Source organism: Rhinoderma darwinii, chromosome 12, assembly GCF_050947455.1.
Source record: "Rhinoderma darwinii isolate aRhiDar2 chromosome 12, aRhiDar2.hap1, whole genome shotgun sequence".
Classification (NCBI taxonomy): Eukaryota; Metazoa; Chordata; class Amphibia; order Anura; family Rhinodermatidae; genus Rhinoderma; species Rhinoderma darwinii.
Window position 1 is genome coordinate 22,084,305 of NC_134698.1, and position 72,089 is coordinate 22,156,393.

At 45.6% G+C, this 72,089-nt stretch overlaps 1 protein-coding gene across 6 annotated transcripts; it reads right to left on the bottom strand.

Moving 5' to 3' along the window:
• Positions 1-13,168: 13,168 nt before the first annotated feature.
• Positions 13,169-32,313, bottom strand: LOC142664634 (mitotic checkpoint serine/threonine-protein kinase BUB1 beta-like). Of its 6 annotated transcripts, XM_075843804.1 has the most exons (5): positions 32,229-32,313; positions 29,270-29,415; positions 27,872-27,931; positions 26,769-26,913; positions 13,169-13,254 (listed from the first exon to the last, which is right to left on the bottom strand). In XM_075843804.1, exons 1-5 carry the CDS (start codon positions 32,256-32,258, stop codon positions 13,243-13,245), a joined length of 393 nt encoding a protein of 130 aa, XP_075699919.1. In that variant the 5' UTR covers positions 32,259-32,313; the 3' UTR covers positions 13,169-13,242. The 6 variants fall into 6 exon arrangements, with proteins under 6 accessions (XP_075699919.1, XP_075699918.1, XP_075699922.1 ...); XM_075843803.1 differs by lacking the exon at positions 13,169-13,254 and having other exon boundaries at positions 26,664-26,913; XM_075843807.1 differs by lacking the exons at positions 13,169-13,254; positions 32,229-32,313 and adding an exon at positions 32,061-32,208 and having other exon boundaries at positions 26,664-26,913; positions 29,270-29,412.
• Between the last annotated feature and the right edge of the window lie 39,776 nt (positions 32,314-72,089).

A 72,089-nucleotide genomic window follows, 5' to 3' on the forward strand; every position in this document is an offset into this window, starting at 1 on the left:
ATGGTGATTCAAATTTTAGGAGATCTCCACCCAGGACAACAGGCTCAAAAGCTCCATGTAGTTCTTCAGACACCGGCATAGACCGCCCCCCAGAGTGCCTGCCACTGATCGCCCACCAGAGTGCTTGTTACAGATCCTTACCCAAGCGGCTCCCTTCAGATAAGTGTATACTGCAATCAGACAGTAGATACAGCGGTCAGATAACATCACATAGCCCCAACATACATATTACACACACTGCCCAGGTGAATAGTGCCATACAGCAGAGGCGTAGCTAGGTTCTCAAGCACCCGGGGCAAAGATTCAGTTTGGCGCCCCCCCCCCCCCTCAACCTCTTTCCCGATATCTCCTTCCCCCTCGCCGTGTTTGTTTTCTCTACCAATCAACGAGTCATTTCTTTTTATGTAACGCGAGCATAAAATTATTTGTACATTTCACAAGCAATATGGTTCTATACACAACACCAGAACCAAGCTCAGTACATATATACAACACCAGCACAAATACAGCTCAATTCAGTGCAACCCCTGCCGTACAGGTGTGTACGGCGTAAAACTACAGCTCCCAGCATGGCCCGAACAATGGTGAGGATATGCTGGGAGATGCTGTTTCACAAAAAATAAATCCTATCATAATCATACCACCATCATCTCGCTGCAGATCATACAGTGACTACAGTGCTGATTAGAGGCAGAGTGAACATTTACATTAGGTGACTCACCGGTGACGTCTCAGATTCTAGTTCTTTTTCTCCATCCGGTCCAGACCTCTATGATGACTTCTCCCGGTCACAGCCCATTTCTGCAGTTTGCCGCTCACCTGTCTTCAGCTTCTCACTTTTCCAACATTTCTGCACCTATAAATAAATATAAAGTTATCATTATACCACACACTACACCCCTAAATATAATAGCGCCAAACACTGCACCTCTAATTATAATAGCACCATACACCGTGTCCCACACACACACACTGTGCCCCCTGTAGATAGTGCCTGCCATAGAGCCCCCTGTAGATAGTGCCTGCCATAGAGCCCCCTGTAGATAGTGCCCTGTAGATATAGCCCACCCCTGTATATAGAGCTCTACAGATAGCCCAACCATGTATGTAGCCCCCCTGTAGATATAGCCCACCCCTGTATATAGTGCTCCGCATATAGTCCCCCCCTGTATATAGTGTTTCACAGATAGCCCACCCCTGTATATAGCCCCCCCCTTGTACATATAGTCCACCCCTGTATATAGTGCTCCACTAGATAGTCCACCCCTGTATATAGTGCTCCACAGATAGCCCACCCCTGTATATACTATATACAAGGGTGGGCTATCTGTGGAGCACTATATACAGTGGTTGACTATATGTACAAGGGGGCTATATACAGGGGTGGGCTTTCTGTGGAGCACTATTGGGGGAGCTATTTGTGGGATACTATATACAGGGGTGGGCTATATCTACAGGGGGACTATATACAGGGGTGGGCTATATCTACAGGGGGACCATATCTACAGGGAGACCATATCTACAGGGGGACCATATCTACAGGGCTGGGCTATACACAGGGCTGGGATATACACAGGGGGGCTATATCTACAGGGGTGGGCTATACACAGGGGAGCTATATCTACAGAGGGGGGCTATATACAGGGGTGGGCTATACACAGGGGGGCTATATCTACAGGGGTGGGCTATACACAGGGGGGCTATATACAGGGGTGGGCTATATACAGGGGTGGGCTATATACAGGGGGAATATATCTACAGGGCTGGGCTATATCTACAGGGCTGGGCTATATCTACAGGGGGGCTATATACTGGGGTGGGCTATCTATGGAGCACCATATACAGGGGTGGGCTATATCTACAGGGGGCTATATACTATATAGCCCACCCCTGTATATGGTGCTCTATAGACAGCCCACTCCAGTATATAGCCCCCCTGTAGATATAGTCCCCCTGTATATAGCCCAGCCCTGTAGATATAGTCCCCCTGTATATAGCCCACCCCCTGTAGATATAGTCCCCCTGTATATAGCCCAGCCCTGTAGATATAGTCCCCCTGTATATAGCCCAGCCCTGTAGATATAGTCCCCCTGTATATAGCCCAGCCCTGTAGATATTGTCCCCCTGTATATAGCCCAGCCCTGTAGATATAGTACCCCTGTAGATAGACACCCCCCGTAGATAAAGTCCCCTGTGTAGACAAAGTCCCCCCCCCCCCACAGATACAGCCACACTTCTATTACAATTAAAAAAAAAACAAAACATTTCAAACTCACCTTATTCCCGCTCCCACGCCGTCCGGCAGCCATGGAGATCTGCTCTCTCCTGCACAGGTCTCCAGGGGGTTGAACGCAGCGTTTATGAAAGGCGCTGATTGGCTGGGCAGGATGACTTTCCCTGTCAGTCAGTCAGCGCCTTTCATCGACGGAAGCGTCACTGGTACAAAAGGACACCAGTTTTCCACCCGTATTTATGGGCACGTTTTCGCTTCAAAATTGCACTGCACTAATCGGCAGCCCCTTCTCTCTAGCAGTGCAGGGTAGAGAGAAGGGGCAGCCCTTTCCATAGTAAAAGTAAAAGAAATTCATACTTACCCGGCCATTGTCTTGGTGACACGTCCCTCTTTCGACATGCAGCCCGACCTCCCTGGATGACGCGGCAGACCATGTGACCGCTGCAGCCTGTAATTGGCTTGTGATTGGCTGCAGCGGTCACATGAGCTGAATCGTCATCCCGGGAGGCCGGACTGCAGGAAGAAGCAGGGAGTTCTGGGTAAGTATGACCGTCTATTTTTTTACATGTTGATCTATATTGGGATCGGAAGTCACTGTCCAGGGTGCTGAAACAGTTACTGCCGAATGATTAACTCTTTCAGCACTCTGGACAGTGACTATCCCCTGACGTCACCTGACGTCACACGTAATTACGGAAGCCCCATAGACTTCTATGGGCCTGCCCGTGCCGTTATTACGGCCTGAAATAGGACATGTTCTATATTTTTCAATGGCCCGGGCACCTTCCCGTACGCATACCCGTGGCCAATAGAAGTCTATGGGCCCGTAATTATGGGCCGTAATTACGGGCCATAATTGCAGGCTTTTTTATGTTCGTGTGCATGGGGCCTATGGGAAAATATTGAAATTCAATATCAGGAAGAATGGCAGCCAGTAGAACCAAGTGACTATGGGGATTCCAGGAGAGGTAGAAGCTCCATACATATAAATAACATATCTATATATAGCCGGTGGGTATTACCCCTAGGTAGTCACTCAGGTTATTTTTCAGATCACAACTGGATATCTGCTTTTACCATATTGATCTAGAATGAGATGCGGTGAAACCAAACCTTTTTCTATTGATTACATGAATCCTTACATATGATAAAGGGCTTTTCAGACCTTCATATTACAGCTCCATGTGGGGTCAGACGCCGATCAGCCAGAACATTAAAACCACCTGCCGAATATTGTGTAATTCCTCTCATACTGTCAAAGCATGTCATGCATGGACACCAAAAAGACATCTGAAGGCGTCCTGTAGTATCTGGCAGAAAGACGTAAGATACACTATATGGACAAAAGTATTGGGACACACCTCTTATTAATTAAATTCAAGTCGGTCCCATTGCTACAAGTGTATAAAATCCAGCACTCGCCATGGAGTCGTCTTTACAGACATTTGTGATAGAACGGGTCGTTGTAAAGAGATCACTGAATCCCAGCGCGGTCCCGCAATAGGACGTCACCGATGTAACAAGTCAGTTCATGAAATTTCATCCGTCCAAGTTATTCCACCATCACCTGTGAGTGATATTATTGTAAAGTGGAAGCTTATAGGAACCACAGCAAATCAGCCACGAAGTGGGGACCACGTAATGTTACAGAGCCGAGGGCTGAGGCACATAGTGCATGAAAGTCACCAACGCTCTGCTGACTCAATAACTGCAGAGCTCCAAACCTCCTCTGGCATTAATATCCACACAAAAACTGCCCCGGGAGCTTCATGGCACGGGGGCCGAGCAGCTGCATGCCAGTCTTACATCACCAAGCACAACACCAAGCGTCAGATGGAGTGGTGTAAAGCCGCCGCCACTGGACTCTGGAGAAGAGGAAACCTGTTCTGTGGAGTGATGGATCACGATTCTCTATCTGGAGTCTGATGGACGAGTCTGGGTTTGGTTAATGCCAGGAGAACGTTACCCGCCTGACCGCATTGTGCCAGCTGTAATGTTTGGTGGAGGAGGATAATGATATGGGGTTGTTTTTCAGGTGTCGGCCTCTTCGTTCCTGTGAAACGAAATCTTAATCCTTCAGCACACAAGACATTTATGACAATTGTAGCTTCCAACTTTGTGGGAAAAGATTATTAAAGAGAAGGCTTAAGGCCCCAGGCATTTTGCATCTACAGGCTCCTATGTCCCATAGAAATTTACTTCTTTTTTTTCTGCAGAGTTTACTAAAGGAACCTTCTATAGACTGTAACCCTGGGTGGTCCGCTAATTTATTGCAGACCCAAATCAGGCCACTTTAAAAGCCCCTTTAAATTGTACCTCTAGTTATACTGACTCATGTACTGACTGTAGGTGACCGTGGGTAGTTTAAGCAGCTGGATATCCAGGGGATACATTTACAAAGGGGGCTCTTTTGTTGAATTACCCTTAACAGGTTCCCGACCGCTGGCCGTAAATATACGGCCAGCGGCCAGGGTCTCTAAAGTCCGGCGTATAGTATATATACGGCCGCACTTCAGAGACTGTGCACGCGCGATCGCGTGCACACAGCTCTATGCCCTGGCTGTTGCTAACAGCCATGGGCACTGGGCAGAATGTCAGGGGTCAATCTTTTGGCCCCTGAACATGTGATCGCTGTGACAACCAATCACAGCGATCACATGCATTTCTGCATAGAAAACAGTGTGCACGCGATCGCGTGCACACAGCCCTGTGCCCTCGCTGTTACCAACAGCTCTGGGCACTGGGCAGAGTATCAGGGACCAATCTGATGGTCCCTGATCATGTGGTCGCTGTGAAAACCTATCACAGCGACCACATTTGTTTTATTTTGACTTTTCTGGCAGTAAATCTCCTGCCTCTTTTCTTCTCCTCAAACATTGTTTCAGTTTGAGGAGAAGAAGAGACTCGGGAGAATTGCTGCCAGAAGAATACAGTGAAAAAAAATACAGTTACACTAAAACATTCTCTGTATAGATAGATTTCTATCTATCTATACAATCTATCTATCCATCTATCTTTTTTTCTATCTATCTACCTTTCTTTTATTCTATTAGAATAGGCAGGTAGGGAGTATATAATTATATATATATCCACATATATATAATATATATAGCAATAGCGGTTTATTTTTTTGTTAGCGGTAGTGTAGATATATATAGCAGTTAGTTTGTGTGTTTTATAAAAAAAAAAAAAAAAAAAAAAAATTTGTTTAGTTAGTGTTAGTGTTAGTTACGTTATGGCGAGGAAGTTGTTTAGCGCCGAGGAGGCATACGCCATGCTGTGGTCTGAGTCGGAGACCGCATCAGAGATGGCGTCCGAGATGGAACCTGTTTTAGGTAGTGACGATGACAGCGTCACTTCAGGTTCATCTTCAGGGGACGTTGTCCCTGATGCAGTCGAAACTGCAGAACATGAAAGTGCAGGGCCAAGTAGCGCTGTAGCACGGGACAGCCTGGTCCCTCCAGTCCAGGCTCTTGTATGGGCACCTGCCCCATCTTTTGGGCCTAGAATCCACGGATTTACGGCCACTCCTGGCATAACCGTGGACAATACAAATTTTGTCCAAATGGATTACTTCCATTTATTTATAACGGACGACATCCTAAATCAGATTGTCCACGAAACAAATTTATATGCCACGCAATATATAAGGCAGAAACCTTCATCCACCCATGCCAGAGATTGGACGCCCACCAATTTGCAGGAATTAAAAAATTTTTTGGGGCTCACCCTAAATATGGGTATTGTCAAAAAGCCCTCCATTAGGTCTTACTGGTCAACAAGACCCGCCCAAGCCACCCCAGTATATTCTGCAGTAATGCCCAGGTCTCGTTATGAGACAATAATGAGGTTCCTCCACTTCAATGACAACGCACAGGCCCCCCCAAGTACCGATGCAAACCGGGATCGGTTGTTCAAAATAAGACCGCTAATAAATTCCCTGAATAATTTATTTCTGCAACTCTACACCCCTGAGCAGAATGTAAGTGTGGACGAATCCCTCCTCAACTTCCATGGCAGACTTAGCTTTCGCCAATATCTACCTTCAAAAAGGGCAAGATATGGCGTTAAGCTCTACAAATTGTGTGAAAGCGGGTCAGGATATACCACCGCCTTCAGGATTTATGAAGGGCGGGACCGCACAATAAATGTTCCTGGATGCCCCCCTGATCTTTCCACCAGCAGTAAGATCGTGTGGGAGATAATGCAGCCTCTACTTCACAAGGGGTACCACCTGTACTGTGATAATTTTTATTCCAGTGTGCCCCTGTTTAGGCATTTGCATGCTGCAAGGACTGGGGCATGTGGTACCATGCGCAAAAACAGAATTGGTTTTCCACAGCAATTAGTGGGGAAGCGCATGGTAAAGGGGGACTCCTGTGCTTATGCATCTGAGGAATTGCTGGCGGTCAAGTTCAGGGATCGCAAAGATGTGTATGTGCTAAGCACGATTCATACCGCAGGAACAGTGGCAGTGAGGGAAAGGGGGGCAACATCGGACAAGCACAAACCAGTGAGCGTGTCCGAATATAACAAGTACATGGGGGGGGGGGGGGGTGGATTTAAGCGACCAGGTTTTACAGCCCTATTTAGTAAAACGCAAAACTAAAACCTGGTACAAAAAGGTGGCCATTTATTTGTTACAGGTGGCCATCCACAACTCATTTGTGCTCTATAAAAAAAACAGAGGCAGAGACACATACCTGGATTTCCAGGAGAAAATTATTGAAAGCCTCATTTTTGATGTTCAGGACACCCGAGAATGCCCCCAGTCTGAGGATGTCACGCGACTGACTGAAAGACACTTCATCAGTCGGATTCCCCCAACACCAACCAGAAGCAACCCCCAGAAAAAGTGCCGCGTCTGCAGAAAAGACGGGCACCGCAAAGATTCCCGATATTTCTGTCCCTCATGTCCCTCACAACCAGGCCTGTGCATTGAGCCATGTTTTAAAAAATACCACACTGTTCTGAATTATTAGATTTTAGTTAATTTGTTGAAAATATATTTGCCCTACATTACGTTTTTATTTTTCCCCTGATTTTACTCCAAGGGTGAGGGAGGGAATGGGTGGGGGGTGGATGTCATGTTTGCATATTCTCTAAAGTTCATCTGCTGGAGAGCTCCATTTGCATAAACCTGAAATTTCTTATTTTAGAAAACCCCAAAAAATAAATTCCCATTATACCGCTAGATGAATATTTTGGGATCTCGGCTTCAAGAGCAGATATTTTGGACGTGTTATAGAAACTCTGTTGAGTTTTGTAAAACCAGCTTTGAAAAAAAGCGATTTGTGAAATAATCTTCTTCTATCGTCCGCCCTCCTACATCTCTATGTGATAAATAAGGCCACATATTTGGTATCCCCATGCACGGGAGAAGTGGCAGAATGTGAAAGGAGATGAATTTTGTCCGTGGTCTATACCGTGTGTGAAAAATGCTGGTATAAACTGACGCATTTGCTAAAAAAGCGCTGATTTTATTTTGATCCATCTTATTCAAGAAACTTTCAGAAGAAAACGGGACTTGCTAAAAATATGATAAACCCCTTGAAGGAAACCTTGTGGGGTCTACTTGTGTGAATGAAGTCATTTATGGGGTGATTCTAATGTTTCAGCAGCATTACACCCCCCAGAAAACAGTATGCGGCTATAAAATCAAATGCAGAATTCCTGGACCGAAAAGGCCAAAAAGCCTCCTTTTATGCCAAGCCCTGGCACATGCCCGTGAATAAAGCACACATATTTGGTATCCCCATGCACGGGAGAAGTGGAAGAATGTGAAATGCGATGAATTTTGTCCGTGGTCCATTTTGTGTGTGAAAAAGCTAGCATAAACTGGCGCAATTGTTAAAAAAAAAAGGTAATTTTATTTTGTTCCATCTTATTCAAGAAACTTTCAGAAGATAACTGGACTTGCTAAAAATATGATAAACCCCTTGAAGGAAACCTTGTGGGGTCTACTTGTGTGAATGAAGTCATTTATGGGGTGTTTCTAATGTTTCAGCAGCATTAGGCCCCCCAGAAAACAGTATGCGGCTCTAAAATCAAATGCAAAATTCCTGGACCGAAAATGCCAAAAAGCCTCCTTTTATGCCAAGCCCTGGCACATGCCCGCACAGCGAATAAGGCACACATATTTGGTATCCCCATGCACGGGAGAAGTGGAAGAACGTGAAAGGAGATGAATTTTGGCCGTGGTCTATACCGTGTGTGAAAAATACTAGCCTAAACTGACGCATTTGCTAAAAAAGTGCTGATTTTATTTTGTTCCATCTTATTCAAGAAACTTTCAGAAGAAAACTGGACTTGCTAAAAATATGATAAACCCCTTGAAGGAAACCTTGTGGGGTCTACTTGTGCGAATGAAGTCATTTATGGGGTGATTCTAATGTTTCAGCAGCATTACACCCCCCAGAAAACAGTATGCGGCTCTAAAATCAAATGCAAAATTCCTGGACCGAAAAGGCCAAAAAGCCTCCTTTTATGCCAAGCCCTGGCACATGCCCGCACAGTGAATAAGGCACACATATTTGGTATCCCCATGCACGGGAGAAGTGGAAGAACGTGAAAGGAGATGAATTTTGTCCGTGGTCTATACCGTGTGTGAAAAATACTAGCCTAAACTGACGCATTTGCTAAAAAAGTGCTGATTTTATTTTGTTCCATCTTATTCAAGAAACTTTCAGAAGAAAACTGGACTGTCTAAAAATATGATAAACCCCTTGAAGGAAACCTTGTGGGGTCTACTTGTGTGAATGAAGTCATTTATGGGGTGTTTCTAATGTTTCAGCAGCATTAGGCCCCCCAGAAAACAGTATGCGGCTATAAAATCAAATGCAAAATTCCTGGACCGAAAAGGCCAAAAAGCCTCCTTTTATGCCAAGCCCTGGCACATGCCCGCACAGTGAATAAGGCTCACATATTTGGTATCCCCATGCACGGGAGAAGTGGAAGAATGTGAAAGGAGATTAATTTTGGCCGTGGTTCATACCGTGTGTGAAAAATGCTGGCATAAACTGGCGCAATTGCTAAATTCTTGAATTTTTTTCCAATTTTGCCCACTTTAGAGAAAAAAAAAAAAATGATATATACTGACAAATGCCACTAAAACAAAGCCCTATCTGTCCTTTAAAAAGAGTGTAAAATTCAAAGATGAACTTTATTCACCTGCTGAGTTATAGTCATGTAAAGAAGCGCATAGCAAAATTGTGAAATTTGCTCTGGTCATTTAGCTGTAAAACAGCCTAGTCCTTAACCGGTTAAAGGGGTTGTCCACTACCAGACAGATTATCCAATGGATAGGTCATCAGTATATGATCTGTGGGGGTCTGACACCCAGACCCCGCACCGATCAGCTGCTACGGCTGCCTGCGGGCACCGGACGTCCATGCCGGAAGCAGATGGCTCCGGTCACGAAATAGCGGCAGATTCAAGTGAATAGGAGCAGAGCTGCAGCTCGGCCGCTATGCAATGTATGGAGCCAACTGCTTCCAGCCCCATACATTGCATACTGTGCAATGACATCTGATGCCTGCATGCAGCCGGAGCAGCTGATCGGTCTGGGGCCCGGGTGTCAGACCCCCACAGATCATATACTGATGACCGGTAGTGGACAACCCCTTTAATGTGATTAAATTCTAGCTGCCTAAAGTCACCACTAGAGGGAGCATATTTTGCACTTATTTATTTGGAGGTGTATACATTTGTATATGGTAAGACCCTAGTGGTGGCTGAAGAATTGCATTATTGACCTCTAGAACTATATGTATGGAGCTCTGTATCAAAAAAAAACAAAGCTGCATCCTCTATAAACATATTTTATTTAATAATTCTTTATAGAAGTTTGATGCCCTAAAAATTAAATGTTTAAAAGCTAAAACTAGAACTAATAAATATTAGGATTATAATAAATATGCGGATATTTTGAGTTTAAAGGCTATGTACACCTTTACCACTATTTTTTGTACTGTCCCAAAGCATCTAAAATTTAAAATTAAGCAACTTTGCAAATAGTCCTGATTAAGAATGTCGTTTTATGTCAGGCCTGTGTCTCCATGGTAACAGACTACAAGTAAACCCTATGTAGTCTGATCTCGCAGCTATGCTATCTAACATCTGTCCCCAACCTATTGCTAACCTACCACAGGTAACTTTTTTTTATTCATTACGGGGGAAAAAAGGGCAAGCTGTCTCTATAGGACCACCTATAGGTACCTTCCCAGAACTGCTTTAAAGGAATCTCACTCAATTGTGCTGTCTACAATAGGGTGACTCTAGTTTGGCTATTAACCCAAATCTTGTTTCAAGTCTCTAGAAACTTTCGGGCATTAGGTTACAGAATAGTCACCTATAGGTGGCACTAGACAGACAGTTTTCCTCCTTCTGGAGTACCGTCATTTTGTATACATTTTCCCAGGTAACATTGCCTTTAAGACTCCCTGCCAGCAAGAAGAATCAGCACTTTCCAAGAGAAAAAAAAGGAGAAGACTCAAAGTTATGTTTATAAATTGTAATTTATTTCCTACCATTATTACCCTATAATTACTAATATAATATTACTAGGATTATATTACTGCTATCATTATTACCCTAACACTATGAGATCCCTATTCCTAAAGCTGTTGATCCAGAAGAAGGCGAAAACCCTGGACACATTCAGCCAATTCGTGTCACAGGGGGAAAATTCCTTCTTGATCCCGGGAAAAGGCGATCAGTTCGAGGACCCTGGATCAAACTCGCTGCTAAATATTATAGTTTACTTTATTTTATAGTTAATTTACCTAAATATGTTGTTATTATTATATTAATTTGTTATTATTAGATTATTATTATTATTATTATTATTGTGATATTTCTATTGCACATTTTTAATAAGACTATACTATAATTATTTTTTTAATGAGTTTATTCTATTTTTTATATCATCTTATTACTACTATATAACTACTAATATTACTAACATTTTTATTGTTATTTTCTTATTTATATTTATTATATCCCTAATCCTAAGCTGTTGATCCAGAAGGCGAAAAACCCTGGACAATTTGAGCCAATTCATGCCACAAGGGGAAAATTCCTTCTTGACCCCGGGAAAAAGCGATCAGTCCGAGAACCCTGGATCAAAGCTGCTAATTCCTATTACAGTTTACTAATTATTATAGGTAATTAACCTAAATTATAATGAAATTACATTTAATTCTTATATTGTTAGTATTACTTTGGTGTTGTTAATAATAATATAATGATACTACTATTGCTATCACTAATATCTAAGTCCCTATTCCTAAAGCTGTTGATCCAGAAGAAGGCGAAATCCCTGGGCACATTCAGCCAATTCGTGCCACAGGGGGAAAATTCCTTCTTGACCCCGGCAAAAGGCGATCAGTCCGAGAACCCTGGATCAAAGCTGCTGCTATTATTATATAATTATTTTTGTTATTACTCTCTTATTATTATACTATTTCTAATATTACTGCACTCTTGCTACCAATATTAATATGACTGACCTTTTTAATCTAACAATTATTAATATTATTATTATTATCATATTATTAATATTACTGTCGTTGCTGTTGATGTAATAACAGTTAAGATGTTTCCATACAAGTCTTCATCTTCTCATAGGTCTGAGGAGGATGGTCCAGATGATGTTCCTCTTCCCTCTGATGTTCTTCATCATATCATGGAGGAAGGAATGCTGGCGGATTTTCTTTCTTCTTCCTGTCTGACACTGAATTCTTCTCATCGCCATGCTGACTTCTTCCTTGGTTTCTTCTTGCTCTTTAACCGTTTTCTCTACCTCCTCCTCCTCTTTCTCTTCAACCACACTCTCTTCTTCCTCATCCTCGTTGTCTGATTTCTCATCAACCTCCATGTGTTCCACTTCATTGTCTTCCTCCTCCTTGTCTTCCTCCTCCTTGTCTTCCTCCTCCTTGTCTTCCTCCTCATGGTCTTCTTGCACTTGTTCCTCCTCGCGCTCTTCTGCCTCTCCTTCCTCCTTCTTGACCTCCTCTTCCTTCAGATCCTCACACAGATGGCTTGATGTAGGTTTGGGCTCTTCTTCATCCCACGGCCATGGCAGATATTTCCTCTGAGCTTCGCGGTTCGTTGGCATGAGGTGCTAAGAAGATAAAATATTCAGTCAATTGTCTATTGAAACGTTCCAATAACATTTTTCCATCTATAGAAAGAATATGGACAAATCTGTTATAGAGAGAACATAATAACCAGTATGATCACTGACCTCCATCTTGAAGATTGGGGATGGTAAGAATTTCGTGCAGTAGATGAGGCGCTGTAGATCTCTCTCCTCCGTGGTGCTGGGGTAAGCTGAAGAGAGAAAACAACCAGATAATGGGATCAGTCATAACATAACATAACAAAAATATTCCTTTAATCTGTCATCAATGGGACATGAAAGGTGCTTTATTTTAAAATATTCTGGATTATTGGACGGGCATAGAAAAGTATAGAAATCTTAGTTTCAATCTTCAATTTCCTTACTGGTTCTCTCTTCAGTCTTCCACATTATAGTACAGTTTTGTGCTAAATTACCAAATTTTCGGGATTATCAGATACAAAGGAATTTTACTGTATTTTGAGATCATCTATCAATCACTTTCTTGTGGTAAAGTCTAATTATTAAAAAAAACTCACTTATGAAGGGTCCAAGTCCAAAAGCGGATTCCTGCTGCCGATAGATGTCCTAAAGAGAAGAGAATCCAGTAAGTGACCTCTTATCCCTCCTCAGGAATGGACAGTAGGACAAGTAGTCAGTTTTACAAATGAGCAGCCGGTGATTTGTGGAATTGTTACCTGTCCGGGGCTCTTACTCAATAAGCCGCTACTTGTCTGAGTGGACAGCCGGCCACATGGACCTCTCCTGCTGGATCCAAGTCTCCTGCTACATGTCCATCACAGGGAAGGAAAAAACAGGACAATGAAGCCACTGACCTCCAGAGATCTGCTGCCCGCTGCCATCCTGTACCCGTCCTGAACTGTAGAATTCAAATCACAATCTGAAACACAAAAAGAGATGTAGTCCCCGATCTGATAAAGACCCAAAATCCTGCAACTTTCCATACGTATTAATAGTGAATGTCCAAAAATATATATATTTTTTTAAATCTAAAAAGATCCAAAATTCTGAGTTGAATAATTAACTGTTCGGGACGCCAATTGCATACGGTACCTTCAAGTTTGTGGCCTGTGATTGGTGCCTCAGGTCACATGATCTATAACCCATAAGGAATAACAGTGCACAAGTACAGACCATGCAGAGCCATAATCTGGGCAGTGCAGCGCTTGGCGGTCCTATAGCTCCCATAGATCTGGTATGAGGTGTCAGTGTGCGGCTGCATCTCTTCTTACAATCTGTGATACTGTCTGCTGAGCTGTGTATCTAATCCTATCATGTTTGATACTTCCTTCTGAGCCACTGTATCTACTCCTATCATGTGTGATACTGTCTGCTGAGCTGTGTATCTAATCCAATCATGTGTGATACTGTCTGCTGAGCCACTGTATCTAATCCTATCATGTGTGATACTGTCTGCTCAGCCACTGTATCTAATCCTATCATGTGTGATACTGTCTGCTGAGCCACTGTATCTAATCCTATCATGTGTGATACTGTCTGCTGGGCCCTATCTCTAATCCTATCATGTGAGATACTGTCTGCTGAGTCATTGTATCTAATCCTATCATGTGTGATACTGTCTGCTGAGTCATTGTATCTAATCCTATCATGTGTGATACTGTCTGCTGAGTCATTGTATCTAATCCTATCATGTGTGATACTGTCTGATTTATCTCTCACAAAGGCGTCAGAGTGTGGAGCAGGATGAAGACCATGACAATGTCCCCGACAGGAGACGAAGACGTGGTCAAGTTCCACCGCGCCGTAGGTTGCAGCAAGAAGGAGCGGACAGAAGCCGGTCCCCATTACGACCTGAGCCAATAGAACAGTCTGAAACGACAAGTGGCCATCATATTAATAGTGAGACCGAGCTCAGAATTCCTGGAGAATTCCAGCCTGGGTCTACTCCATCAACTACTCAGGAGAGATCCGAAAGGCTGGAGGAACCAACACAAGACCCCAGCACCAGTGAGCCGCTACCAAACCTGCAGCCGTCCAGAGAAGGAAGCAGATCTCCTCAGCAAACATCTAACAGGCTGGTGGAGCCAACACCAAGCACCAGTCAGCTGCTTCCCAACCAACAGTCGACAACAGAGACCACAGACAGCAGACCTGTGCAGAGAAGACAACGTCGGCGAGGCAGGAGAGGCAGGCAGATTGATAGACTCCCATCTCGAACCTTTACTGAAAATGAAGACATCCAGTCCTGCACTATATGCCTAGAGGACTATGAGATTGGAGAGCAAGTCACCGTTCTGCCATGTTCTCACATATTCCATCTGCCTTGTATTGCACATTGGATCCCGACAAATCCACGCTGTCCCTTGTGCCGCGTCCATGCCTTTCAAAGAAAGAGGAGGAGAGAAGTACCAACAGCTGTGGTACAGAAGAAACACCAGCAGTACAGGTATGATCACTGACATCTATAGTATTTTTGTGAAATCATGGCTGGAGCTTCGGCACCAGTATATTGCTGAGTGATTATCGTCTGGTCTGATTATTTTTTGTTTTGTCTACAGTACCACCTAGTCTTCTTCATCATCTTCACCTTGGACGCCAGAATCTAAATCTGCACAGAGACCTAATAATAAAAGATCCCTGATGCCGTTTCCCAGAATCCATTTATGTGATACTGGAATTTCCCTTCGGGGATTAATAAAGTTATCTTATCTTATTTTATACCTGGGACTCCCTTCTATCTTGGATATTTCATATTCCATCTCGGTTGGATTGGCGTTTCGACTACTACTACGTTTTGGCCTAAGACTTACATTACGCCTTAAAACTGGTGAGAATGGTGGCGTTCCCATGTTTACATAGGAGCAATGTAGGCCCCAAGATTACAATATTTAGGGTGATTGATATAAATTGTAAAAATAAAAAGCACAGAAAAGTTACTCTTTTTTTAGGGTATGTTCACAAAAGAAGTGCAAGTCACTTCTTGGGCCGCTTTTGGAGCCGTTTTTCCTAGACAATATTAAAAACAGCTCCAAAAACGGCCGTAAAAAACGCTGAAAACCTTGAAAACAGCTCTGTATTTTCAGATATTTTTGAGTTTGCGTGTGAACATACCCTAATTTCCATCAATGTACAAATGAATAGAAATTAATTACTAACATATACACCATCCAGACATAACATTAAAACCACCTGCCTTGTGTAGTCCTCCTCGTGCTGCCATAATAGCTCTGACCCGTTGGGACATGGATTTCAGAAGATCTTTAACCCCTTAGTGACCACTAATACGCCTTTTTACGTCGGTTACTAATGGGCTTTAGGCTAGGCTGACGCCTTTTCACGTCAGCCTAGTCTAAGTCCTGCACGGGTCTCCCGTGCAGGCAGGAGCCGGGGCTCTGCTGTCTGATGACAGCTGAGCTCCTGCTCCAACGCCCGCGATCGAAGTTTACTTCGATCGCGGCCGTTTAACCCGTTAAATGCCGCCGTCAATAGCGACCGCGGCATTTAACTTTGTTTACAGAGGGAGTACGCTCCCTCTGTCACCCATCGGCGGCCCGCGAATGAAATCGCGAGTCTCCGATGGGGTGTCATGGCAGCCGGGGGCCTGATAAAAGCCCCCAGGTCTGCCCTGGACATATGCCTGTTAGGACGCGCCGGAGGCACGTCCTAACAGATTGCCTGTCAGATTTACACTGACAGGCAATAATGCTCTTGTATACGAAGTATACCAGAGCATTATAGCAGCGATCGGAATATCGCACAGTAAAGTCCCCTAGTGGGACTAATAAAATAAGTCATCAAAGTGAAATAAAGATTATTAATAAAAAGTACAGTAAAAAAATAAATAAAATCATTTTTTTCCATAAAAAGTGGTTTTATTTAGTAAAAGTGTAAAAAAAAAAAAAAAGTACACATATGTGGTATCGCCGCGACCGTAATGACTCCATTAATAATGTAAATATGTAATTTAAACCGCAAAGTGAACAGCGTAAAAAAAAAAACACAAAAAACCATGGCGAAATTGCATTTTTTTTCCATTGCCCCCCAAAAAAGTCATAATTAAAATGAATCAATAAGTCCCATGCACCCCAAAACAGTACCATTCAAAACTACGTCTTGTCCTGCAGAAAACAAGCCCAAAAAATCACTACATTGATGGAAAAATAAAAAAATTACGGCTCTTGGAAAGCGACGATGCAAAAGCAAATAATTTTAGTTCAAAAGTGTTTTTATTGTGCAAAAGTCGTAAAACATAAAAAAACCTCTACATATGTGGTATCGCCGTAATCGTACCGACCCATAGAATAAAGGTAACAAGTTATTTACGTCGCACAGTGAACGGCGTCAATTTAAAAACGCATAGAACAATGGCGGAATTTCAGTTTTTTTTTATAATCCCCCCCAAAAGGGTTAATAAAAGTTAATATAAAAATTATATCTACCCAAAAATGGTGCTATTAAAAAGCACAACTAATCCCGCAAAAAACAAGTCCTCAAACAGCTATGTAGACGAAAAAATAAAAACGTTATAGCTCTTTGAATGCGACTATAGAAAAACGAATAAAATAGCTTGGTCATTAGGGCCTAAAATGGGCTGGTCACTAAGGGGTTAAAAGTGTCCTGTGGTATCTGGCACCAAGACGTTAGCAGATCCTTTAACCCCTTCCTGCTCCTTGACGTTCTATTCCATCATGTTACTGCAACAGGAGGCCTAACAATGGACTCCGGGTTTGTCATCTACGGAAGCCTAGTTTGTCCTGCCTTAGGTTTGCTGTCAGTGAGTAACTGACAGCACTTTTACACTGGACTACGCATGTAGTGCAGTGTATTAGAATAGCGATCAGGGATTCCTGACTTCAAGTCACCTAGTGAGACAAAAAAAAAAACAGTTGTATAAAAAACCTTTTTTCAATATTAAATCCTTTATTTAAAAAAACAAATTGTTAATTAATAACTATTTTGTGTGGTATAAACATATGCCTTACACCACATTTTCTGTAATTTTTTCTGTTTTTCACTGAATGTATCAACCAAATTTTACCACTAACATAAAGTTCAATGTGTCACCAGAAAACAGTCTCAGAATCACTTGGATAAATAAAGGCATTCCAAAGTTATTACCACATAAAGTGACACATGTCAGAATAGACAAATGGGCTCTGATCCTTAAGGCCCAACCTAGGCTTCGTCATTAAGGGGTTAAGTCCTGTAAGTTGTGAGTAGGGGTCTCTATGGATTGGATTTGTTTTTCCAGCACATCTCACAGATGATCGATTGAATTAAGAATATGGAGGCCAGGTCAACACCTTGAACTCTTTGTCATGTTCCTCACATCAGTCCTGAACGATTTTTGCAGTGTGGCGGGGGCATTATCCTGCTGTAAGACAGCACTGGCATTAGAGAATACCTTTACCATGAAGAGGTGGATTTGTCTGTAGCAATGTTTAGATAGGTGGTCTGTGTCAAAAAACAGTATGGGAATACCAAAATAACCACCTTAAGTTCCCCATAGAAAATGGTGCCATAATCTGTCAAATCAGATTAAATTCTAGTGTTGGGTCCCAGTGACTCCAACTGAGGGGCTTGCATTTAAAAAAAAAAAAACATTATTCGTTTTTAGCATTGGATAAAGCAAAGGAGAAACAGCAGGAACCTCTCAGAGGAACCTCTCAGAGAGCGGCGCTGTGCTCCGTATACTGCAGGAGCAGTAGTACAGCGAGTACATAGAGTACAGCGGGGCCGATCACATGACGAAGAGTCGTGTCGTCACCAAAGAAGACTGTACAACTAGACTTCCGGTTCCTCATCAGCGCTATAAAAATCTATGAAAATCTCAGAAACAGCACCAAGAGGGACGGGAATGTATATTAGCGAGTTTACTCACATGTAGCATCTATGGCCGCGGGCCGTCGGTTCCACTCACCTCCTGACGCCCACAGCCATGGATCTGTGAGCGCTGGTCCCCATCTCACTTCCGCTCCGGTCCGCCAGGGTGACGACGAATGGAAGACGGCATTTAACACCCGTGACGGGCACTACGAATACGTAGTGATGCCCTTCGGACTGTGTAACGCTCCTGCAGTGTTTCAGGAACTCGTTAATGATATCTTCCGAGATCTCCTCTATATCTGTGTTGTTGTTTATCTCGATGATATTTTGATTTTCTCCCCAGATCCGACGACTCATCGGAGGCATGTCCGTCAAGTTCTACTACGATTAAGGGAGAAACATTTATACGCCAAGCTGGAGTAGTGCGTCTTTGAGAGGAGTTCTCTGCACTTCCTGGGCTACATCATATTGGATCAAGGTCTCAAGATGGATCCTGAGAAAGTGAGAGCTGTCCTGGAGTGGCCACGTCCTCAAGGTCTGAGGTCCATACAGCGTTTCCTGGGATTTGCCAATTTCTACCGGCAGTTTATCTCAAACGTCTCATCACTGACATCTCCTATTTCCACCCTTACCAAGAACGGTGTGAACGCCAAGGTGTGGACCCCAGAGGCAGAGTCCACATTTTTTAGTCTCAAAAAAGCCTTTACTTCTGCCTCAATCCTCTATAATCCTGACTTATATATACAGTTTTCTTTGGAGGTGGACGCCTCTTATGTTGGTGCAGGCGCACTTCTGTTCCAGAGGAGCCCCAAAGGAAAGGCAGTAGTATGTGGCTACTACTCGAGACTTTTTTCTTCTGCAGAGCGCATTTACTCTGTTGGGGATCAGGAGCTACTGGCCATCAAATTGGCTCTGGAGAAGTGGAGACATCTGCTGGAGGGCGCAGCTCACCCCATCCTAATCTACACCGACCACATGAACCTCACCTACCTTCAGTCCGCTCAACAACTAAATCCCTTTCAAGCCAGGTGGCCGCTGTTCTTCACCCGTTTACAATTTGTGCTCCACTATGTCCCGCTGACAAGAATGTGAGGGCCGATGCCCTGTCCAGGTCATTTGAAACGGATGACACGGTGGAGTCTCTTCAAACTATCATAGACCCGTCCTGCATTATCACTGCCAATCCTTTGCAGGTTAGAGACATCCCTCCGGGGAGGACTTTTGTTCGATTAGCAGGCAGGAGAAGAATTCTCCGATGGGGACACAGTTCTAAACTGGCTGGGCACCCTGGTGTTCGTAAAACCCGAGACCTGATTGCTCGTCACTTTTGGTGGCCCATGCTGCCCAAGGATGTTGTGGACTTTGTCTCTTCTTGCACGGTGTGTGCTTCTAACAAGGTTACTAACTCCAAGCCTGCCGGCCTCCATCAACCTGTGCCTATACCCAATGCCACCTTGCAGCACATTGTGATGGACTTTGTCACTGACCTTCCTCCCTCAGCAGGATGCAACACTGTCTGGGTGGTGGTGGACCGGTTCTCGAAGATGGCACAATTTATCCCGCTGACCGGCCTACCTTCTGTTCCCCGAATGGCGAATCTCTTCATCCAGCACATCTACCGCTTGCATGGCTTGCCCTTCACATTGTGTCCGATCGGGGGTTTCAGTTTACCTCGAGGTTCTGGAGGGCTCTCTGTAAACTCCTGGATGTTATATTGGACTTTTCCACAGTCTATCACCCCCAGTCCAATGGACAAGTCGAGAGGATCAACCAGATCATGGAGAATTATCTCCGTCACTTCATTTCCTTACAGCATGATAACTGGGTACAACTTCTTCCATGGGCCGAGTTCTCGTACAACAACCACACAAGCGAGTCCACCACTTCCACTCCGTTTTACATTGTATACGGTCAACATCCTAGAGTCCCTCTTCCAGTGTCTACTACTTCTCAGGTACCCGCTGCTGACTCTGCATTTGGGGACTTCCTGTAAATCTGGCAACAGACCCGGGCATGAAGCGAAAAGCGGATACAAGAAGAGAGCCGCCGCAGTATCTTCCAGGTACCAAAGTCTCGCTGTCCTCATGGAACATTCGTTTGAGGGTGCCTTCATACAAGTTTGCTCCCAGGTTTCTCGGTCCTTTTGAGATTCGGCAACAGATTAACCATGTCTCCTATAAACTGCGGCTGCCTCCTACCTTCAGAATCCCCAACTCCTTTCATGTGTCCCTCCTGAAACCAGTGGTCCTGAACTGCTACAGCAAGACTTCCTGTTCCACAACTGCTCCCAGCAGTTCTTCTGATGTGTTCGAGGTGAGGGAGATCCTGGACTGCAAGAGGGTAGGAGGAAGGACTTTCTATTTGGTGGACTGGAGGAGAGGTCCTGGGAGCCGGAGGAGAACCTTGATGCCTCTGCTCTTGTTAAGAAGTTCCTCTCTCGCTCTAGTCCCAAGAAGAGGGGGCGTAAGAGGGGGGGATACTGTAGCGTCCAGGGCCATCGGGTCCACTCACCTGACGCCCGCAGCCATGGATCTGAATCTGGATCCCAGGAGACGCCAGCGCTCACTTCTGCTACGATCTGCTCTGTCCCGTAGGGTGCGCGCGCACGCTCGTGCCCTCTCTTAAAGGGCCAGTGCACGCACATGTAGGAAATCACCATCATCAACACACATGATTTCCTGGACTATAAGAAGGGCCCAACCCATCTGATCCTTGCCTGAGCATTGTTAGTATACCCCAAGTCTGTCTTTCAAATGGTCCCTTACTGTTTCCCGTTCCAGTTGTTACCCGTGCCCTGTTACCCGTTCCTGTATCCCGTACTGTGTTCTTGTTCCTGTGCCTACTAGTTGGAGTCGTGTCTACTGCACCTGTGTCATCCGCCACGTCCTGTGTTACCTACCTCCATCCGTGCCAGAGCTGCGGCCACTGTCTGGACTATCCTGGTACACTTGTGCGGGACTTTTCTATTTCTGGGGTTCCCTGTTATTTTGCCAGCTGCCTTGCTGCTATGGCGGTGCGGCCTGGTGGGTCCACATACCCACAAACCGTGACATCACATAATGCAGTGAGAACACTGCTAATAATTTTTAGTCCCCGCATAAACCCTTTAAGATGCATTGTGTACAAGCAGTGAATCCACCGCACCTGGCCACGTTTTAACCTCCTTATTCTCTCTCCTCCTCTTCTAGGTGTTGGTCCTGAGCCTGGTACTTGGAACCACCATGATTTGCTTAGTGACCCGTATCTACTAATGTCTGGGGACTGGTAGGTCATTCTATTTTATCCAAATACTAGATGTATACTGTGATAATACATCACCTGTAGTGTTACTGTCAAATCTTCCCCCTGTACATGGACATAACTATAGCCCTAGTAGCCATAGAAGCTGCTATGGGGCTCTGATGCTGAGGGGGGCACCTTTGGTTGCCAAAACGTCATTAGATTTTGTAAGGGAAGATCTGCTTTATTGCAGCATAACCCTTCCACGACAACCAACGTGTATATATACGGTGTAGGCCAGGAGGGAAGTATGGAGTGGGGTCACGGACTGAGCTCACTCCATAATTTGCTGGTGTTGGTTGTATGTTACAACTGACAGTTCACTGCGACGAGCGAAATCGTAGATTACTACGATCCCACTCGTTTAACCCCTTAGATGCTGAGGTCAATAGTAACTGCGGTAACTAAGCCATTAGAAAGATGGGGGTGGCCATCTCTGACGGCCCATTGCCCCCCTGCGATTGTGGGGTGCCAATGGTCGTCATTGCAGCTTGGAGGACTAATGTAGGCCCTCAGGTCTGCCATCTTTGCACCCCTGGCAAGGCTTAATAAGAGCAAGTAAAGAACACGATCAGGGGCGTAACTAGGAAAGACTGGGACCCATAGCAAACTTTTGACTGGGGCCCCCCCTCTCCTGGGTGTCACACAACCCCCCCTCTTGTAGATAGTGCCTTTTTTACAGCCCCCCCTGTAGATAACGCCATACAGCCCCCCCTTTGTAGATAGCGCCATACATCCCCCTGTAGAGAACGCCATACAGCCCCCCTGTAGATAATGCCATACAGCCCCCTGTAGATAACGCCATACAGCCCCCCTGCAGAAAACGCCAGACAGCCCCCCCTGTAGGGAACGCCATACAGCCCCCTTTGTAGAGAACGCCATACAGCCCCCCCCTGTAGAGAACGCCATACAGCCCCCCTGTAGGGAACGCCATACAGCTCCCCCCCTGTAGGGAACGCCATACAGCCACCCCCCCCCCTGTAGGGAACGCCATACAGCGTTCCCCCCCCCTGTAGGGAACGCCATACAGCGTCCCCCCTCCCAAAAAAATGCGACCTACAGTGTGTCCTACAAAATACATGTATCCCCTCTCCACAGGATCTCCACAGGATAGGGGATACAAGAGTGATCGCTGACAGCGATAGGGAGAACGGGGGACTGAAAGTCCCCTGAACTTCTCCATGAAAAACCTTTGACTTCCGGCGTCTGCGCAGCTCAATAAAAATGAAAGGAGCGCTGGTCACGCATGCGCACAAGCGCGACCGGCGCTCCATTTATTTCTACGGAGCTGCCGACACAGAACCCGGAAGTCCGAGGTTTGTGATGGAGAACTTCAGCGGACTTTCAGTCCCCCGTTCTCCCTATCAATTCCAGCGATAACACATGTATCCCCTATCCTGTGGATAGGGGATACATGTCTTTTGCTCTATTTTGCGCCTTCAGGACCAGACACCGTTTAGCCCTTTTTAGCACGTGTTCGTTAAATGGCTATAACTTTTTTATTTGTTTTTGCGAACGACGTGATTTTTGCGATGTTTTTTCCATAGACAATGCAGGTTTAATTTTTATCGTTTTTATACACACCTTTTTTGCTATTTTAGAATTTTTATTCATAAAGTTTGAAAATAATAGTAAAAAAATAAGCTTTTTTACATTTCAGCTATTTTTTTTTTGGTAATAACATAGTTTTACCCTAAAATAGACCTTTTATTTGTGATCGTCATTGTCTACCGTAAATTTTAATATATTACATGTCTATATTAGGTTAATTGGGTCAGCGCTAGCGTTACAGCAATGATGGGCGGGGGGGATTTTTTTTTTTTTTTGGGTGGGTATTTTATGTGTATTTATTATTTACATTTTTTTTGCACTTTACTTTATTATTTTTTTATTACTATGGTCTGTCCCCCAATGGTCAAAGAAGACCTTTGGGGAACTTTATATATATTTTTTCTTTCTTTTACACCATGTTTTTCCACTGTAACTGGAGCTGCACAGCAGCCCCAGTTACAGGGGAAATCAGCCCTCTCATAGTGACGATTGTCACTAATAGGGCTGTGCTCGGTCTAGTAAGACCCAGCAGCAGTCTGCCACTAACGGCACCCGGCGATCATGTGACCAGTCACATGATCACCGGGAGGAATAGAGACAGCGGCGCTGCTGCTGTCTCTATTCCTGTACACAGCACGCATTCAGCGCTGTGTACAAGTGATCAGAGAAGACAGAAGCAGCGAAAGCTGCTTCTATCCTCTCCTCAGGGTCCCCGGCAGTCACTGACAGCCGGAGACCCGACATTCAGCTGCCCGATCGCGCGGGCAGCAAGTTAAAACCCGAGCCGTAGAAAGTCTATGGCTCGGGTTTTAAGGACCCTGACCGCTGGCCGTAAAAATACAGCCAGCGGTCGGGAACCAGTTAATGGCAGAGCGGGGAGATACCTCCCTGCTCTGCCGTAGTGTTCAGTGGCGTCCCGCTGTAGCAGCCACAGCGGCTGCTAGCGGAGCCTCCGGCCATGGTGGGGGACCGTGCCGGCGGGCGACACGGGCCCCCTCATGCCGCGGGCCCCGTAGCAGCCACTACTGCTGCTACGGCGGTAGTTACGCCACTGGCCTCTGGCTTCATACTCTTCTGCCCAGGTGATATAGAGTTGTGCGTGTAGAGTACCAATACCTTGGCTGTGTAACTAGCTGTACAAGTCTACAGGCTCTGTACAAAAACGTGTATATATTATATATTTTATGAGAAGGATGTAAAATCTTGTACATTAGGTTTACGTTTACTACACCCATCATCTCAGGTTTACAAGTATAAATGAAATTTTACAGCCTGATGTCCGACAAAAGTTAACATTGAAGGGGTTATCGGACTTCAATAAAAAAAAACCTGCATTAGACTAAAAAATACTCACATGTTCCTCACGAGTAGTTTTCTGTGAAAGTTTCTGCAAATAATGGTAATTCCCACTGGGCCATTGTTTACATTCCCTGTTACTCTGAATTAGGTGGTCCCTCAGTTTCCCATGATTCCCCATCATCTGCTATTCCCTCCCCCGTCTGAGTTTTCACCGACCAATGCCGTTTTGTAAATATCCCTTCCTCTGCTGGCTTTTCATCTGAGCACAAACTTTATTTGCCTGCATCCTAAAGGCTACTCCTCCTGTGACTTCTTGTGGACGATGCGTCACATGACCTGTGACATTCGCATAAGGGAGCGTTCCTGAAAGAGCCACAGAAGACACAAGAGAAAGGACATATCGTTCTAGGGGCGGATAGAAGAGGAAGTGTCACGTTAACAGTGATTTTTCGTTTTCTCGGTGCACTCTGAAAAAAATTTTTTTTTTCCTATCCTCCGTTATTTAGATATTGGTGGCATTATATTTGGCACCCGATTTTTAAATAACCCCCTGAACTGTCAATTGGGTGTGTAATTGGCAAGGGGGCGTGTAACATCGCTGTGACACTGTCCAGTCAGCTACGGACAGTGCCATAGCAAGAGCTGGAGAGAGGAGTGTGCGAGCGCACGCACGCAGCTCCGTGCTAAGCACACTCGCTCACGGCAGACAAGAGATCAGTCTTGTCGTTTGTCTGGCGAGAACTTTAAGAGAGAGTGTGAAAGTGTGCATGCGCGCACACATGTACGCGCGCTCTATCCTCACTCCAGCTCTTGCTGTGGCACGGTCCGTAGCGGCAACGTTACACGCCCCCTTGCCAAATACACGCCCCATTGACCATTCAGGGGGTTATTTAAATATAAATGGTACCAATATCTAAATAACAGAGGAGGAAAGGAAAAAAATGTAAAGTGCCCCAGGGTTTGCGCACCCCTTCCCATTACATGCTGCACCTGTATGGGCAGGTGACAGGTTCTCTTTACGTCAGGAGCTTACCCAGGGCTAGAGTACTTATTTGGGCAATGTCACTTGCACAAAACCGTTCTGTGCAGTGGCTCTCTGCTCTGGCTCCTAGTGGAGGGGCCTGACCGGGAGTCCCATCTCAATGACATCCATATGCCCGAATAAACACGGAATTCTGATCTAGGCTTTCAATTAAAGGCTTTGGACACCTTTGCAATGAAATTTTATAATTGATTTGCTTCCTAGATGCAAAATTAAACAACTCTCAAAAGAGTCCGTTAAAAACCCTACCATTTTGCTGCTGTAGAGTCTGTTTAACTCCTTTACATAGCTGGTTGTCCTGCTGCTTATTCATGTATTTTATTCATTTGTATAGCGCCAACTTATTCTACAGTGTTGTATATAGTAATCACTCACATCGGTCCCGGTCCTCATTGGAGCTTACAATCTACATTCCAAATAAGCCTAATGATTTTGAAGTGTGGGAGGAAACGGGAGTGCCTGGAGGAAACCCACGCAAACACGGGAAGAACATACAAACTCCATGCAAATGTTGTCCTTGGTCGGATTCAAACCTATAAACCCAGCGCAGTAAGGCAAAAGTTATTGCGGACGGGTGCTGACACCTGCTTTCTTTGCTCTACACCCTCACTTTTCTTAGTGTTAGATATAACAGTAGGGAGGAGGAGGAGAAGAAGGTTGTACATGGCAGATCAGAGTGTAGAGAGTGAGGAAAGTATCCAGGAAGGGCAGATCACACAGGCTGTTCGTATAGGGTGAAAATAAAGAGCACACATGGCAGTCTGCAGGGAGTGAAGCACACAGGCTGTAAATCAGTATATAAAAGAACCCACGGCAGAGTCTGCTGGGGAAGGTAGGGGGAAAATCAACCTCCTCAGCATCAGTGCTGGTCAGCACAAGGGAGAAGAGATCCCTCATGAGCTGTAGAAAGAGAAAGCAGTACAGAAATGAACCTGTGCTGATACATGAGATAGTGAATGCTGCAGCATCCTGGAATCAGACCTCAACATCCAGCATGTAATCCTGGGAGGGACATGAAAAAAAAAAAAAACGTGAATATCAGGGGTGTGAAAGTGAATGAAGGATTGAGGATTACAGCTTGCAACTTTTTTTTTTTTTTTTTATTTAACTCCAGGTAACCACTAACCTGTAAAAATATAATATATTTTTTTTTACATAAAAGGTGTCTGTATTCTATTAGGCTATATTCACACATTAGGAATTCGTGAAACAGCATCTGTTTTCGGTTTTGCTTTGCTGGTGTGTGTGTGTGTGGGGGGGGGGGGTCTTTTTTATAGAACAAAGAAAAACTGATATGCTTAAAAAGCGATGGAAATTGATGTGCATCCATGTTAATTCACTGTAATTTAATCCAATTGCACATATGCCGTTAAATGGATTACATGGTGTCAACATAGCCTTACAAAGAAAATGAGAAATTATTTTGCTGAACTTACAAACTTGAGGCAAATATTGAGATAGCGCAGATCTCCATAATACTTCTGCTCTTGGTGGAATATCCTGACCGCTCTCTCTAGCAGTGGAGACAAGTTGCTCTCTTTACCTCCCTGGGGATATGCTTGTTCTGCCCATTTTATATACCTACAACATAGAATAAGTTCAAGTATGAGAACGGTTTTTAACAATCCGATAGCTAGCACAGGGATTGCACAGGATCATAAAAACATGGCGGCTTTCTTCCAAAAAACACTGCTACAGCCGCCCACAGGTTGTGTGTGGTACTGCAGCTCAGCGCCATGTTGAGCAGCCATGATTTCCTTATCCTGTACAACCACTTTAAAATGAAAACCTCTATGAATAAAATAAAAAAAATGATAGAGTTATACTAGTGGGCACAATGACCTCCACTAAACACCCAAAGTGCCAATAAGAGGGACTGAAAAGCAAGAACTTCCTGGTTATGTGATCACATGATCCCTCTTAGCCAGTCAGCAGTTAAGAAAAGGATCATATGATGGAGTTTGAGAAGTCCTGCTCACATGGGTTTAGGGTAATGGTTTCCACTTTCTCGGCATAAAACAGATGCATAAAACCTTTTCCAGGTCACTCATCTATGAAGTCTTCTAAAAAAAAATAAAAAAAATGGCACTTTTCTGGAGCTCCGTCCTACCCATTCACAAATCAAAGGTTTAAAGATTATGACATTCTTGACAGAAAAAGCAGTCCCCACAGAGGGGCCACAATATTCTCAAATAAGGACAGCAATGTAATGATTATGCTTTACAGGATTTCATCCCCCATGGCTGCTCCACCAAGTCATGCTGTAAACCCCCTCCTTTATCCTTCTTCCATAATCCCCATATGCTTAGTAATGACTCTTGTAACTCGACCTCATACAAATAAGTGCAATATGACGGTCAATGAAAACAACTTTCTTTTAGGTGATTTTTTTTCTGTAAAATTGAAATGAAACAAAATAAAAACTTCTCTCCATACAAGCACCCCATCTATCCTGTGCTCACTTACAATGCACCAACAAACTATTAGCCAACCTAAATATCATTACTGTTATAGAAGAGTCCATCAACAATTGACATACCGGTCCCAAACATCCAAAGGATCATCTCCAGTGTAAAAGTGAAGTTCCAATTCAAAGGCCCTTAAAAAAAAAAGAACTAAATGAATAAAGAACCAAAACATTATCCCTCCATGTTTTGGCAATACAAATATTGGTTACACATCTCAGCTTTTTTAGGCGCTTATTTCATGTCACTATAGATCCTTCATCCACTGATCCCCCTATATAATCATATACTACAAAGACGTGGAGGATCTCGTTGTAAGACGGCTTCAGATGGAAACAATTTTTTTTTTGTTGCATTTGTGACCATTTTAGTTTTGTTAGTAAATTTTTAAACGGAGGAGCCCATGGCACCTAAGCACATGGCCGAGGAACATTCTGGTGAATAGGCACTTACAGCTCCCGCACATGTTGCATAAATACTGCAGAAATTGACCCGCGGCGCAGATTCTCAATTTGCAGCATTTCAACTTATCTTGCGTAAAACGCTGCAGACTTTCGGTACGGAGATTCTACAGGAGCTCTAAGGCGGAGGTCTCCAACCGGTGACACTACAGCCGTTGTGGGACTACAAGGCCTTACATGTCACTCAGAGCACGTGGGTAAGTCACATGCGGACTTGAGTATGTTCACACTAGTGTCAGGGATCATTACCATGTATATTGTTTGCAAAAATATTATCCTCACACATATGTATATACATTTCAGTTCTTTGTGTAATATACTGATATATATATAACAAGTTCTTTGTTCATGACGGACACACCTATGGAAGACACCGCCCCCTGGAATGCAAGAAGAGTGTACAGAAGAACTTGCAGCTGAGAAGCCGGTGGGGGCTTGGGCACTCCCACATCCCTAGTGAGGGAGCATGTGTCTTTTCCTGTGTTTCTTTGTTCTGAATAAAGTTAGTTCGCTTCCTGTCCTATCTGAGGAAAGCTGTGTACCAACATCTCTTTGGCTGGTTTACGTCTTTCCAGGCATGCCTTCAGCTTTCAATTTACAGAGGTGGTTATTCGGTGTGGAATAACAGGGAGAAGGAAGCTACCCTGAAATTCGGACTTGACACTAGTATCATGGCTTACATTTTATGTGAACGATGATGGAAATGATGAATCCGTTTTGCAAAGGATCCGGATAGATCCAATTAACTCACGATGGGTCCATCAGATTTTACGGTTTACTATGCTATCCGGGTTGTCACGGAGAACCGGAAAATAAATTATTGAAGTGTGAACATAGCCTAACTCATGTTATTTTACCCTCCCCAGAACATACATATTTATTGCCAGTGGAGAAGTAACTGGAGGAACGGTTTGTAACATGCTGATACAATATACAGGTGTATACACGGTAATGACTCCTCCTTGGACTCTCCTGATGTAGTAGTTATTGTCTGTTTAGTGAATTACTCACTGTTTCCTTTGCAGGATGGCATTATGGTTGGCATGGACTTGCTGGGAGAGAACCTCCTGCAGAGTCGACATATCCCTCCCATGTCGAAGAGGTTGAACATTTTCCTTACTGAGTTCCCACTCATCTCCGTCCTGTGCCATACTCTGCTGTACAAACGGATACAAAATATTGTAAAGATAACAGGTATATCAGCAATGACCAATATCTTCCCTATGATACATCTGCATCGGAGGCATCATTCAGGGCCGCTGTCGCAGATTCCGTAAAATTTGACAGGGAAAACGGTGCAGCATGCTGCACTATATTCTCCTATCAAAAAAAGACACCTTGGCGGAACTCACTGTAAGTCAATGGGGTCTGTCAGGCATGTTGGTATTTGCGGTGTGACGGATCCTGAACGCTTTGAAAACCGAAACACCAACGCAGATGTTTACAAAGACTAAAGCTGAGAAGCTCGCTGTGAAATACTGGGGATGAGCATGTATTACATGATGGCCCATAGATTTTAGTGGCCACTGAGTAACACTAAATTTCTTCAGCTAATTTTAGTATCCCCATGGTCACGTGGCTGCACCTATTCCTTTCATTTGTACACATAACTGAATGACTATAGGAGAAAGAGAAAGAGAGAGAGGGGGGGAGAAAGAGAGAGAGGGGGGGAGGAGAAAGAGAGAGGAGAGAGAGAGAGAGAGGGGGGAGGAGAGAGAGAGAGAGAGAGGGGGGAGGAGAGAGAGAGAGAGAGAGGGGGGAGGAGAGAGAGGGGGGGAGGAGAGAGAGAGAGAGGGGGAGGGAGAGAGAGAGAGAGAGGGGGGAGGAGAGAGAGAGAGGGGGGGAGAGAGAGGGGAGGAGAGAGAGAGAGAGAGAGGGGGGAGGAGAGAGAGAGAGAGAGGGGGGGAGGAGAGAGAGAGAGAGAGAGGGGGGAGGAGAGAGAGGGGGGGAGGAGAGAGAGAGAGAGGGGGAGGGAGAGAGAGAGAGGGGGGGAGAGAGAGGGGAGGAGAGAGAGAGGGGAGGAGAGAGAGAGGGGGGGGGAGAGAGAGAGGGGGGGGAGAGAGAGAGGGGGGGGAGAGAGAGAGGGGGGGAGGAGAGAGAGAGAGAGGGGGGGAGGAGAGAGAGAGGGAGAGATAGAGAGAGAGGGGGGAGGAGAGAGAGGGAGAGAGAGAGAGAGGGAGAGAGAGAGAGGGAGAGAGAGGGAGAGAGAAGATTGCGCCTGTCGAGGGAGACTGTCCGCTACGGGAGAGAGGTAAGGTGTTAGCTCATTGGTCCAGTGTCCATGTGCAGAATACCAAGGAACTGATATCCAATGAACTGAAATTAATTCATCTCTGTAGACGGCTGTGAATGCAATGGCCCCACACGTAGCAATTGTGTGTCAGTTGTGATTTTTTTTTGGGGATGTTTGTGGAGTTTGAAACGGAAGCTGTGGTTTCACTTTCAATTTCCGTTGCGGGGTTCACCCGATGGAAACCACAGACGGAACCCCGGAACAGAAAGCGAACGGTGATGTGAACAGGCCCTTACATTGACACCAGTGATAAAGAACCATCCATTACACATCCATTTTTTTGAATAGAGAAATTACGGCACGTTTTTATGGGCCCATGGACTTCTATTGGCCACGTGTACCTCCCCGTATGCTTACGGGAAGGTGTCGGGCCGTTGAAAAATTATAGAACATGTCCTATTTCAGGCCGTAATTACGGCACGGGCAGCCCATAGGAGTCTATGGGGCTCCCGTAATTACGGGTGACTACGTGTGTGCACCCGTAATTACAGGAGCGTTGCTAGGCGACAACAGTAAATAGTCACTGTCCAGGGTGCTGAAAGCGTTAAACGATCAGCAGTAACTCTCAGCACCCGGGACAGAAACTACCGATCAAATATAGATAAAGCTGTAAAAAAAAAAAAAAAAAAAAAGACATTCATATTTACCCAGAACTCCCTGCTTCTTCCTCAAGTCCGGCCTCCTGGGATGACGTTACAGCCAATCACAGGCCAATCACTGGTTGCAGCGGTCACATGGACTGCCGCGTCATCCAGGGAGGTCGGGCTGGATGTGAAGAGAGGGGTTATGAATTTCTTTTACTTTTATTACGGTAAGGGCTGTCCCTTCTCTCTATTCTGCACTGATAGAGAGAAGGGGCTGCCGATTAGCGCAGCGCAATTTTGCAGAGAAAACGTGCCCGGAAATACGGGTGCAATACGGGTCGCATACGTGTGACCAAGGACCCGTATTTACGGGTGGACAAAAATACGTTCGTGTGCATGGGGCCTAAGAGATTATACAACAAAAGTGTGAATTTAGCCTTACATTTTAGGCCAGTCTGCTGGGGACGTGCAGATGCAACGGTTATAAATGTTGTAGATTAGAAAAAATGTGCTACAGCCAAAGCTGAGCCTGTGCCCATGACCCCGCGCCTCCGCGAATAAAATAAGCCTGTTCTTAAAAATGCACATGTGCCCATCGCAGAGATAAGGATATACACACATATATACCACACACGGTGTATACCCTCCACAACGCCCCTCCCCAAAGTCACTGTCTCCCAAGATCAGCCCATTGGTAGAGAATTGAAAGGCAATTATACATTATATACACTCCGTTGTATAAGTACTGATAACGCCTACTCACATATTGCTTATAAACCCTCCCCCCAGGTTACAGTGCACATAATCTACGACATGGAGGGCAAACTGTGGCAGCGCCGCTACAGGGTCCAGCGGGGGGCGGCGCACACCACGAGCTGCCCTCCATCGCTAGCGATATATTCCACCGGCACATCACGTCACTCACCGCCCGTGCAGTTATCTCCGCAGCTCAAGGAGTCTACGCCGCTACACAAACCAGATTTGAAATAAAGTAACTGTTGTCTGATTGGTCTACTACGAGACCTGTCACGTGACGCGCCTGCCCACCGCAGCTGTCTTCTCGAGTACCTTGAGATGATTTGCTAAAACATACCACGTGATTGTAAAGGAAGCACAAAAGCATCTTGGGAGATGTAGTCTTTCGTTTAGCTGTTCGGCGGCGCGCGCTGTTCCATGGAGTTCCCTGGAGAGGAATGATTATGTCAGTTTTCCTGTAGGATGAAATAATTCCTTCATATTTGACACTTTTATGCATGGGCCCGACCTTTAGTAATGGAAGCAGCCGAATGGTTTAGCTAATTTGGTGGTGCATTTTAGGTACACTGAGCATGTGACTACAGCCAACGCTGGAAAACGACTTCCAAGACCGTGTGGCCTAAATAATACGGCGCGGCCCCATGCACACGTCCGTATTTTTCATCCGTTATTACGGACCCATTCATTTCAATGGCCTATGGACACCTTTGCAGATTTTTAGGGATGGGTGTCCATGCCCCATGGCGGATCATCATAGGGTGTTTTGGATGGCCGCCCGGGGCCCGAGACTCCCAGGGGGCCCATAGCCACCCAAAGTACAATGTCGTTTTTGGCACTATTTGCAGCGAATTGCGGCAAAAAACGCGACGAAACAGCATTGTATTTGTCCTGCAAAAAGACCTTTAGACATAAGGTCACATGACCGCAGCTCTGTCACCCCATTATAAGTGCCCTATATTCTACATAATGTGATCGGCGCTGTAATGTAGATAACAACAGTGATTTTTATTTACACCGCGTTCCAAATTATTATGCAAATGTTATTTTTCGCTGATTTTACGAAATAGTCGATGCAAATGACAGTCAGTATAATCTTCACGCCATCAACCGTTGGAGTATAATGCAAATTTTATTGAACAAATCTCCTAATGATAACAGATTTTTTTTTTTAGAAGTAAAAAACTCAAAATGCTAATTATTATGCACAACAGATATCAATTTTTTTTAACCCCTGCAGGACTGAGCCTTTATGTGGTAATAACTCCGGAATGCTTTTACCTATCCAAGCGATTCTGAGATTGTTTTCTCGTGACATGTTGTACTTTATGTTAGGGAAAAAATTTGGTCGATAAATTCAATATTTATTTCTAAAAAACACCAAGATTGAGAAAATTTGCAAAAATTTGCATTTTTCTAAATTTAAATGTATCTACTTTTAAAACAGATAGTAATACCACACAAAAGAGTTACTAGTTAACATTTCCCATATGTCTACTTTATGTTTGCATCGTTTTTTGAACATTCTATTATTTTTCTAGGACGTTTCAAGGCTTAGAACTTTAGCAGCAATTTCTCATATTTTCAAGAAAATGTCAAAAGGCGATTTTTAAAAAGGACCAGTTCAGTTGAGAAGTGGCTTTGAGGGCCTTATATATTAGATAGTCCCCATAAATAACCCCATTTTGAAAACGGCACCCCTCAAAGTATTCAAAACAGCATTCAGAAAGTTTTTTAACCCTTTAGGCGTTTCACAGGAATTAAAGCAAAGTAGAGGTGAAAGTTACACATTTCATTTTTTTTTTACAAAATTCATTTGCAATACTTTTTTTTTCTATACCACAGAAGGTTTTACCCGAGAAATGTAACTTATTATTTATTGCCCAGATTCTGCAGTTTAGAAATATCCCACATGTGGCCCATGTACGCTAATTTACTGAAACACCGGCCTCAGAAGCAAAGGAGCACCTAGTGGATTTTGGGGCCTCCTTTTTTTTTTTGCATATATTTTAGGCAGCATGTCAGGTTTGAAGAGGTCTTGTGGGGCCAAAACAATAAAGACCCCCAAAAGTGACCTCATTTTGGAAACTACACCCCTCACGGAAATTATCTAGGGGTATAGTTAGCATTTTGAACCCACAGTTTTTTTGCTAAATTTATTTGAATTAGTATGTGAAGATGAAAATCTACTTTTTTCTGAAAAAACTTAGAAATTGTTAATTTTTGCAAGGAATAAAAGAGAAAAAACACCCCAACATATGTAAAGCAATTTCTCCCGATTATAGCAATATCCCATATGTGGTAATAAACTGCTGTTTGGACCCACAGCAGGACTCAGAAGGGAAGGAGCAACATTTGGATTTTGAAATTCTGATTTTGCTGGAATAGTTTTCAGTGCAGTGTCGCGTTTGCAATGCACTGGAGGGAACAAAATAGTGGAAACCCCCGGAAAGTGACCCCATTTTGGAAACTACACTCATCAAGGAATTTTTCTAGGGGAGTAAAGTTAGCATTTTGACCCCACAGTTGTTTTGCTGAATTCATTGGAATTATTCTGTAAAGGTAAAAATCTACTTTTTTTCTGAAAAAAGGTAGCCATTTTTAATTTTTACAAGGAATAAAGGAGAAAAAGCACCCCAACATTTGTAAAGAATTTCTCCCGATTACGGAAATATGCCATATGTGGTAATAAACTGCTGTTTGGACCCACAGCAAGGCTCAGAAGGGAAGGAGCGCTATTTGGCTTTTGGAGTTCAAATTTAGCTGAAATGGTTTTTGGGTGCCATGTCGCATTTGCAAAGCCCCTGAGAGGCCAAAACAGTGGAGACCCCCCAAAAGTGGAAATTACACCACTTAAAGAATCTATCTAGGGATATAGTGGGCATTTAGACCCCACAAGTCTTTTGCAGGATTTATTAGAATTAGGCCGTGAAAATGAATATCAACATTTCTTCCACTAAAATTGTGCATTTTTTCAATTTCACAAAGGATAAAGGAGAAAATGCACCCCAACATTTGTAAAGCAATTTCTCCCGAGTACGGCTATACCCCACGTGTGATCATAAATGGTTTTTCTGGAGCTGCCCCAATCCTTTCGCATACATGACGTCTTCCATGCCTCCCTCCTTAAACGCTGCTCCCCGTCCTGGTCCCCCTCGAGGAAACCTCCTGTTCCCGTTCTCACCCCTGAGGGGGTGGAATTCGAGGTGGCCAAGATTATGGACAGTAGGATGGTCCAGGGCTCCCTCCAGTACCTGGTCCATTGGAGAGGATACGGGCCGGAGGAGAGGACTTGGGTACCTGCCCGTGATGTTCATGCTGGGGTATTGATCAGGAGGTTCCACCTTCTCTTCCCTACTAAACCGGGTCCTCTTAGTAAGGGTCCGGTGGCCCCTCATAAAAGGGGGAGTACTGTTAGGGATCTGCCAGGTACTACGTCTAGGTATACTCCTGTGATTAATCAATCCACACCTAAGGCCAGACCTGTTCGACTGACACCATCTCCCACCAACCAGGGTGGCAGGCTCAGGAGTGGGAGAGCCTATCGCGGCCTGGTCAGTCGGAGTTAGCTCCGCCCCCTGTCCTTTATTACCTGCCGTGCTCTCTTCCTCAGTGCTTGTAATTCTTCTGGATTCCTGGCCTCACTGCTGCTTGCTCCAGCCTGCTTCTGCCGTGCTTCTGCCTTGCTGCAGTTCCGCTTAACCTGCTTTGCTTTGCCCCTGGCTTGCTTCCTTCTCCGTGCTCACTTTGGTATACTCCACTTCATCCTGGTCCTGACTACTCATTCACCGCTCCGTTTCCTCGCGGCGTTCCGTGGCTACTGCCCCTTCCCTTGCGTGTTCCCTGTTTGTTCTCCCGTGCACTTAGACAGCGTAGGGACCGCCGCCCAGTTGTACCCCGTCGCCTAGGGCGGGTCGTTGCAAGTAGACAGGGACAGTGCGGTGGGTAGATTAGGGCTCACTTTCCCTTCACCACTTTCCTGCCACTACAAACAGGTTGCTGTATATTGTGTTCGGCATTCACTGTCGAGGGTGCTGAAAGAGTTACTGCCGATCAGTTAGCTCTTTCAGCACCTTGGACAGTGACGGGCGTCGACTAGCCTCATCTCTATGATGGCGGCTGCGCGAAAATCACGCAGCCGCGCATCATACACGGATGACACACGCAGCTGTCAAATGTTTTTTGCGCGCGCAAAACGCTGTGTTGTTTGCGCACGCAAAAACGCAACATCCGTCTGTATCTGCCCTTAGGCAAATAGTTTTATTTTTTCTAAAAGTGGTAAAACATAAAACAAAACATAACAATGTGGTATCGCCGTAATCGTATCAACCTGTAGAATAAGGTAGACATGTCGTTTTTTTTACCGCCTGATGGACGCCGTTAAAACAAAACCCCCCAAAAAATGGCGTAATTGCTGTTTTTTTGCCTATTTCACATCACAAATAATTTTTGATTCAGCTTCCCAGTATATTATGCTGTAGAATAAATGGCGCCATGAAAAACTACAACTTGTCCCGCAAAACACAAGCCCTCATAAGGCTGCGTCGACGAAAAAATATAAAAAAAGTTATGGCTTTTGGAAGGCAGGAAAGGAAAAGGATAAAATGAAAAAACTCAAATTGGCCGTGTACTTAAGGGGTTAAAGTTTATTCAGTATACAGTAAGCATTTCTGCAACTTTCTAATATACTTTGTGTTTCATTATTCCGTCATTTAGAGACTAAAAATCTGTTACAGGGCCCATCAGGGTAAGGTGAGTTTTCTTTTTATTGGTGCAAAGGGGGCCTAACTTATCTATGGTAAAACACAGGGGCCTAACTTATCTATGGTAAAACACAGGGGCCTAACTTATCTATGGTAAAACACAGGGCGCCAAACTTATCTATGGTAAAACACAGGGGCCTAACTTATCTATGGTAAAACACAGGGGGCCTAACTTATCTATGGTAAAACACAGGGGGCCTAACTTATCTATGGTAAAACACAGGGGCCTAACTTATCTATGGTAAAACATAGGCGGCCTAACTTATCTATGGTAAAACACAGGGGCCTAATTTATCTATGGTAAAACACAGGGGGCCTAACTTATCTATGGTAAAACACAGGGGCCTAACTTATCTATGGTAAAACACAGGGGGCCTAACTTATCTATGGTAAAACACAGGGGGCCTAACTTATCTATGGTAAAACACAGGGGGCCTAACTTATCTATGGTAAAACACAGGGGCCTAACTTATCTACGGTAAAACACAGGGGGCCTAACTTATCTATGGTAAAACACAGGGGACCTAACTTATCTATGGTAAAACACAGGGGGCCTAACTTATCTATGGTAAAACACAGGGGGCCTAACTTATCTATGGTAAAACACAGGGGGCCTAACTTATCTATGGTAAAACACAGGGGGCCTAACTTATCTATGGTAAAACACAGGGGACCTAACTTATCTATGGTAAAACACAGGGACCTAACTTATCTATGGTAAAACATAGGGGCCTAACTTATCTATGGTAAAACACAAGGGGCCTAACTTATCTATGGTAAAACACAGGGGGCCTAACTTATCTATGGTAAAACACAGCGGGCCTAACTTTTTATTTTGGGTGTCTAGTTTCTTCCATTTTACTGCCGCTGCTGCCGAGTAAGTTGCACCGCAAAGGGGTCACTAAGACCATGTTCACACGGTGGATTTTGCTTGGTGGGTCCCGCTGCAAAATCGGACGCAGAATTATTCCTGCCGTCAACCAAAAGATTCCTACTCCCATTCACTTCAGATCGGGCAGGACGCTTCTTTTGCCCGCTAGTTGAAAAAATCAGCTAGCGGTAAAAAGAGGCATCCGCCTCCCACTGAAATAGAGATCTGCAGAACATTGCTCTCTCCTCTCTACCTCCTGACAGATACATAGTGATATATTCTGCAGATTATTGTCCAACTGACTACTCTAGAGATCTGCAGAACATTGCTCCTCTACCTCCTGACAGATACATAGTGATATATTCTGCAGATTATTACACCACTGACTTCTCTAGAGATCTGCAGAACATTGCTCCTCTAACTCCTGACAGATACATAGTGATATATTCTGCAGATTATTACACAACTGACCTCTCTGGAGATCTGCAGCACATTGCTCCTCTACCTCCTGACAGATACATAGTGATATATTCTGCAGATTATTACACCACTGACTTCTCTAGAGATCTGCAGAACATTGCTCCTCTAACGACTGACAGATACATAGTGATATATTCTGCAGATTATTACACCACTGACCTCTCTAGAGATCTGCAAGACATTGCTCCTCTACCCCTGACAGATACATAGTGATATATTCTGCAGATTATTACACCACTGACTTCTCTAGAGATCTGCAGAACATCGCTCCTCTAACTCCTGACAGATACATAGTGATATATTCTGCAGATTATTACACCACTGACCTCTCCGGAGATCTTCAGAACATTGCTCCTCTACCTCCTGACATACATAGTGATATATTCTGCAGATTATTACACCACTGAACTCTCAAGAGATCTGCAGAACATCGCTCCTCTAACTCCTGACAGATACATAGTGATATATTCTGCAGATTATTACACCACTGACCTCTCTAGAGATCTGCAGGACATTGCTCCTCTACCCCTGACAGATACATAGTGATATATTCTGCAGATTATTACACCACTGACCTCTCCGGAGATCTGCAGAACATTGCTCCTCTACCGCCTGACAGATACATAGTGATATATTCTGCAGATTATTACACCACTGACCTCTCTAGAGATCTGCAGAACATCGCTCCTCTAACGACTGACAGATACATAGTGATATATTCTGCAGATTATTACACCACTGACCTCTCTAGAGATCTGCAGGACATTGCTCCTCTACCCCTGACAGATACATAGTGATATATTCTGCAGATTATTACACCACTGAACTCTCAAGAGATCTGCAGAACATCGCTCCTCTAACTCCTGACAGATACATAGTGATATATTCTGCAGATTATTACACCACTGACCTCTCTAGAGATCTGCAGGACATTGCTCCTCTACCCCTGACAGATACATAGTGATATATTCTGCAGATTATTACACCACTGACCTCTCTAGAGATCTGCAGAACATTGCTCCTCTTCCTCCTGACAGATACATAGTGATATATTCTGCAGATTATTATACCACTGACCTCTCTAGAGATCTGCAGAACATTGCTCCTCTACCTCCTGACAGATACATACAGATATATTCTGCAGATTATTACACCACTGACCTCTCTGGAGATCTGCAGAGCATTGCTCCTCTACCTCCTGACAGATACATAGTGATATATTCTGCAGATTATTACACCACTGACCTCTCTAGACATCTGCAGAACATTGCTCCTCTACCTCCTGACAGATACATAATGATATATTCTACAGATTATTACACCACTGACTTCTCTAGAGATCTGCAGAACATCGCTCCTCTAACTCCTGACAGATACATAGTGATATATTCTGCAGATTATTATACCACTGACCTCTCTAGAGATCTGCAGAACATTGCTCCTCTACCTCCTGACAGATACATACTGATATATTCTGCAGATTATTACACCACTGACCTCTCTAGAGATCTGCAGAACATTGCTCCTCTACCTCCTGACAGATACATAATGATATATTCTGCAGATTATTACACCACTGACCTCTCTAGAGATCTGCAGAACATTGCTCCTCTTCCTCCTGACAGATACATAGTGATATATTCTGCAGATTATTACACCACTGACCACTCTAGAGATCTGCAGAACATTACTCCTCTACCTCCTGGCAGATACACAGTGATATATTCTGCAGATTATTACACCACTGACCTCTCTAGAGATCTGAAGAACATTGCTCCTCTTCATCCTGACAGATACATAGTGATATATTCTGCAGATTATTACACCACTGACCTCTCTAGAGATCTGCAGAACATTGCTCCTCTACCTTCTGACAGATACATAGTGATATATTCTGCAGATTATTACACCACTGACCTCTCTAGAGATCTGCAGAACATTACTCCTCTACCTCCTGGCAGATACACAGTGATATATGCTGCAGATTATTACACCACTGACCTCTCTGGAGATCTGCAGAACATTGCTCCTCTACCTCCTGACAGATACATAGTGATATATTCTACAGATTATTACACCACTGACTTCTCTAGAGATCTGCAGAACATCGCTCCTCTAACTCCTGACAGATACATAGTGATATATTCTGCAGATTATTACACCACTGACCTCTCTAGAGATCTGCAGGACATTGCTCCTCTACCCCTGACAGATACATAGTGATATATTCTGCAGATTATTACACCACTGACCTCTCCGGAGATCTGCAGAACATTGCTCCTCTACCGCCTGACAGATACATAGTGATATATTCTGCAGATTATTACACCACTGACCTCTCTAGAGATCTGCAGAACATCGCTCCTCTAACGACTGACAGATACATAGTGATATATTCTGCAGATTATTACACCACTGACCTCTCTAGAGATCTGCAGGACATTGCTCCTCTACCCCTGACAGATACATAGTGATATATTCTGCAGATTATTACACCACTGAACTCTCAAGAGATCTGCAGAACATCGCTCCTCTAACTCCTGACAGATACATAGTGATATATTCTGCAGATTATTACACCACTGACCTCTCTAGAGATCTGCAGGACATTGCTCCTCTACCCCTGACAGATACATAGTGATATATTCTGCAGATTATTACACCACTGACCTCTCTAGAGATCTGCAGAACATTGCTCCTCTTCCTCCTGACAGATACATAGTGATATATTCTGCAGATTATTATACCACTGACCTCTCTAGAGATCTGCAGAACATTGCTCCTCTACCTCCTGACAGATACATACAGATATATTCTGCAGATTATTACACCACTGACCTCTCTGGAGATCTGCAGAGCATTGCTCCTCTACCTCCTGACAGATACATAGTGATATATTCTGCAGATTATTACACCACTGACCTCTCTAGACATCTGCAGAACATTGCTCCTCTACCTCCTGACAGATACATAATGATATATTCTACAGATTATTACACCACTGACTTCTCTAGAGATCTGCAGAACATCGCTCCTCTAACTCCTGACAGATACATAGTGATATATTCTGCAGATTATTATACCACTGACCTCTCTAGAGATCTGCAGAACATTGCTCCTCTACCTCCTGACAGATACATACTGATATATTCTGCAGATTATTACACCACTGACCTCTCTAGAGATCTGCAGAACATTGCTCCTCTACCTCCTGACAGATACATAATGATATATTCTGCAGATTATTACACCACTGACCTCTCTAGAGATCTGCAGAACATTGCTCCTCTTCCTCCTGACAGATACATAGTGATATATTCTGCAGATTATTACACCACTGACCACTCTAGAGATCTGCAGAACATTACTCCTCTACCTCCTGGCAGATACACAGTGATATATTCTGCAGATTATTACACCACTGACCTCTCTAGAGATCTGAAGAACATTGCTCCTCTTCATCCTGACAGATACATAGTGATATATTCTGCAGATTATTACACCACTGACCTCTCTAGAGATCTGCAGAACATTGCTCCTCTACCTTCTGACAGATACATAGTGATATATTCTGCAGATTATTACACCACTGACCTCTCTAGAGATCTGCAGAACATTACTCCTCTACCTCCTGGCAGATACACAGTGATATATGCTGCAGATTATTACACCACTGACCTCTCTGGAGATCTGCAGAACATTGCTCCTCTACCTCCTGACAGATACATAGTGATATATTCTACAGATTATTACACCACTGACTTCTCTAGAGATCTGCAGAACATCGCTCCTCTAACTCCTGACAGATACATAGTGATATATTCTGCAGATTATTACACCACTGACCTCTCTAGAGATCTGCAGAACATTACTCCTCTACCTCTTGGCAGATACACAGTGATATATGCTGCAGATTATTACACCACTGACCTCTCTAGAGATCTGCAGAACATTGCTCCTCTACCTCCTGACAGATACATAGTGATATATTCTGCAGATTATTACACAACTGACCTCTCCGGAGATCTGCAGAACATTGCTCCTCTACCTCCTGACAGATACATAGTGATATATTCTGCAGATTATTATACCACTGACCTCTCTAGAGATCTGCAGAACATTGCTCCTCTACCTCCTGACAGATACATAGTGATATATTCTGCAGATTATTACACCACTGACTTCTCTAGAGATCTGCAGAACATTGCTCCTCTACCTCCTGACAGATACATACTGATATATTCTGCAGATTATTACACCACTGACCTCTCTGGAGATCTGCAGAACATTGCTCCTCTATAACACCTGACAGATAAATAGTTTTATATTCTGCAGATTATTATACCTCTGACCTCTCTGGAGATCTGCAGAACATTGCTCTCTCCTCTCTACCGCCTGCCAGATACATAGTGATATATTCTGCAGATTATTACACCACTGGCCTCTCTAGAGATCTGCAGAACATTGCTCCTCTACCTTCTGACAGATACATAGTGATATATTCTGCAGATTATTACACCACTGACCTCTCTAGAGATCTGCAGAACATTGCTCCTCTACCTCCTGACAGATACATAGTGATATATTCTACAGATTATTACACCACTGACTTCTCTAGAGATCTGCAGAACATCGCTCCTCTAACTCCTGACAGATACATAGTGATATATTCTGCAGATTATTACACCACTGACCTCTCTAGAGATCTGCAGAACATTACTCCTCTACCGCCTGGCAGATACACAGTGATATATGCTGCAGATTATTACACCACTGACCTCTCTAGAGATCTGCAGAACATTGCTCCTCTACCTCCTGACAGATAAATTGTGATATATTCTGCAGATTATTACACCACTGACCTCTCTGGAGATCTGCAGAATATTGCTCTGTCCTCTCTACCTCCTGATAGATACTTATTGATATATTCTGCAGATTATTACACCTGACTTTTCCACACCCTTATGATCCCTGTAGATAAAAGGCTCCCTGAATAAATTCCCCAATATATATATGAAAACACTGAAAATTGTAAAGAAAATATATGTTTATTCCAGAATCCAGTAGAATTGCTGTGCGGTTTTCTCCGGCCCTTTAACATGTGATGATCTGTGACATGAAGAAGAGGAGGGTCCTTCTTCACACGTGGATATGGCCGCCAGTCCACCCTTACACAGCTCAGTCCTGGATCATAAGAGAGCGTAAAACATTTTTCTATTTTTTCACAGTTGTATCCTAGAAAAGACAAACAATGTGAATTAGCCCAAAAATTCACAAAACCTTCACCACAAGGATATGAAGACGGAGCAGAAGACGTCGGACTTACCGGATCTCGCTTCTGTTCTGCACATCACTGGTTCTCAGCGCTGGAGGAGTCTTCATGACAATTTCAGATGGTTTAGGTGGTAAAGACCACCATGTTGGGGTGACAAAAGATGGTGAATGGGCCCCGAGCGACAGATGGAACAAAACAGGCCCCTTTCTCTCCCGGGGGTTCGGGGCCCTGATGGTAAATGGGCCCCGAGTGGCAGATGGAATTAAAATGCCCACTTTCTCTTCCGGGGGTTTGAGGCCCTGGTGGTAACAGTAACCCCTGAAAGGTCCTCCATCTCCACATCCTCTGGAAGTTGGCGTCCGCGAACTTCCTTTTTGTCTTTCTTATCCTCCATATCCTCCATCTCTATATCATCAGGAAATTGGCGTCCGCCAACCTCCATTTTCTCGTCCTCCTCCACGTCCTCCATCTCTACATCATCGGGAAATTGACGTCCGCCAACCTCCATTTTCTCTACAATCCTCATCTTGAAAAACATCTTCACTATCCTCCTCTTCATCAAAGACACCTTCATGATGAGAGCCAGCAAGAGAAACCGACACCGTGGTCAATGTGTGACCCCAATTTATAGACTTGATGATGTCATAAGATGTTTACACATCCAGATTAAGAGGTGTAGAGAAATAGAATCTGCCCACATTCTAGATGACATCACAAGAAGCTTATCTCAGTGATCCGGTGGCCATATAAAACGTAATATGGTACAAGAATACAGACAGTAGGGTCTCACTACACCCTCTGGGGAAGTCTCTATCATCTCAAAGAATTCTCAAATCAATGTGGTCAATTCCACTGGGTTCCTAAAACGTAATCGCACCCATAAAACGTACAACACGGGCGTTTACATATACAGTAAAAATTAAACAAAACCATTTTTTTCATAAAAAGTGTTGTTTTTTTTTGTACAAGTGGGAAAAAAAATACACATATATGGTATCACCACGATTGTAACGACCAGAGCAATAAAGTTAACACAGTATTTAAACAGCATGGTGAAAACCGTAAAAAACTAAAAAAAATAAAAAAAACATGGCAAAAGTGTTTTTTTTTTACCCCCCACAAAAAATATAATAAAAGTTAATCAATATATCATATGTACCCAAAAATGGTGCCATTAAAGAAAATAACTCGTTTGGCATAAAAAAAAAAAGCCCTTATACTGCGTTATTGACGGAACAATACAAAAATTACGGCTCTTGGAAAGCGGAGATGTAAAAACAAATTATTTATGTTTAAAAATATTTTTAATGTGCAACTAAAATTTATATTCACCAAACCCGGTGAATTGCACAACAAGCAGAGAGATGAGGCCTCTTTTAGCCTTTAAGATTAACGGCCAGGAGCGGCGGCGTGATGCACTGATTGAAAGTCTGTATCCTACAAAACAGAGAACGGCAGGGGTCTCTGTCATAGATTTCAACTAGAACCGCCTCCTGATAGGCCGTATAACCCCTAAGTCCACAAAGTCAATAGCGAGCGCAGCATCTAAGTGGTTGACAGAGGGAGGGGCTTCTTCTGTACAATAGCAGGTTATCGCGGGGGTGCCAACGGTTGCGATGGCAACTGGAGGCCTAACAATGGCCTCGTGGCCTGCCATGTACTGAAGCCTATTAGGCCCTGCCAGAATGCAGTGTATTATACCAGCTAAGACGTGATTGGATCCTCAATTCCCCTAGTGGAACAAAAAACTAAAAAGAATGCTCTAGAAAAATAAAAAAACAAAAACTGCCACTCTCTCTTTATAAAGTCATTATTAAAAAAATATATAAACCTATACACAACTGGTATTGCCACATCCATAAAGACACAAAAATAATCACATCATTTATCCTGCGCGGTAAACGCTGTAAGAAAAATATAAAAAAAAATTACAGATATTCTGTTTTTGGTCACATCACCTCCAAAACATTGGAATATAAAGCTACCAAAAAAAGCCCTCACAGCTCTGCAGATGGAAAAAGTTATGGCTCTCAGAATATGGCGACTTTATGTAAGGCTATGTTCACACTGAGTTTTTTTACAAGTTTTTTGACGCGGAAACCGCGCCGGAAAACTCGTCAAAAACGGCCCGAAAATGCCTCCCGTTTATTTCTCGCGGGACAAAGAAGGGACATGCCCTATTTTCGGGCGTTTACGCCTCTGACCTCCCATTGACTTCAATGGGAGGCAGAGAAAGCGTATTTTGCGGCGTTTTATGCCCGCGGTGCTCAAAGGCCGCGGGCAAAAACGCTGCGAAAAATGCCGCGAAAATCGGCGTGCAGGGAGAGGAAAATCTGCCTCAAACTTACAAACGAAATTTTGAGGCAGAAATTCCGCCTGCAAAAAAACTCTGTGTGAACATAGCCTTAGTGTTTTTATTGTGAAAAAGTAGTGAAACATAAAAAAAAGAATATAAATTTAGTATGGCCGTAATCATAGTTAACCGCCGAATAAAGTTAACAGGTCGTCTATGCCATGAATAGAGATGAGCGAACCGGGACAACCGAACCCGGTTTCGGTCCGAACACCGGGAAAAGTTCGGTTCGCAGCGAATCCGAACTTCACCGGGTTCGGCCGAACACGTTTTGACCGAACCTGGTCAAAAATATTATACAAATCGGCAGCCACTTATTTCTATCAATCACTGATAGAGAAAAGAGGCTGATGATTAAAAATAAAATAAAAAGCATTTCATACGTACCCGGTCGTTGTCTTGGTGACGAGTCCCTCTTCTTCCTCCAGTCCGACCTTCTTTCCTGACGCGGCAGCCTGTGATTGGCTGCAGAGGCCGCTGCAGCCTGTGATTGGCTGCAGAGGCCGCTGCAGCCTGTGATTGGCTGCAGAGGCCGCGGCAGCCTGTGATTGGCTGCAGCGGTCACATGGGCTGTAACGTCATCCAGGAATGTCGGGCCGGATGTCGAGAGGGACGCATCACAAAGGCAACGGCCGGGAGACCGGACTGGAGGAAGCAGAAAGTTCTCGGTAAGTATGAACGTCTTTTTTTTTACAGGTTACTCTATATTCTGATCGGAATTCACTGTCCAGGGTGCTGAAAGAGTTACTGCCGATCAGTTAACTCTTTCAGCACCCTGGACAATGACTATTTACTGACGTCGCCTAGCAACGCTGCCGTAATGACGGGTGCACACATGTAGCCACCCGTCATTACGGGGCCTCATGCACCCGACCGTAAAAACACCCGTTATTACGGGTCGTAATTACGACCCGAAATAGCGGGCCCATAGACTTCTGTTAGCCACGGGTACCTTCCCGTTTTCTCACGGGAAGGTGCCCGTGCCGTTAAAAAGATAGACCATGTTCTATTTTTTTTTTTTACGGGCCGTGCTCCTATACTTTATAATGGGAGCACGGCTCGGAAAAACGACCGGCTGCGCGTGGCCGGCCGTGCCCGGCCGTGCTCATCTCCTGAAATACTCTGTGCTGCCTTAAACTCTGTGGACAGGTCAGGATCCTGTTTCTTTTAAATGCTGCTGGGGAACCCGCTCGATCCACTATATAAGGCTGCGCTACAGTGCTTGGGAATAAGTGACTGGGGCAGAAGAGGATGGAGGCGCAGCCTTATATAGTGGATCGAGCGGGTTCCCCAGCAGCATTTAAAAGAAACAGGATCCTGACCTGTCCACAGAGTTTAAGGCAGCACAGAGTATTTCAGGAGATGAGCGTGCGGATCTTGTGCGGGGTGGTGACTTGACAATCATGTGAAGGTGTTATTGAGGACAGGAGTGGGGGAGAGGTAACAGACTGAGAGCTACGTAATGGTAAGAGCAGAGTTCACAGCAGCACTGAATCTGCACGCTCCTCTCCTGAAATATTCTGTGCTGCCTTAGGCCTCATTTACACGAGCGTAATATACGCGCGTGCGATGCGCGTGCTTTTCACGCGTGTCGTACGCACCTATATTACTCTATGGGGCAGTTTAGACGATGCGTGAATTTTGCGCAGCGTGAGTGCGTTGCGTAAAACTCACGACATGTTCTATAATCGTGCGTTTTTCGCGCATCACGCACCCATTGAAGTCAATGGGTGCGTGAAAACCACGCATGCCGCACGGAAGCACTTCCGTGCGAACTGCGTGATTCGCGCAAGAGCTGTCAAAAGGATGAATGTAAACAGAAAAGCACCACGTGCTTTTCTGTTTACAAACATCCAAACGGAGTGTCAAATTAGTGATGAGCGCACCGAACTTCACCGGGTTCGGCCGAACTCATTATGACCGAACCCGGCAAAAAAATTTCCAGTACGCGACGTCGGGAGACAGTCACTCTCCACGGTGCTGAAAGAGTTAAACTGGTTCAGCACCATGGACAGTGACTTCCGATCACAATATACATGTACGTGTAAAAAAAAACAGAAGTTCTGACTTACCGAGAACTCCCGGGTTCTTCCTCCAGTCTGACCTCCCGGGATGACAATTCTGTCCAAGTGACAGCTGCAGCCAATCACAGGCCAAGCACAGGCTGCAGCCAATCACAGGCTGCAGCGGTCACTTGGACTGCCGCGTCATCCTGGGAGGTGGGGCCGGATGACAAGAGAGGGACGCGTCACCAAGGCAACGGCCGGGAGACCGGACTGGAGGAAGCAGGACGTTCTTGGTAAGTATGAACGTCTTTTTTTTATTCACAGATTGGTGTATATTTTGATCGGCATTCACTGTCGAGGGTGCTGAAAGAGTTACTGCCGATCAGTTAGCTCTTTCAGCACCCTGGACAGTGACGGACGTCGACTGGCCTCATCTCTATGATGGCGGCTGCGCGAAAATCATGCAGCCGCGCATCATACACGGATGACACACGGAGCTGTCAAGTGCCTTTTGCGCGCGCAAAACGCTGCGTTTTTTGCGCGCGCAAAACGCACACGCTCGTGTAAATCAGGCCTTAAACTCTGTGGACAGGTCGCTTTAAAAAAAATAAAAAATTCCTGTTTTATGATCACCTCTCATCCCAAGAAATTGTATAAAAAAATATCCTGATGTGCAGGCCACAAATTTTAGCTTAGGGGGACAAGCACACAGCACTGGACCAATAGTAGCTGCCCGTCCTTAACCTGTTTACCTCCACCTACGGTATAAAGGCGGCAGAGGTAAATGGGCTTTAAATTGTTAAAAGATGGCAGCTGGTTGTGTTTTCAGGTTGGGATCGTACACGCAAACTAATCCCGCTTAGGGCTTGTTCACACCTGCATCAGTGTTTATGTGGAGGCCTAAAACCACAAAATTACCGTCTGGTTTCCGTCATGGTATCCGTGATTATGCCAAAAACAAAAGCGCAGCAGGCTGCGCTATGGTTTCCGGTATTTTCGTCCAGATCTTTCACAGAGCCTCCAACGCAGATGTGAATAGGCTCTTACCTGCATAGTTACTCAATACTTCCGCTACACAATGACCACATAGTGACTGAATAATATTACCATACTGTTACTGAATCAAAACCACTGAACAAAAACCAATATCACCACCTTATAGTGACCATATAATCATAGATTCCGGTCCTACACAGGGGCTCTACAGACCATATAAGTGATTACAGTACAGTGACATGCATTGACCATATAGTGTTAGATACCGGTCCTACACAGGAACTCTACAGACCATATAAGTGATTACAGTACAATGACATCCAGTGACCATATAGTGGTAAATACTGGTCCTACACAGGAGGGTTGTAGACCATATACAGCACAGTGACTCACAGGTGACGTCTTCTCAGATTAGATTTGTTCACTTTCCCTTTTCTTCTCCATCCTGCCCAGAAACCTAAAACGACTTCTACCCATGAATCCCCTCTGCAGAATTTAAAATACAGACAAGTTGGTTTCCTGCTTTTCTTGCATTCATCCCACCTATACCCCATCCTCTAAACAAACTCGTCATCTACAGTGCGCCAGATAGTAGTAATGCCACCCACTTGGTGCCCCACACCATAATAGCGCCCCCTTTGTGCACCCATACAGTAATAGTGCCCCCTTTATGCCCCCATATACTAATGTTGCCATTAACAGGCCCGCTTCTCTTCCAGGCCCAGTTGTGATTGTAGTGGTTGCTACCTGACCCAGATGGGAGACGGACCCACTGATAACAGTGGGCTGATATTTTTATCCTCAGACAGGAGACCCTGTGGGGATGGTGGCCCTGGGCATTTGCCCAGTTTGACCCCCATCCTAACACCAACCCTGTAGAAAAGTGTTCTAACAGACGCACAGGTGTAGCGCGGCCACGGGGGTGGTCATGGGAATGATGGTGTCACGTACTCTAAGCCTACGGCTCCCTCGGTCTCCAGGACATTGAGAGTTACTCGTTAGGGTGTCTCCCGGCCTGCCAGACTGAGGCAATTATTTAGTTCAGCCTGGGATAGTTGACCTTTGTCTGTAATTAGAGTTTCCTTGCCTGGTGATTTCCCTTGTTTTGAGACTCCCCTGAGCGACTTGCTTTTTGACTTTTTGTGACCTCTGACTCCTGGACTCCTGACTTGTCATTGCCTTCTGACTTTTGTTTTTCCGTACTTTCCCGGTTTGACCCTGCCTGCCTTTTGCATCCGAAAGACGAGGGGCTCCGACCCTGTATCGACTACCATCAGCTTAACAATATTACTATAAAGAACCAACACAGCTCATCCCCGATCTATTTAATCAGGTTCAGGGGGCCAAATAGTTCTCTAAGTTTGGCATGCGGGGGGGGGGGGGGGGGGGCTTATAACCTGATTAGAGTTTATAAGGGGGATGAGTGGAAGACTGCCTTTAACACCCCCAAAGGGCACTTTAAGTACATGGTGATGCCCTTCGGTCTATGTAATGTGCCAGCTGTGTTCCAGACTTTCATAAATTATATTTTTAGAGACTATCTGGGGCTCTTCTTGGTGGTATACTTAGATGACATTTTGGTGTTTTCCAAAGACTGGGACCCGCACGTCAAACATGTCAGGACTGTCCTCCACATTCTCAGGGCCAATAATTTGTTCGCTAAATTTGAAAAATGTAGTTTTGGTATTCAAGAGATGCCTTTCATGGGACGCATCCTTAGCCCTGAGGATTTCCGCATGGATCCTGCCAGGCTCCAGGCGGTATCTGACTGGGTTCGGCCTGTTCCCTGAAAGCCCTCCAAAGGTTTTTAGGGTTCGCTAATTATTACAGACGTTTTATCGAAAAATTTTCAGTAATTGCCAAACCCCTTACTGACCTCACCCGTAAAAGTGCGTATCTCCTCCACTGGTCTCTGTAGGCGGTCCGAGCCTTCGAGCTCCTTAAGGGGTGCTGTTCCTCTGCCCCAGTACTAATCCAACCAGATTATACTCAACCCTTTATTGTGGAGGTGGATGCTTCCGAGGTGGGTGTGGGAGCAGTATTGTCTCAGGGTCCTACTTCTCACTCACCTCCGACCCTGTGCCTTCTTTTCCCATAAGTTCTTTCCCTCTGAGCAAAATTATGATGTGGGTAATCGGGAACTGCTGGCCATCAAATGGGCCTTGGAGGGATGGCATAATTTTCTCGAAGGGGCAAGACATCGGGTCACAGTCCTCACTGACCATAAAAATTTAGTCTTTCTAGATTCAGCCAAGAGACTCAAACCCAGAAAGACTAGATGGGCTCTATTTTTTACCAGGTTTAATTTTGTTCTTACCTACAGGCCTGGTTCAAAGAATATTAAAGCGGATACTTTGTTCCGTAGTTTTCTGGCCACCCCTCCGCCTGAGACCAAACCCGAAGGAGTATTGCTTCCTGGTGCGGTACTGGCAACCGTAGACTCTGACCTGACCACAGAGATCACGGCCAGCCAGGACTCTGCCCCTTCCAGAGGGCAAATTGTTTGTACCCCTAGACCTCCGGCTTAGGCTCCTCCAGGAGTGTCATGACTCAGTCCAGTCAGGTCACCAGGGACCTTGTCATCCGTGGTTTCTGGTGGCCAGGGCTGCTACGGGATGTCCGAGTCTACGTGGTCTCATGTGAGACCTGCGCCCGGTCTAAAACTCCCAGATCCCGACCTGCAGGCTTGCTGTGTCCTTTGCCGGTGCCCGAAGGACCCTGGACCCATCTAGCCATGGATTTTATCACCGATCTGCCTTCATCCCAGGGCAGGTCGGTGATCTGGGTAGTTGTAGACCGGTTTAGTAAAATGGCTCACTTCATTCCCCTGAAGAAATTGCCCAATGCTAAAGAGTTAACCTCTTTATTAAACATATTTTACGTTTGCACGGGGTACCTGTTAACATCGTCTCTGACAGGGGGGTCCAATTTGTATCATTGTTTTGGAGGGCGTCCTGCAAGCAGTTTGGACTAGACTTGTCCTTTTCATCGGGCTTTCATCCAGAAACTAATGGCCAGACTGAGAGGACCAATCAGTCTCTGGAACAGTATCTCAGATGTTTCGTGGCCGACGCTCAGGATAAATGGTTCAGGTTTTTGGTGCTTGGGTAACTTGCCTTCAATAATCACATCAGCACATCGCCAGGAGTTTCTTTGCTAATTATGGTTTTAATCCCCGGTTTTCTTCATTTTCCCCATGTGTATCAGATAACCCTGAAGTGGAGCTTCTCACTGGGAAATTGAGGGTCATCTGGGACCACGTCCAGAGTAATCTCAGGGCAGCCCAGGACCACCAGCGGCTTCAAGCCAATAAAAGGCGTTCGGCTAATCCTGATTTCTCGGTGGGAGATCCGGTTTGGTTATCTTCCAAGAACCTCTGCCTGAGGGTACCCTCCTGAAAGTTCACCCCCAGGTACATCGGTCCTTATGAAGTCATGGAGAGGATCAACCCCGTCTCCTTACGCTTAAAATTACCCCCCCACCTTCTTCGCATCCACGATATGTTTCATTCCTCCCTTCTGAAAAGATTTGTCCCCCCCCCATCCTTCCCATAGGGAAACCGCCATCCCAGTTTTAACATCCGAGGGACAGGAGTTTGAGGTGGCCAGGTTGCTGGACAGTAGAAAGGTTCAGGGGTCTATCCAGTACCTGGTCCATTGAAAAGGATATGGTCCAGTGGAAAGGACTTGGGTCCCAGTCCGAGATTTCCACGCTCGGACCCTTATAAATAACTTTCATAAAAAGTTTCCGAATAGACCTGGTACGGGGGTTGAGGGTCCAGTGGCCCCTCGTAAAAGGGGGGTACTGTCACGTACTCTCCAGGACATCGAGAGTTACTTGCTCGGGCGTCGCCCGGCCTGGCAGACTGAGGCAGTCTGCAGCCAATAGGAGCTCATGAGCGTCAGGCCAATCAAAGCCTGGCTGATGTTCCTGAGCTCCCGTCCTCACCTTAATTAGTTCAGCCTGGGATAGTAGGCCTTTGTCTGTAATTAGAGTTTCCTTGCCTGGTGCTTTCCCTTGTTTTCAGACTCCCCTTGCTTTTTGACATCTTGTGACCTGACCTCGGCTGGTCTCTTGATGTAAAGGATCTGCCAGACACAGCTTCTGTGTCGACCCCCGTGGTTAATCAGTCTGCACCTGCTCCTAGGTCTGATAGAGTGACTCGATCTGGGCTCCTATATGACAAGGTAGATGTCGTTCATCGGGAACTGTGCATAGTATGGGCCCAGGTTCAGAAGAACCTAGAGGTGTCCCAGAGCTTACAAAAGACTCAGGCAAATAGAAGACGTTCTGCTAATCCCTTGTTTGTGGGCGGGGTTCTGGTGTGGCTGTCTTCAAAAAATTTGCGCCTTAAAGTCACGTCCAAAAAATTTGCTCCCCGGTATATAGGGCCGTACAAGGTCATTGAGGTCCTTAACCCTGTCTCCTTCCGACTGGAGTTACCCCCGTCTTTTCGAATATACAACGTGTTTCATGCCTCCCTCCTGAAACGCTGCTCCCCGTCCTTGGCTACCTCGAGGAAATCTCTGGTCCCTGTTCTCACCCCTGAAGGGGTAGAATTCGAGGTGGCCAAGATTGTGGACAGCAGGATAGTCCAAGGCTCCCTCCAGTACCTGGTCCATTGGAGAGGATACGGGCCTGAGGAGAGGACTTGGGTACCTGCCCGGGATGTTCACGCTGGGGTATTGCTCAGGAGGTCCCATCTTCGGTTCCCCAAAAAGCCAGGTCCACCTAGAAAGGGTCCAGTGGCCCCTCATAAAAGGGGGGGTACTGTAAGGAACCAGTATCCCCTTCCTTTGATTCCTGATCTCTTCAATCAGGTTCAGGGGGCCCAATGATTCTTTAAGTTTGATCTTCGTGGGGCTTATAACCTTATCCGCATCAGAGAGGGGGATGAGTGGAAGACTGCGTTTAACACGCCCGAAGGTCATTTCGAATACCTCGTCATGCCCTTTGGGTTGTGTAATGCTCCCGCGGTCTTCCAGAATTTCATAAATGAGATTTTAAGAGACTACCTGGGGATATTTCTTGTAGTGTACCTTGATGACATACTTGTGCTTTCCAAGGACTGGTCCTCCCACATTGAGCATGTCAGGAAGGTGCTCCAGGCACTTTGGGAAAACAAACTCTTTGCTAAAACCGAAAAATGTGTTTTTGGGGTGCAGGAGATACAATTTTTGGGTCAAATCCTCACTCCTAATGAATTCCGCATGGACCCTGCCAAGGTTCAGGCTGTGGCTGAATGGGTCCAACCTGCCTCCCTGAAGGCGTTAGAGTGCTTCCTGGGGTTTGCTAATTATTACAGGAGATTTATTGCTAACTTCTCGGTCATCGCTAAGCCTCTTATGGATCTTACTCGCAAAGGTGCTGATCTCCTCCACTCGCCTCCGGAGGCGGTTCAGGCTTTTGAGGTCCTTAAGAAGTGCTTTATCTCGGCCCCACTGCTGAATCAGCCTAACCAAATGGAGCCATTCATCGTGGAGGTTGACGCCTCCGAGATGGGAGTGTGTACTGTCTTGTCCCAGGGTACCAGGTCCCTCACCCATCTTCGTCCCTGCGCCTACTTCTCCAGGAAGTTCTCGCACACTGAGAGTAACTATGACATTGGCAACCGCGAACCCTTAGCCATTAAATTGGCATTTGAAGAGTGGCGCCACTTCCTGGAGGGGGCTAGGCACCAGGTAACGGTCCTTACCGACCACAAGAATCTGGTTTTCCTAGAATCTGCCAGGAAGCTAAACCCGAGGCAAGCTCGATGGGCGTTGTTTTTTACTAGATTAAACTTTTTGGTCACCTATAGGGCTGGGTCTAAAAATATTAAAGCTGATGCACTGTCGCGTAGCTTCATGGCCAGCCCTCCTTCGGAGGAAGATCCTGCTTGTGTTTTGACCCCAGGTATAATCATTTCCTCTGTTGCTTCTCACTTAGTCTCCGAAATTGCGGCTGATCAAGGTTCATCTCCCGGGAATCTTCCTGAGAACAAGCTGTTTGTTCCCCTGCAATTCCGGCTAAGGGTACTCAGGGAAATTTATGACTCTGCACTATTTGGCCATCCAGGCATCCTGGGTACCAAGCACCTCATTGCCAGAAACTATTGGTGGCCTGGGTTGCCTTAAGATGTTAAGGCCTACGTCGCCGCTTGTGAAATTTATGCTAGGTCCAAGACTCCCAGGTCCCGACCAGCGGGCTTACTATGTTCTTTGTCCATTCCCCAGAGACCTTGGACCCATATCTCCATGGATTTTATCACCGATCTGCCTCCATCTCAAGGCAAGTCGGTGGTGTGGGTTGTAGTAGACCGCTTCAGAAAGATGTGCCACTTTGTGCCCCTTAAGAAACTACCCAATGCTAAGACGTTAGCTACCTTATTTGTCAAACACATCCTGCGTCTCCATGGGGTTCCTGTAAATATTGTTTCTGACAGAGGGGTACAATTTGTTTCATTGTTTTGGAGAGCTTTCTGTAAAAAGTTGGAGATTGATCTGTCCTTCTCCTCGGCCTTCCATCCTGAAACTAATGGCCAAACCGAGAGGACTAATCAGTCTCTAGAACAATATTTAAGGTGTTTTATCTCTGACTGTCAATATGATTGGGTCTCCTTAATTTCCCTTACCGAATTTTCCCTTAATAACCGGGTCAGTAACTCGTCAGGGGTCTCCCCCTTTTTCTGTAATTTTGGGTTTAATCCACGGTTCTCCTCCGTTTCACCAGGTGGTTCCAACAATCCCAAGGTAGATGTCGTTCATCGGGAACTGTGCACAATCTGGGCCCAGGTTCAGAAGAACCTAGAGGTCCCAGAGCATACAAAAGACTCAGGCAGATAAAAGACGTTCTGCTAACCCCTTGTTTGTGGTCGGGGATCTGATGTGGCTGTCTTCAAAAAATTTGTGCATTAAAGTCCCGTCCAAAAAATGTTCTCCCCGGTATATAGGGCCGTACAAGGTCATTGAGGTCCTTAACCCTGTCTCCTTCCGACTGGAGTTACCCCAGTCTTTTCGAATACACAACGTGTTTCATGCCTCCCTCCTGAAACGCTGCTCCCCGTCCTTGGCTACCTCGAGGAAATCTCTGGTCCCTGTTCTCACCCCTGAAGGGGTAGAATTCGAGGTGGCCAAGATTGTGGACAGCAGGATGGTCCAAGGCTCACTCCAGTACCTGGTCCAATGGAGAGGATACAGGCCTGAGGAGAGGACTTGGGTACCCGCCCGGGATGTTCACGCTGGGGTATTGCTCAGGAGGTTCCATCTTCGGTTCCCCAATAAGCCAGGTCCACCTAGAAAGAGTCCAGTGGCCCCTCATAAAAGGCGGGGTGCTGTAAAGGATCTGCCAGACACAGCTTCTGTGTCGACGCTCACGGTTAATCAGTCTGCACCTGCTCCTAGGTCTGATAGAGTGACTCGATCTGCTAACACTCAGGCTGGTAGGCTCAGGAGTGGGAGAACCTATCACAGCCTGGCCAGACGGTTCTAGCTCCCGCCCTCGGTCTGTTTATACCTTCACTTCCTGCTTGACTTTGCCTGTGATTCTTTCCTGTTTCCTGGCTCTGCTGCTCCTTCTATTATCATTATTGACCTTGCTTCATTTTGACCCTGGCTTTTCTGACTACGCTCCTGTTTGGTACCTCTTACACTCCTGGTTTGACTCAGCTCGTTCACTACTCCTGTTGCTCACGGTGTTGCCGTGGGCAACTGCCCCATTTCCCTTAGCTTCTGTGTACCCTTGTCTGTTTGTCTGTCGTGCACATATTGAGCGTAGGGACCGTCGCCCAGGTGTACGCCGTTGCCTAAGACGGGCCGTGCAAGTAGGCAGGGACTGAGTGGCGGGTAGATTAGGGCTCACCTGTCTGTCTCCCTACCCCATCATTACACCTGACTTTTCTTTGCCTTCTGACTTTTGTTTTTCCGCATTCTCCCGGTTTGACCCTGCCTGCCTGACTCCGCCTTTTGTGCCCGGACTTGTCCGCGGCGCAATTACCCTGCCTCTCCCTACGTGTACTTCCCAGGTGACCCTTTGTTATTTTGCACTGTCTCTGTCTTATTTCTTTGTCAGTTTCACTTTTACTAGTATATTGAACGCCGCCCAGTTGTGCGCTGTCGTTTAGGTCGGGTCGTACAAGTAGGTAGGGAAAAAGGTTTGAGAAAAACAGGGACCTCACTGTTCACTGTTCACGCCGTTAAAACAAAACCCCCCAAAATATGGCATAATTGCTGTTTTTTTGCCTATTTCACATCACAAAAATTTTTTGATTCAGCTTCCCAGTATATTATGCTGTAGAATAAATGGTGCTATGAAAAACTACAACTTGTCCCGCAAAACACAAGCTCTCATATGGCTATGTCGACGAAAAAATACAAAAAAAGCTATGGCTTTCAGAAGACGGGAAGGAAAAGGCTAAAATGAAAACACTCAAATTGGCCGTGTCCTTAAGAGCTTAAAGTTTATTCAATATACAGTAAAAATGTCTACAACTTTCTAATATACTTATACTTTGTGTTTCATTGTTCGGTCATTTAGAGACTAAAAATCTGTGACAGGACCCATCAGGCCGTCGTGGGAATGGGTAAGGTGAGTTTTATTTTTATTGGTGCAAAGGGGGCCTAACTTATCTATGGTAAAACACAGGGGGCCTAACGTATCTATGGTAAAACACATGGGCCTAACTTATCTATGGTAAAACACAGGGGGCCTAACTTATTTATGGTAAAAAACAGGGGGCCTAACTTATCCATGATAAAACACAGGGGGCCTGACTTATCTATGGTAAAACACAGGGGCCTAACTTATTTATGGTAAAAAACAGGGGGCCTAACTTATCCATGATAAAACACAGGGGGCCTGACTTATCTATGGTAAAACACAGGGGCCTAACTTATCTATGGTAAAACACAGGGGGCCTAACTTATCTATGGTAAAACACAGGGGGTCTAACTTATCTATGGTAAAACACAGGGGGCCTAACTTATCTATGGTAAAACACAGGGGGGGCTTAACTTATCTATGGTAAAACACAGGGGGCCTAACTTATCTATGGTAAAACACAGGGGGGCCTAACTTATCTATGGTAAAACACAGGGGCCTATCTTATCTATGGTAAAACACAGGGGGCCTAACTTATCTATGGTAAAACACAGGGGGCCTAACTTATCTATGGTAAAACACAGGGGGCCTAACTTATCTATGGTAAAACACAGGGGCCTAACTTATCTATGGTAAAACACAGGGGGCCTAACTTATCTATGGTAAAACACAGGGGCCTAACTTATCTATGGTAAAACACAGGGGGCCTAACTTATCTATGGTAAAACACAGGGGCCTAACTTATCTATGGTAAAATACAGGGGCCTAACTTATCTATGGTAAAACACAGGGGCCTAACTTATCTATGGTAAAACACAGGGGGGCCTAACTTATCTATGGTAAAACACAGGGGCCTAACTTATCTATGGTAAAACACAGGGGGCCTAACTTATCTATGGTAAAACACAGGGGGCCTAACTTATTTATGGTAAAAAACAGGGGGCCTAACTTATCCATGATAAAACACAGGGTGCCTGACTTATCTATGGTAAAACACAGGGGGCCTAACTTATCTATGGTAAAACACAGGGGGTCTAACTTATCTATGGTAAAACACAGGGGGCCTAACTTATCTATGGTAAAACACAGGGGGTCTAACTTATCTATGGTAAAACACAGGGGGCCTAACTTATCTATGGTAAAACACAGGGGGCCTAAATTATCTATGGTGAAACACAGGGGCCTAACTTATCTATGGTAAAACACAGGGGGCCTAACTTATCTATGGTAAAACACAGGGGGGCCTAACTTATCTATGGTAAAATACAGGGGGGCCTAACTTATCTATGGTAAAACACAGGGGCCTAACTTATCTATGGTAAAACACAGGAGGCCTAACTTATCTATGGTAAAACACAGGGGCCTAACCAGGGCCGGCCCTAGGATAGATGGCGCCCATTGCGAAATGATCTTTCGGCGCCCCACCCCATCATTAAAAAAAAATGCCCCATAAAAACAATTATAATGCCCCTTTAGTGCCCCTAGACAGTATAATAATAATATTTAACAATATAATATATTACAACCCCTTCAAGGACACAGTATATTGTCCTCTAATTGTGCCCACAGTATTATGCCCCCTGTAGTACCCCTACACAGTATAATGTCCGCTTAGTGGCCCCCACACAGTATAGTGCCCCCTGTAGATTTTGCCATATAGCCTCCCTCTAGACAGTGCCATAATCCCCCACCTCCTTTTTGTAGATCGTGCCATACAGCCCCCCCCACCTCCCCCTTGTAGACAGTGCCATACAGTCCCCCACCTCCCCCTTGTAGACCGTGTCCCCAAACAAAAACAAAAATTTTACTCACCTAGACCCATGACGAACTGAGCTGCTCCACGATGGGATCCTGTGGCCTAGTACAGAGTTTCCCAACCTTTTCGGACCCGAGGCAGGACTGGAAAATTAAAATTTCCTCAGGGTCCCCCTACCAAAAATAGTTCTGAGAAAGACAGAAAAAAGGCTGAGAACAAGCACTACACTCGTAGGGTTTGTTCACACACATTTTTTTAAGGCAAAAAAATCTGCCCCAAAATTCCTTCAGGAACTGACAGCGTTGTTTGACCTTTTTTTTGTGTTTTTTCTTAAGCTGTTGAAGCGAATGCAAAAGACGCAGGAAAAAAAAGCTCCAAACGAGCGCCGCAGGTATTTTCTGCCTCCTAAAAAAAAAAAAAAAAGACGACTAAGGGGGGACATGATTAACTTATATAAATATATTAATGGCACACACAAAAAATATGGTGAAATCCTGTTCCTTGTAAAACCCCCTCAAAAAACAAGGGGGCACTCCCTCCGTCTGGAGAAAAAAAGGTTTAACCTGCAGAGGCGACAAGCCTTCTTTACCGTGAGAACTGTGAATCTATGGAATAGCCTACAGCAGGAGCTGGTCACAGCAGGGACAGTAGATGGCTTTAAAAAAGGGTTAGATAATTTCCTAGAACAAAAAAGTATTAACTCCTATGTGTAGAAATTTTTCCTTCCCTTTTCCCGTCCCTTGGTTGAACTTGATGGACATGTGTCTTTTTTCAGCCGTACTAACTATGTAACTATGTAACTATGTAACTATTAATTTCAATTGGAGGTCAGAGTCGGAAACCACTTGAAGACCATCAGCCCCCCACTCACAGTAAAATGACCATCAGCTCCCCACTCACAGTAAAATGACCATCATCCCACCACTAACAGTAAAATGACCATCAGCCCACCACTCACAGATTCCCCCTGAAGGTAGCGCCACACAGCCCCTTGTAGGTAGCGCCACACAGCCTCTTGTGGGTAGCGCCACACAGCCCCTTGTGGGTAGCGCCACACAGCCCCTTGTGGGTAGTGCCACACAGCCCCTTGTGGATAGCATCACACAGCCCCTTGTAGGTAGCACCACACAGCCCCCTTGTGGGTAGCGCCACAAAGCCCCCTTGAGGGTAGCGCCACACAGCCCCTTGTAGATAGCGCCACACAGCCCCCTTGTAGGGAGCACCACACAGCCCCCTGTAGGGAGTGCCGCACAGCCCCCTGTAGGGAGTGCCGCACAGCCCCCTGGTAGGAAGTGCCGCACAGCCCCCTGGTAGGAAGTGCCGCAGAGCCCCCCTGCTAGAGAGTGCCGCACAGCCCCCTGCTAGGTAGTGCCACACAGCCCACAGCCCCCCTGTACGTAGTGCAAGGACTACGAAATGACCCTGATAGCTGGCGGGCAATAGACATTCAAAAAAGGACAACTGTGCAGGAGCACACAAAATACCCAGCTTTCCCAGCTAACAAATAAATGTGTGGAAATAAAATAAGATATAACTTTTATTTAGTCTAGGTAAAGGATTAATCCTCTTAGCTAGATTAAATAAAAATTATATCTTAGTTTATTTCCACACATTTATTTGATAGCTGGGAAAGCTGGGTATTTTGTGTGCTCCTGCACAGTTGTCCTTTTTTGTAGGTAGTGCCACTCAGCCCACACCCCCCTGTAGATTGAAACCCCCCCCTTCCAGTATAGATAGCGCCACTGTAGCTCCCTGAAGGAGCGGAATCCCCATGTGGCCAGGGATACTGCTCCTGCAGCGCTGCTTGATGTCTCTGTTCATATATGGACAGTGACATCAGGGGAAACTCCTGAAGCGGAATCCTCGTCCACAGCGTTGCTGACGCTGTGACCTTCGCTTCCACTCCAGGAGAAGCTCCTGTCGTCTGTGTCCATGACGTCATTAGCTTCTCATGGAGTGGAATCCCCGGTCATAGCGTCTGCAACGCTGTGACCAGGGATTCCACTTCAGGAGTTTCCCCTGATGTCACTGTCCATATAAGGACAGAGACATCAAGCAGCGCTCCAGGAACGGAATACACGGGGATTCCGTTCCTTCAGAGAGCTACAGTGGCGCTAGTAGATAGCAGAGCAGGGAGATACCTCTCCGCTCTGCTATAGTGCCGTCGCTACAGCTATAGCAGCCGCAGCAGCTGCTAGCGGCGCCACCGCCCTCATGCCCGGTGTCACCGCTAGCAGCTGCTATGGCTGATACAGCGGTAGCCACTAAGTGAAGAAGCGCCCGGGTGGAAAGGCGACTGTAGTTAGTGTGTGTATCCGCGCTGCTAGTTGCAACGGCGCAGGGATACACACACCCGCTGGCGCCCCCCTTGCAGTGTGGCGGCTGGCGCCCTGTGCGACCGCTCTGGTCGAACGGATATAAGGTCGGCCATGGGCCTAACTTATCTATGGTAAAACACAGGGGGTCTAACTTATCTATGATAAAACACAGGGGGCCTAACTTATCTATGGTAAAACACAGGGGGCTTAACTTTTTATTTTTGGTGTCTAGTTTCTTCCATTTTACTGCCGCCGAGTAAGTTGCACCACAAAAGGGGTCACTAAGACCATGTTCACATGGTGGATTTTGCTTGGTGGGTCCTGCTGCAAAATCGGCCGAAGAATTATTCCTGCCGTCAGCCAAAAGATTCCTACTCCCATTCACTTCAGATCGGGCAGGACGCTTCTTTTGTCCACTAGTTGAAAAAATCAGCTAGTGGTAAAAAGAAGCATCCGCCTCCCACTGAAATAGAGATCTGCAGAACATTGCTCTCTCCTCTCTACCGCCTGACAGATACATAGTGATATATTCTGCAGATTATTATACCACTGATCTCTCTAGAGATCTACAGCAGAGGCTGGACGGCAGCACCGAGGGCTCAACGGGAAGCCTCCATGATTGCCGTAGGAGGGAGGGTTCAACCAATAGGAAGGACAGGTTAGGTGAGGGAGGAGGGGGAGATGCGAGGAGCCGGGGTGTGTTAACTGTTCCTCCCGCTGTTTTCGGCATTGAGCCGGAGGCAGCGGGAGGAGAAACAAGCAAAAAACTTAGGTCAGGTTAGATAGTGCTACTTTCCTGTTATGGCGTCTCCGGCCTTGCTGCTCGATCAGCTGCGGGCAGAAGCTGCTTATCACGATCCGGGCTGGCTGGAGGAGACTGTGGCATCGCTGGCCCGGATCCCTCAGGCGGGCCCGTCGTCTTGGTCGGCAGCCCGCGCTGATGCGCTCCCTTCCCCCGCCCCCCTCTCAGACGCTGGGGATATGGCGGTGGGGGGAGAGCTGTTAATGTCGGCCCCTGCTGTAATAAAGCAGAGGGCTTCGGCGGGAGCGGCGGTTGCCCAGGCTAAGTCACCCCGCCGCTCCCATAGGACTCGCCAACCAGAGCGTCTTAGTCCAGACGTGGCCCCGCGGGCCCTGCGTCGCAGGGGGAGCCCTTCTAATGACGCTGCAGGCCAGGCTGCTCGGACGGGTGCCTCTTCCTAGGGCCTGCGTCCTGGCAGGAATCCCCAGCCGCGACGGGGCTCGGCGGTTAACTGGGAGTCGCAGGCCGGGCTCCCTGTCACACCCCCGCCTTCAGACGCTGTGTTCGGAGGGCAGTATACGGCCGCCCCGCATGGTGATGTTCCGGCCAGGGGGCAGGCTTCCTCGAGAGCATCGGTGAGGACGCCAAGATCAGCGACGACGACGAGGCAACAGGTCCGGTCGGAAGTCTGGGTCCCTGCGGTCGGGCGGCAGGTTGTCGGCCCACCTGTCAGCGTGCCGGGATCCCCGTGTCGAAGATGTCGGTGCGAGTACCAGTCGGCGGCGAGAGAGGATTTGGAAGATGGAGAGCTGGATGAGTCGCAACGTGGTCAGGATTTTCCGGCTGGCGGGAATACAGCGCCTGGGCAGTCTGGTGAGTGTGTAACTCCTACGTTACCGTATCCAGCAATTTTCATGTCGGGTGTTGGGGATGGGTCAGCGAGCGGGGTAGCGGCTGTCGGTAGTGGCGTTGCCGGGCGCGATGGCTTGACAGATTTAGTGGGTTGTTTGCGCGAGCTAGTCCGGCGCTTAGATAGGGCAGCGGCGCCTGTAGTGCCGGCGGGGTCTCCGGTTGTGGTATGGGAAGGTCCTCGTGATGTACAGTCGCGGTCCATGGTGGGGGAGGTTCCGGGGGTGGCAAAAGAAGTGGTAGCAGTGTCTGTCCAAACCGAGGAGCAGAAGGATGGGGATAGGATTCGGCTTGATGATCGCGCTCGGGGCGAGGTTTACATCTGTTTTGAGGGCCCTTTAGGGGCTCACCTTAAGCAAGAGGTACGTGAACGGATTTGGAAGGATGAATACGTGGAGATATTTTCTCTTCTGCCGCTTGCGAAATTCAAATTGGATAAGGGCAAGCGGGATGAGAGTAAGAAAGAGGAGGAAGAACGTCGGCGGTATAGGCTTATCCCGCAGACGTTCGTCAACTGGTCGCAAGCTTTCGCTATTTTGGCAAGCGTGATCAGGGAAAAGGCGCCGGAAAATTGCTCGGCGTTGTTTTGTTATTTTGATGCCATCGGGGAGGCCTATTGTGCGTACGGGGGCCAGGCGTGTTTGCGGTACGACGAGCAATTTCGCCAGCGGAAGGCGGTCCGGACGGCGATCCGATGGGATCAAAAGGATATTGCATTGTGGTTGCGGGTTACGGCGCCGGTTAAGCAGTCCTTTCCCGGGAGCGTTGGCCAAGGGGGCCAGTCTAGTCAATCCGGGCCTTTTGCCGAGCCGCCGATTGAGAATTTAGTGGTATCACCCTTGGGAGTTGTGCCAAAGCGGGAGCCTCACAAATTCCGTTTGATCCAGCATTTGTCGTTTCCCAGGAGAGCGTCGGTGAATGATGGGATAGATCACGACTTATGTTCGGTTGTTTACACGTCATTTGACAAAGCGGTGGCGTTAGTGCGGGAGGCAGGGCCCGGTGCGTTGTTGGCAAAGACTGACATTGAGGCGGCCTTTCGCTTGCTGCCGGTACATCCAGAAAGCCAACGGCTGTTGGGTTGCTTCTGGAGCGGGGAATTTTATGTGGATAGGTGCCTTCCAATGGGTTGCTCCCTTTCTTGCGCATACTTCGAGGCGTTTAGTAGTTTCATGGAATAGGTGACGAAGGGTGTAGCTGGAGTCGATTCCTTAATACATTATCTTGATGATTTTTTGTGCGTAGGCCCTAGCGGTTCCCCGGTTTGCGGTAATTTATTGTATTCCTTGCAGAAGGTTGCAACGGATTTTGGAATCCCTTTGACGCCTGGATAAACAGAGGGCCCGGTATCTACGATCAGTTTTTTGGGGATGCAAATTGATTCGGTGGCAATGGAGTGCAGGCTTCCTGAGGATAAATTATTGCCACTACGGCAGGTCAGGCGGGCTTGCCAATTGAAGAAGATCACTTTTCGGGATCTTCAGTCGCTGCTTGGAAAGTTGAACTTTGCCTGTCGAATTATGCTAATGGGTAGAATTTTTAGTAGGAGGTTGGCGTCAGCGACGGCGTGTATCCGGGCGCCCCATCATTTTGTGAGGATTGGTGGGGATCACAGGGCGGATCTGCAGGTTTGGGACGAGTTCCTCGGGCAGTATAATGGTAGTTCGTTGTGGATGTCGCAGGTACAGGAGATGGGCGAGTTGGAGCTGTTTACTGACGCGGCAGGGTCTGGTGGTTTTGGCGCGTATGCAGGAGGACAATGGTGTGCGGGGAACTGGCCGGACAGCTGGGTGACTGGTGGTCTTACGCGAAATCTGGCCCTGCTCGAGCTGTTTCCCATCGTGGTGGCGGTGACCATTTGGGGGGATAGGCTCAGGGATAAAAAGGTTCGTGTCCACTGCGATAACATGGGGGTGGTGTTAGCAATTAACAACTTATCAGCATCTTCTCCACCGGTGGTTCAGTTGTTGCGTCACCTAGTTTTGGTGTGCTTGTCTTTAAACACGTGGGTGGTTGCGGTGCATGTACCTGGGGTTTCCAATTGTATTGCTGATGCTCTTTCTCGCTCGCAGTGGGATCGTTTTCGTCAAATGGCACCGGGAGCGGAGCTGGTCGGTTTGGCTTGCCCGGAACATCTCTGGGGTCTGGTTTCGGTCCCGTGGAACGGTTGATTGAAAGGTCATTGGCTAGCGAGACTTGGAGCGCTTATTCGGCGTGTTGGCAGCAGTGGGAGGAGTGGGTAAGAGTGTTGGGTAAAGTCAGCACGGCGCAAGACAGGTTGGTGCCATTATTGTACTGGTTGGGGGATGCTTGGGAGGCGGGGTTTTCCCCGGCAAAAGTGAATCGTTTTGTTGCTGGTTTGGCGTTTGAATTCAAATTACGGGGTTTTCAGGATGTGTCCAAACACTTTTTAGTAAGGCAAGCTCTAAAAGGTTTGCGTCGGGGCAGGGCGGTAGCAGATCAGAGGCAACCCGTTCTTTTTCCCTCCTTGGGTCGTTGGGAGCATCGCTGGGGGCTGTTTGTAATTCGCCTGATGAGGTAGTCTTGTTCCGTTTGGCTTTTTCCCTCGCGTTTTTCGGAGCACTCAGAATTGGGGAGTTGGTTTCTCCTAGTGCGGCTAGTGCTGGGGGATTGCGGCAGGCGGACATGGGGCTATATGAGGATAGACTCGAGTTGTTTTTGCGGCGGTCCAAGACTGATCAAGCGGGTCGGGGTAAGCGGATAGTGTTGTTTGCCCTCCCAGGGTCGGCGATGTGTCCAGTTGCTTGTATGGTGGCTTTTAAGCCACTGGTTGGGGTGCCGGAGTCGCCATTGCTCCGTCATGAGAATGGCTCGTTTTTGTCCAGGTATCAATTTGGTGTGGTGTTTAAGAAATGCTTGGCTGCGGTTGGCGTGGGGCAGGGGTATTACTCGTCTCACTCGTTTAGGATCGGCGCTGCTACTGAGGCGGGGCGTTGGGGGTTGGACGACGAGGGTGTGCGGCGCATCGGTCGGTGGGAGTCCAACAGGTTTCGGACTTATGTGCGCCCTCATTTGTTGTGAGTCGGTAAGGTAGCTTTGATTGTTTGACATGTGCGGTTTTGTTCTTTCTTTTCAGATCACCACCCTTGCTTAGTGTGGATTTTAGGACTTTCTTTTGTGCACTGGGGGGCATTGCGGGTGGACGTTCGCCCAGATGGCCGCCAGCTTCGCATTCTGCGGCACGATGCAGTTTTACACTGGCTGGGCTTCCGAGGTATGTTGTGGAGTCGGGTACTTGCTGAGTTTCAGACATACTCTCAGTTAGATAGGGTTCCGGAGGTTCTGGTGTTACATGCGGGTGGGGAATGATCTGGGGGTGCGCCCGTTTCGCGAGTTAGTGCGGGATATTAAACACGATCTGTTGTGTTTATGGGCATCTTATCCTCACCTGGTGATTGTTTGGTCGGACATCGTTCCGAGGAAGTTTTGGCGTTTGGCAAGATCGGTTGAGAGGGTCAATAAAGCCCGTATTAAGGTAAACCGGGCGGTGTCGCATTTTGTTGCTAGGAACGGGGGCATTTGTGTTTGACACAAGGATCTGGAGTCAGGAGTCGGTAATTATTGGAGGAGTGATGGAGTACATTTGACCCAGGTTGGAATTGATATGTGGAGCCTGGCTTTAGCAGAAGGAATTGAGAGGGCGGTGGTGGTTTGGAGGGACTCACAGGCTTAAGGTGGTCAAGGCCTGTTTCGCTGTGGCGGGGGGAGTCCTTGAGGTTGGTCAGTACAAAATGGTGGGGGGGTCGCATCGGGGGTATGCGTCCCCCAAAAAATGGTAGATCATTTGAAGACTTCATAGGGTGTTATCCCTTTGAAGTGGTCTTCTGGTGGTTGGAGCCATCTGCAGGGGTGAGCGGTGCTTCCGAGCTGGTTTACGGCTGGAGGTAAATAGTTGGTGGTGGTTTGCAGATGGCTAATTTAAAGGAAATCGGAAAAATGGCTTCAAGGACTTCCCCTGCTCTGTTTAGTGTTAATTGACCCATGTTGGGTCATGTGAATTATAGTAGGAATTCTCTGGTCGAATTCCTAAAAGAGTTATCCGAATGTTTCGGATTAAATTGCATTTAATTAATGTTAAATAAATAAACGGCTGCTGTGGCCATTTCACATCCAACCTCGGTTGTCACGTGTCTTTATTGGGAAGGCGAAAGAAGGGGAATAAAGGTAAAATGGTTACTCAGCACATGACTCTACTTAGGCTAGTCAAGATGGCTCTGTCCTCTCTACCTCCTGACAGATACACAAAGATATATTCTGCAGATTATTACACCACTGACCTCTCTGGAGATCTGCAGAACATTGCTCCTCTACCTCCTGACAGATACAGAGTGATATATTCTGCAGATTACTACACCACTGACCTCTCTGGAGATCTGCAGAACATTGCTCTGTCCTCTCTATCTCCTGACACATAAATAGTGATATATTCTGCAGATCATTACACCACTGACCTCTCTGGAGATTTGCAGAACATTGCTCCTCTACCTCCTGACAGATACATAGTGATATATTCTGCAGATCATTACACCACTGACCTCTCTGGAGATTTGCAGAACATTGCTCTGTCCTCTCTACCTGTTGATAGATACATAGTGATATATTCTGCAGATTATTACACCACTGACCTCTCTGGAGATCTGCAGAACATTGCTCCTCTACCTCCTGACAGATACATAGTGATATATTCCGCAGATTATTACACCACTGACCTCTCTGGAGATCTGCAGAACATTGCTCCTCTACCTCATGACAGATACATAGTGATATATTCTGCAGATTATTACACCACTGACCTCTCTGGAGATCTGCAGAACATTGCTCCTCTACCTCCTGACAGATAAATAGTTTTATATTCTGCAGATTATTACACCACTGACTTCCCTAGAGATCTGCAGAACATTTCTCCTCTACCTCCTGACAGATACATAGTGATATATTCTGCAGATTATTACACCACTGACTTCTCCAGAGATTTGCAGAACATTGCTCTTCTACCTCCTGACAGATACATAGTGATATATTCTGCAGATTATTACACCACTGACCTCTCTAGAGATCTGCAGAACATTGCTCCTCTACCTCCTGACAGATACATAGTCATATATTCTGCAGATTATTATACCACTGACTTCTCTAGAGATCTGCAGAACATTGCTCCTCTACCTTCTTACAGATACATAGTGATATATTCTGCAGATTATTACACCACGGATTTCTCTAGAGATCTGCAGAACATTTCTCCTCTACCTCCTGACAGATACAGAGTGATATATTCTGCAGATTATTACACCACTGACCACTCTAGAGATCTGCAGAACATTGCTCTGTCCTCTCTACCTGCTGATAGATACATAGTAATATATTCTGCAGATTATTACACCACTGACCTCTCTGGAGATCTGCAGAACATTGCTCCTCTACCTCCTGACAGATACATAGTGATATATTCTGCAGATTATTACACCACTAACCTCTCTAGAGATCTGCAGAACATTGCTCCTCTACCTCCTGACAGATACATAGTGATATATTCTGCAGATTATTACACCACTGACCTCGCTGGAGATCTGCAGAACATTGCTCCTCTACCTCCTGACAGATACATAGTGATATATTCTGCAGATTATTACACCACTGACCTCTCTAGAGAATCGCAGAACATTGCTCCTCTACCTTCTGACAGATACATAGTGATATATTCTGCAGATTATTACACCACTGACTTCTCTGGAGATCTGCAGAATATTGCTCTCTCCTCTCTACCGCCTGACAGATACATAGTGATATATTCTGCAGATTATTACACCACTGAAATAGAGATCTGCAGAACATTGCTCCTCTACCTCCTGACAGATACATAGTGATATATTCTGCAGATTATTACACCACTGACCTCTCTGGAGATCTGCAGAACATTGCTCCTCTACCTCCTGACAGATACATAGTGATATATTCTGCAGATTATTTCACCACTGACCTCTCTGGAGATCTGCAGAATATTGCTCCTCTACCTCCTGACAGATACATAGTGATATATTCTGCAGATTATTACACCTCTGACTACTCTAGAGATCTGCAGAACATTGCTCCTCTAACTCCTGACAGATACATAGTGATATATTCTGCAGATTATTACACCACTGACCTCTCTGGAGATCTGCAGAACATTGCTCCTCTACCTCCTGACAGATACATAGTGATATATTCTGCAGATTATTACACCACTGACCTCTATGGAGATCTGCAGAACATTGCTCCTCTACCTCCTGACAGATACATAGTGATATATTCTGCAGATTATTACACCACTGACCTCTCTGGAGATCTGCAGAATATTGCTCTGTCCTCTCTACCTGCTGATAGATACTTATTGATATATCCTGCAGATTATTACACCTGACTTTTCCACAACCTTATGATCCCTGTAGATAAAAGGCTCCCTGGATAAATTCCCCAATATATATATGAAAACACTAAAAATTGTAAAGAAAATATATGTTTATTCCAGAATCCAGTAGAATTGCTGTGCGGTTTTCTCCGGCCCTTTAACATGTGATGTTCTGTGACATGAAGAAGAGGAGGGTCCTTCTTCACACGTGGATATGGCCGCCAGTCCACCCTTACACAGCTCAGTCCTGGATCATAAGAGAGCGTAAAACATTTTTCTATTTTTTCACAGTTGTATTCTAGAAAAGAAAAATAAATTCTGAATTAGCCCAAAAATTCACAAAACCTTCACCACAAGGAGATGAAGACGGAGCAGAAGATGTCGGACTTACCGGATCTCGCTTCTGTTCTGCACGTCACAGGTTCTCAGAGCTGGGGAGTCTTCATGGCAAATTCAGATGGTTTAGGTGGTAAAGACCACCATGTTGGGGTGACAAAAGATGGTGAATGGGCCCCGAGCGACAGATGGAACAGAACAGGCCTCTTTCTCTCCCGGGGGTTCGGGGCCCTGATGGTAAATGGGCCCCGAGTGTCAGATGAATTAAAATGCCCACTTTCTCTTCCGGGGGTTTGAGGCCCTGGTGGTAACGGTAACCCCCGAAAGGTCCTCCATCTCCACATCCTCTGGAAGTTTGCGTCCGCGAACTTCCTTTTTGTCTTTCTTATCCTCCATATCCTCCATCTCTATATCATCAGGAAATTGACGTCCGCCAACCTCCATTTTCTCGTCCTCCTCCAAGTCCTCCATCTCTACATCATCAGGAAATTGACGTCCGCCAACCTCCATTTTCTCTACAATCCTCATCTTGAAAAACATCTTCACTATCCTCCTCTTCATCAAAGACACCTTCATGATGAGAGTCAGCAAGAGAAACCGACACCGTGGTCAATGTGTGACCCCAATTTATAGACTTGATGATGTCATAAGATGTTTACACATCCAGATTAAGAGGTGTAGAGAAAAAGAATCTACCCGCATTCTAGATGACATCACAAGAAGCGAATCTCAGTGATCCGGTGGCCATATAAAACGTAATATGGTACAAGAATACAGACAGTAGGGTCTCACTACACCCTCTGGGGAAGTTTCTATCATCTCAAAGAATTCTCAAATCAATGTGGTCAATTCCACTGGCTTTCTTAAATGTTATCGCACACATAAAACGTACAACACGGGCATTTACATATACAGTGAAAATTAAACAAAACCATTTTTTTCATAAAAAGTGGGTTTTATTTTGTACAAGTGGGAAAAAAAATACACATATGTGGTATCGCCACGATAGTAACGACCAGAGCAATAAAGTTAACATAGTATTTAAACAGCATGGTGAAGACCGTAATAAAAATAAAAAAAATACCCCCCACAAAAAATATAATAAAAGTTAATCAATATATCATATGTACCCAAAAATGGTGCCATTAAAGAAAATAACTTGTCTGGCAAAAAAAAAAGCCCTTATACAGCGATATTGACGAAACAATACAAAAATTACCGCTCTTGGAAAGCGGAGATGCAAAAACAAATTATTTTTAATGTGCAACTAAAATTTATATTCACCAAACCCGGTGAATTGCACAACAAGCAGAGCAGATGAGGCCTCTTTTAGCCTTTAAGGTTAACGGGCAGGAGCGGCGGCGTGATACAGTGATTGAAAGTCTGAATCCTACAAAACAGAGAACGGCAGGGGTCTCTGTCTTAGAGTTCAACTAGATCCGCGTCCTGATAGGCCGTATAAGCCCTAAGTCGTCAAAGTCAATAGCGAGCGCAGCATCTAAGTGGTTGACAGAGGGAGGGGCTTCTTCTGTACAATAGCAGGTGATCGCGGGGGTGCCAACGGTTGCGATGGCAACTGGAGGCCTAACAATGGCCTCCTGGTCTGCCATGTACTGAAGCCTATTAGGCCCTGCCAGAATGCAGTATATTATACCAGCTAAGAGGTGATCGGATCCTCAAGTCCCCTAGTGGAACAAAAAACTAAAAAAAATGCTTTAGAAAAATAAATAAACAAAAACTGCCACTCTCTCTTTATAAAGTCATTATTAAAAAAATATATAAAACTATACACAACTAGTATTGCCACATCCATAAAGACACAAAAATAATCACATCATTTATCCTGCGCGGTAAACGCTGTAAGAAAAATATAAAAAAAAATTACAGATGTTCTGTTTTTGGTCACATCTTCTCCAAAACATTGGAATATAAAGCTACCAAAAAATGTACCCCAAGATGGTACCAATAAAAACTACAGCATGTCCCGCAAAAAAACGCCCTCACAGCTTTGCAGATGGAAAAAGTTATGGCTCTCAGAATATGGCGACTTTATGTAAGTGTTTTTATTGTGAAAAAGAAGTAAAACATAAAAAAAACTATATAAATTTGGAATGGCCGTAATCGCAGTTATCCGCCGAATAAAGTTAATATGTTGTTTATACCACCCGGTGAACGCTGTAAAAAAGACAATGCCCCAATGGCTGTTTTATGATCACCTTGAATCTCGAGAAATTGAATAAAAAAAACATCCTGATATGCAGGCCACAGGGGCTGGCTGGCACATTTTAGCCTGGGGTGCAAGCCCACAGCACTGGACCAAGAGTAGCGGCCCATCCTTAACCTGTTTACCTCCACCTTCACTATAAAGGCGGCAGAGGAAACTGGGCTTTAAATTGTTAAAAGACGGCAG

Excerpts from the sequence above, each read along its gene's own strand:
- LOC142664634 (XM_075843803.1), bottom strand. The coding sequence starts at position 32,258 with ATGCTTTTGTGCTTCCTTTACAATCACGTG. Across the intron at positions 27,932-29,269 it reads GCCATCCTGCAAAGGAAACA|GGCCTTTGAATTGGAACTTC; the intron begins GTGAGTAATTCA and ends TTTTTTTTTAAG. Across the intron at positions 26,914-27,871 it reads CCTTTGGATGTTTGGGACCG|GTATATAAAATGGGCAGAAC; the intron begins GTATGTCAATTG and ends TCTATGTTGTAG.